At 41.6% G+C, this 72,089-nt stretch overlaps 3 protein-coding genes across 4 annotated transcripts in view; 1 reads left to right on the plus strand and 2 right to left on the minus strand.

Annotated features, from left to right (window-relative positions):
• The window catches only part of LOC307259196 (mannosyl-oligosaccharide 1,2-alpha-mannosidase IA), a 168,477-nt gene extending 166,141 nt beyond the window's left edge, over window positions 1-2,336 (minus strand). The window contains exon 1 of one of the 2 annotated variants that reach the window (XM_080038950.1): window positions 670-2,336. In XM_080038950.1, coding sequence (XP_079895076.1) covers window positions 670-1,233 — 564 coding nt within the window. In that variant the 5' untranslated portion in view covers window positions 1,234-2,336. The remainder of the gene's footprint in view (window positions 1-669) is intronic. The other variant, XM_080038951.1, reaches the window with a different exon arrangement.
• A 10,468-nt stretch (window positions 2,337-12,804) lies between these two features.
• slc9a1a (solute carrier family 9 member A1a) lies at window positions 12,805-40,302 on the minus strand. Its single transcript, XM_080039979.1, has 13 exons — window positions 39,711-40,302; window positions 39,296-39,586; window positions 30,328-30,800; window positions 29,696-29,946; window positions 27,281-27,498; window positions 26,293-26,495; window positions 23,697-23,786; window positions 21,619-21,689; window positions 21,171-21,347; window positions 20,702-20,828; window positions 20,259-20,360; window positions 19,339-19,420; window positions 12,805-18,063 (listed from the first exon to the last, which is right to left on the minus strand). Exons 2-13 carry the CDS (start codon window positions 39,579-39,581, stop codon window positions 17,765-17,767), a joined length of 2,379 nt encoding a protein of 792 aa, XP_079896105.1. The 5' UTR covers window positions 39,582-39,586; window positions 39,711-40,302; the 3' UTR covers window positions 12,805-17,764.
• Window positions 40,303-66,904: 26,602 nt separating this feature from the next.
• fam110d (family with sequence similarity 110 member D) overlaps window positions 66,905-72,089 on the plus strand; it is a 19,922-nt gene continuing 14,737 nt past the window's right edge. The window contains exon 1 of the mRNA XM_080039515.1: window positions 66,905-67,033. The gene's annotated coding sequence lies outside the window, so the exon portion shown is untranslated. The remainder of the gene's footprint in view (window positions 67,034-72,089) is intronic.

Raw genomic sequence — 72,089 nt, forward strand, 5'->3', positions numbered from 1 at the left:
TAAACTCTGTGTAATGTCAACAGTGTAATCAACCACTCAAGTTATCTTTAGTCCTGACACTGTTCTCCGAAGGCACTGGGTAAATTTAGACAACTGATATGATGGAGCGGGATTTACTCTGTCTGTTTGACAAACAACTGTCCCAGTAAACTGCTTCTGCACAGAGAGAGGCCTGACAAATTCAGACAAGTCAAATTCAACAACCGTCCGTGATGTAATTATACTTCATTCAAGTGTGAATGCCTGTTGTTTTTTATGGGCCTATATATCTTAATATAGGCCTATCTGTTGTGTTTGTCAGCTGTTTTGACAGCATAACAACGCTCCTTTTAAGAAGACAAGATGAATCTTATTTACTTTATGAAGCAACAGACACATTCAAAAAGCTAATTATAGACTACCATGTTCATGACGTGGAGTGATGCCCAGATGATTTAGAGTGATTGATTTGATTGCACAACGTTTTTACCTGAGTTCACCCCCAAAATACACTTCCTGTTTTGCTCTTTAATAGCAAATGTAACTTCCCTAAACCCAAAAATATCATTAGTTTACTTCCACACTGCCCTTAAAGCTACAATGTGTCTATCGCATCTGCAGAAAGAAACTTCTGGCTGCACGAGCCTTCAGCATGTCATATACGTCAATGTCACATCCTAAATTCCTTACCTCTTTGACTTTGTCCCTGCGCTCGTTGTTCTGGGGGTCGCTGGTGCCGCCGCTGTCTCCTCCCAGCGGGGGTTTGAGCAGACAATGTTTGAACTTCTGGTAACTGAAAGTATCCGTGTTGACCCCGCCGCGGTCCGACGAGGTGTCCCTCTCCGAGGCGGACTCCGTCCTGGACCGGGACAGAATCATATCCTCCTGCGCGTTGCCCCCCGCCAGACGCCCCTCGGTCGCCTCGTGAGAAACGGAGGGCGGTTTGCGGTTCAGACCCTTCAGCTTGGCGCTAGTCGTCACCCCTTTGGCGGAGGTCATGCCCCGCGGGACCGGGTGCTCCTGCTCCCGGGGTTTCTTCAAGTGGTCCCTGGCATCGTTCTCCATTGTCACCGGCGGTGGGGTCTCCGTCTTGGACAGGAAAATGCGCTTTAGTCGCACAGAGTCGGGCAGAAAGAAAAGGGCCCCGAAGCACAGAGTTACCAAACCCGAGAGAAAGAGCAGAAAGACGAATTTCTGGGACAGGCGCAGACCCATGCCCGATGCCGACACACCGGGCAACTTTCGGAAAACCATTTAAACTTTTCTTAAGACGTTGCCTTGACAGTTGTAGTAGTTGCCTATTCCCTTCGGACTCCACTCAGTGTTTTGCCTGTGTCCTCTACTGAGCAGTGTCTCCTCTGCTTTTGGGCATGTGTAAAAAAAAAACTAGATATATCTGCGTGGTATTTAAACACACCCCCTTGCAACTTCCAGAGGAGCGTAAACAGACTGTCAGATCTGTCTTTATCCCGCTATCGATTGGATCTTCCTATAAGCGAAGGTTGGGCCTGCCTACATCAACAGTTTACCAATCACACATGAGCTTTGGGGTTTTAATCTACACAACGCAAATCACTGGTATCCATAGACTGCATGCAGGGGATGGGTTTAAACGTGTCAATTTTGCAACAGTGCAGGACTTATGGATAAATGGCACCGGCGTCTAGATAGCTACTGGAGATCTTTACTATTTTCAATAATAACAAGAGTCGGCTATACACCAGTCTCGCAGATTAATAAATACACTTTAATGAGAGATCATCAAAACGCCTCGTCTGTCAGGCCCGTGGACAAAGTTGTGTCTCGATGCATTATTTCCACGCCGTGCGAATCGTCAATAACACACTGCCCTACGGTGCACAACCTCAAGCGTGCAGCAGAGCATCCTTTTCCTGTTCTCCGTTCGTAGGCTACCGAGCCACGTTGCTGCAAAACAAAACCACAGATATCGCATTTAAAACGGGAGAAAAAAAAATCACACGGCTTTTTGCATCTATCCTTTACAGCTGGTAGTGGACGGAAACGCGTGTGTATTCATGTCGCCCGATCTGTCAACTGCGCTCCTCCAAGGAAAAGCCTCCTATTTCCCCCTTCCTTTCTCTCCACTGGCGTCAACACGCCGGGCGAAACGAATCGCTGGATGACATGAAAAGAAGGCGGGTTTTGTCCCATGCGAAGTTATCCTAGCCCCCCCACCTCCGATCCAAATCCGTAGAATCAACAAATCCACCATCCAGTTCGCCGGTTTCCCGACAAAGAGACACACACACCGCCTGCGTCGTTGCTGCGATGCCCGCCGTCAGTCAGTCAGTCAGTCCGTCCGTGAGCCTGCCTCTAGACCAGTGCCTCGCTCGCTTGCTCTCTCTCTGTCTCTCTTTCACTTGCCTGTAGCGCGCACTTGTGCCGTGGACGTTCGCTTGCTTGCGTAGAGAAAGCGAGAGGAGAGGGGCTGGCAGTGTAACATATAGCTTAGTGCAGGCAGGGGCGAGGAGAGAGAGGGAGAGAGGGTGGGTGGGTTGGCTGGTGGAGGGGATGATACGAAACGCTGCGCTGCTCGACAATCCAGTGGGCTGGTCGGGGTTTCTTGATGGATATTCACAGCGGCTTATCACAACACGGTTAAGCCGTTTGGTCAAAAGGAGAGAGGTTGTGAATGGCTGTCTGTATGTTAGCACACCATCCACAGCCCCCGAGGGGGGAATGAGTTTGTTTAATCCCGGAGAAGCTTGTATAAGAGAATAGATATATCTGCTGCAGATAATTGAGCCATAAAAACTAAAGAAAAACACTTTCTAAACAGCCATTATCTTTCATGTGAAGAGGTTGCAGCCATTGGGGACCCCCTTTCATGTTTGGGTTTATTTTCCATAGGTGAAGCCAGTGTGGAAAAAAATCATCTGATGAAAAGTGAAATTAAATCATCAATATATTCACATATGTATGCATTGTGTTGTGTGTCAAGTTTCCCTTTGTGTAAGCATCTCAAGCAAAAGCTGTGCATATAGGCCTTTTCATATTTTCCTTATTTGGAAACCTTCCCCTAAAGTTTTAAAGACTTTTTCTCAAGCTGGAACAAAATTTAGGGTTTTAAACCAATGTTCCTTAATGAGCCAAACTAATATGGTAGCCGGGAGTGATGCATCTCCCCTCCCCTCCCCCTTTTTTATTTGTTTTGTCTTTCCCCTTCTTTTACTTTCTATGGACCAATTTTCCATTCATCTATAGAAATGCCTTTTTTCTATATTGTTCTGCCTCAAATGAGATTTCCCACCAAGAAGTTGTGGCTACCATCTTTGTTTTGGCGAGTAGAAAATATTCCCACAATGGAAAATGGGTTAAAAATCCATTTCATTTTGCAGCAGACAGGCCATTCGTCAGAATAGTCTCAAAGCAATCTGGAAATGTCTTCAGAACAGAGGTAAGTGTTTTCCTAACACCTACAGGGGTTCAGCTTTTTTTTTGGACTGTAAACTGTAAAAATATGATTGATCGGGTGCATTAACTGTGGGCCATCATGGACCACAGAGGGCCAATGGATTGCACTTGTGCAAACACCAGTATTTTCCCTTGTTCTGATATTATAGTGAATGGTTTGGATCACTGGTCCGGATGGGTTGCAAATCCTCACAGTACTTTGACTTCATGTTAAGTGTTCTCCTGTTTCCTTGTGATAACAAAAGCAAACCTGAAACTGTATTTTCTCAACATGTTGCCATAATATTGTTTTATTGAACATGTTACTTACGGACTAAAAGTTACAATCAATACTAATTTCCAGTCAAATGTGGAATACATTAGCTCATGTTGTGTAAGTGCAAAAATTGTAATGACTAATGATTTCAAGTTTAAGGGAGCATCTCATCTCAGGGACCACTCTACTCAACAGCCTTTTTTTTCTGGAGCTTTTGGCCGAATCACACTGTTGTCATGGAGACGGATCTGCTCAAACATACAAGCGTTGTAGCTGTCAAGATATCACATCTATCCACCATGACTGAGCAAACTCACTCTGTGGCTGCAGCTATACAGTGGGTGGACCACAAGTCTGTCAAACTATGTCCAAGGTCAAGACTGAACTTTTAATGCTCCTTTTTCATGGTAACTGCCCGAATCTAACTTTGTGAATCACAAACGTCTTTTGTTTTTTTTTAAATTTTGCATAATGTTTACCTAAGCAGGACAGAAGCTATAAACTGTAAACACACTCAGCTCTTAGGATTAAATGAGATGGATTAGCCCCAGCAGTTTGGCCCATTACTGAACAGCCTGCGCAGCACTATCTTGCTAATGCAACTGAAAAGCAAGCAATGAGAAAACAAAAGGTCTGATCGGTTTCAATACTGTTCTTTAATTACACGTCATCCACCACCCAAAGGTCTCCGCTGCTCCTCTGGGACCATGGTGGCTTGTTCTGATCCTGCTGACTGAAAAATTGCCTCAGGATATCTGAAACAATCGGTAGCCTACATCCGATGTAAGACAATCAGTGTCATTGATGTTGCTGACAATGTCCCTGATGTCTGATGAACTGTTAATGAACCTTATGGGCACAGATCTTCCTCTCTGTCCTCTCTCTTTTTTGTCGGAATAATCACATATATGAATAAAAACATAGAAGAAGACAAGGTGACCATCATTTTTAACACTTCCTGTGTAAACTAGGGGCTGACCAGTAACCATGAGGTCGCTGGTTCGATCCCTGGAACTGGATAGGAGGACGGTATTTGTAATACTAGTGGTGGCTGGTATTACATGTAAAGTGCCCACCATCTCTACCATTGTGTCCTCGAGCAAGGCACTTAACCCCAAACCGCTCCAGGGATGTCGAACTGTAGCTGACCCTGCGCGAGGACCCCCTCCGAAGTGTGGTATCTTGAGAGGGGATATGCAAAAAAAGACAAATTTCAATGTAGCCATTGACTAATAAAGCCACTTAACCTAACTTAAATACGCCCGTGTGAACAACTGCCACAGGAAATTCCTCAGGCTCTGCAGGTGCACGTGGCAAATTTTAAGTTAATTTTCATTTTAACTGCAACATTTTCGCCGTCGAGACATCTCCCTGAGCAGCCCCTAATTGAGTCAGACTGATTGTCTATCTGTAATTTACACAGAACAAAGATGGGGGGGCGATTGAAACAGTACTGCTGAATTAGCCTGTTTATGTTGTGATCCAAGAGCATTTCCTCTGAGAGTAGGTAAATCTGTGAAACATTTCGTGGGCTTTATCACTGACAAAAGGACAGTTTGTAGTCGCAGAGAGGGGCTTTGTGACGGCTCAGCGTTTGTGTATAATGAGGCTTGAATCTTATGGCTCTCTTTACGCACTACAACATACACTCAGCGGCCCCTGTATGGGCTTCCCCTGTAATGCAATCCACATCTGTTCTACAGTAAGGTCACAGAATGTCTCTAATGTTGAGTTTAGTTTTTTTGGACACTCTTAAAATGTGTGAATGTGTGGTTCTTTTTTTGGGCAATTTTTATCTTATGAATAATTTATATGCTTATGCTTATTAAAACCAAAATAGAGATAGCCACTGCTGCCTCTTTCAAAAACAACGCGATGGAGACATCAAGTCAGTGTTTTCTCAAAAGGCCGAGTTATACATGAGTCCAGTGGTTGGGCTCGCACAAAGTTGCACCAGCCAATGACAGCCCAGTTTATCACAAGGATAGATGAGCAAGGCAATGCAGTTTCACCACTATACCAAGAGGCAGGGGTGAAGTCAGAGCACGGACATTTTTCACAGAAAAACAAATAGTTTTTATAGTTAAATAGCTCCTACAAAAAGACATTTCTTGTATGCTTTACCTTTGCTCTCACCACTGAAACAAACTGTTGTTGTCAGGACGCGGTGTAGGATTTCACAGCAGAAATGTCATTTGGGGCGACTGCTGGCTCTTGATTATGCAGCAGTGGCACCGCACAAACACACACACACACACACACACACACACACACACACACACACACACACACACACACAGCAGCCTCATCAGCTCAGTGCTGAGCGTATACTGGCAACCTGATCCTCCATGCACAGACATAATTCATAAGCAGAGAATCTGGCTCTCTATGTGATCTTGTTTTCATGTGGTTAATAAGGACGCATCCCCTCAGTTTGGCTTTGTTATCAGAACGACTCATGGTCTATCAGTGGAGAAGCATTTCCACAAACAGAATACATTAGGGAATGCAATTAATGATTTTGTGCCCTCTTTCCTCCTCTTAATTGGCATGTGATAATGATCACAGGAGAGATTTACTGTAAGTGAGTAAATTTTTTTTTCTCACTCTGCTCCCAAAGGCAGGACCGGTTTATTTAGACTCCAAATTATAACCACTGTCCGACTATTAGGCTTCATCAAACACTTACACAATGACCACTGATTGTCTAAAAAAGTGTGCGGGACAAGACAAGGTCATACACAGCTGACAGGATTGAAAAAAATGTTTTCTGCAGACTGTAATACGTCCAGGGATCCATAACCATTTTCTCCTCTTGTATTCTAAAAATTCTATGCCCCGCAACCCGCACTGATGTTTTATTCATCAAACGAGATGCCAATGGAAAAAAGTCTATCTCTGTGTTGTGCCCATTCCAATACATCAGACAGCAGGCAGAGATGCATTGGCCCGTGCCACCGTGTCCGGATTAATAATGTCACCGGGCCTACTATTTGTTTCTCTAAGCACCGCTGCAAAGCATTCCCTGACATTGGGAATCATGGCCTCTCCAGGACGCTGCCATGTCAAGCCATAAATATCAGGGAAAGCTTGGTTTTAGGGGGATGAGGTGCCGACCCTGATGCATGATGGGAGATATAAACATGTGACTGACGGTACTAGAGATGGAGACCCCACTTTGATCCTCCATGAATCCTGGTTCACCTGACAAGATGTGGCACCGGCACAAAGGTATTATCAGCAAAGAAGTACTTGAGGTTTTATTCATTCCACAGAATGGCCCCGTCAGTGTGTTTAGTATTATTTTTAACACTACTGCTTATGACATAAGGTATGAGAGGCATTTTGATGTTGTAACTGGCCAAAGTTGATTTCATTTTTTCAACTACTCAATAACATATTGGGTCACCTCATTTTTTCAAAGCTGATCATTTGTTTTCTATGTTAAGTCTGAACCCACAAAGTCATTAGTAAAAAATGAAAAGTGCATATGTCTCTGTGAAATGTAGTAGAGTAGAAGTATAAAGTGGCATACAATGGAAATGCTCAATTGAAGTACAAGCTCCTGAAATGTGTACTAAAGCAAATGTGCTTTCACTTATTTTCCACCACCTGACTTGACACATTACTTGTGCTGCATGTGCACTGCTTTGCCCAATGTGTGCTTAATTCTTCAGATTAGAAGTAGGTCTAGACTGTAACATTCCTCGTCTCTCTCCTCATCATTAATGGAAAACAATGAGCGCAAATAGTGTCAGCAGAACACTACGCTCCACATTATTGCCTTGGTTAGTTATATTTGTCTGTTTCAAAACTGCTGTGTGTATGCGGCCCCTTCTAGTGACCCATATCCAACAGATTCATAATCAAAACATTTCTTGTGTAACAAAATATTTTCAAAGCACATTAGCTGACACCGACAAATCAGAACATGGGTGCACTGGTTCAGAGTTTTTATTTCCTAAACACAACAATTAGCCATACATTAGTGCGGCTATATGGGCCATGTAAATGAGAGTGAATGCAATAGCAACACACACCATTAAGCTGATGGAATGGGGCCACAGAAAAAGCCTGACTCCCTCCCCGGCACACCGATTAAAGATGCCAGTGTGCGTTCAGAGTACTAACCATTCCTACAGTGAAATTACAAATGAAAAAACTAGAAGCTTGTTCAGCTATGACAAGGCATGTAGAGAGGAGTAGTGTATAGGTCTATGGCTACACAGTGCCATCCACTGGCGTTTCTAATGCACCGCAAGCAAGCAGAGCCCAGATATGTCATCAGGGCTGAATTTAGGTTGGCCAATAAATTCATCTTTCAGTCATTTGCACTGCACATTACAACAGATTAGATTTTTAAATTGTCTTTGTGCAGATTTTTGCACCACAAAAATTGGCAAATAACCACGAACACCCCCAATGTATTTAGAGGCTCTGATATTTTGGGGCGACCGTGGCTCAGGTGGTTAAGCTGGTTGGCCAATGATCCTAGGGTTGGCGGTTCGATCCCAGCCCGGCCACTTGTGTCATGGTCGTTGTGTCCCTGGGCAAGACACTTCACCCACCTTGCCTCGTGTGAATGTGTATGACTGCTGTATGTTTGACGTGGTGGTCGGAGGGGCCGATGGCGCTGAATGGCAGCCTCGCTTCTGTCAGTCTGCCCCAGGGCAGCTGTGGCTACTATGGTAGTTTACCACCACCGGTATGACTGTGTGTGAATGAATGGAACCTGGTACCCTGTAAGCGCTTTGAGTCACATAGAAATAAAGCGCTATATAAATCCAATCCATTATTATTATTATTATTAAAAACAAACAGCATCGTTATATGTTTTGGGCAGGCTGCCACTCTAAACATTAAAGAGCAATCAGGGGGACGTAAACAGAAGGAACCCTCATGCTAACAAGGCCAGTTGAAGCGGCTCCACTGTGGTGAGGACCCAGTCGACAAACAAATGAGAGCAGGCGATTTTTACAGCGAAAATTTAAATAAATGTGCAGACCCATCCCTTTGCAATGCTTTCAGGCTCATTTCACACACCAAATGTACATTCACAGCACCGGAGAAGGCTATTAAATATTTGGAAGGCGTTTATTGTGCGTTTATTGCACTATAAAAAAAGGGATCCATGAAGTCCGTGACGCTCACACTTGTTTTTCCTCCCCCGTTTGTTCTATTAAATTCTGTTGTGCATCATCAGATTGATTCACAACAGTAGCAGATACATTGCAATAGTTCTCCCCGCATAATGTGATTAGGGCTGGAAGGGAATGGAAGACTCAATGATACAGAGATATAAGATGAGATGAGATGGGATATTTAACTTAATTCGGCCCGAAGTAAAGCTTTTAGTGTCAAAGATGCTCAGTATTCAGAGCAAAACATGAAAGCAGCACCAGTACAGTCGTCTGCCCTTCCGAAATAAAAATCCTCCACAAAGTGCAGCCTCAGTTTAAACACCATGGAGCTGCAAGTTTTTTTTTCTGATACAGTCCAAAGAAAAAAAAGTACTTGTTGCAGTGTTGTTGTTGTTGTTGTTGTATTAGGATGAATTTAAGTAGCCTACATTGTGGAGGTATAGGCCTACTGTTTTTATTGTGTCCCATTGTGTGTTGTGTTCAGTATTCCTTGAATCAGTGGTTCCAAACATAAAGACTCAGAAGGTAAATAGGATTGGTCACAAGGATATGAAAGCCATGAAACATATTTCTGCTACAGAAAAAGTATATAATCAAAACAATCACTCCTTGATTGAACTCCTTACCACTACATCCAGCTCCCGGTTCTGGGGGTTCATAAATCCAAATGTTTAGGAGCTATTGCAGACAGTTTAAAGGAATAGTTAATCATTTTGGTAAATACCTTAATTCAACAACTAATTATCTTAGTCAAGCATAAAGGGGGTAAACAGGTCGGAAACAGCTAATCTGGCTCCATCTAAAGATTGAAAAATACACCTTGCAGCTTTAAAGCTCAGCAATAAGCATGTTGTTTTTCTGTATGTTTAATCCCAACTAAATTCAAAGCATAACATTGAAATGTTGTGTTTTTATGTGGGTTATGTTCAGGACTATTGTTGGCCGGGTGCAGTGAGTTCCTGAACTAGTTGCTGGTGACAGTGACTTGATATCTTGTGAACTTACTCTTTGCAACCAAGTACTATAATACACCTTTGTGAAGCAGATCATGTACGGTAGGCCTACTCGGATTACAGTCTGTCAAACACACATTACTGTTGAATTCAGGAAAAACTCTTCACTTACAAATACAGCTTAAGCTATTGTTTGCTTGTAATGTAGTGATCTAGGGATTTAAGCCTATTTTACTGTTTGCACACAGTAAAATAGGCTGTTGTTAATTCCTCTGGATAAGTATCAGCTCAATGCCTCTGCAAATGCAAATTTTCAGAGCGATTTTTGCCAAACAATATTTCCAGTAATGAGTCTCAAATTATACTCTTCAGATGTGAAATGAACTTGGCCACCCAGAGGCTCTGCTAGAAAACGATAGAATGCAACTACTGCCAACTATTTAAATGAGTGAATATAAATATAAATAGAGCATATCCATAGCAACTACAAGAAAAAAAAATGACAGGGGGATTGTTGTCATCAAGCCTAGCCGGTTAAGTCGAGTCATTGTGATTTTTCCATTTAACAGAAATTGAGGCGGAATAAACAATGAACCTCTGCCAGAGCAGCGTGCAGCTTTCTCTCTTGAAATCTCACACTCATCACGAAAACTTTAGCCCAGTGATACCATTACATTTACATCTAATAAGGCAGACGGTTCATTCTGAGTGTGTTAGACACAAGTTACTTAGACTCAGCAAAGTCTCCAATTATAAAATGTCATCCAGATATATCAATCCAGTCTCTTCAGGTGATCATTTACTTTTGGGACTAGTTCTGTTGATGTCATTTTTCTTTTAATGATTTTATTATTTGCTGAATTCACCCTGAAAAAAAAGAAGTTAATGGCAGGGTGTTCAAACAGCTATTTCCATGTTATGCTAATTCATTTATCAGCTATTTATCTGAAAGCTGTAGTTACAAGCTACAGATAAACAGGCAAGCTAGAAGAAAAACATACTAGCCTAATGTAATCTTCCCACAACACCGTAAATAAAATAGGTACTGTATACACCTTGTTCTACCATTTACTATTGCAGTTTAGTAGTACTGAATGAGCGTTTCTACCTGTTGGTTTTGACTAGTGGGTGTTTGTAACAGGAACCCAGAGGCGAGGTCTGAAACTCTTGGTGCAGGGGTTGGGTGCTGCTGTCAGACAAGATGGATTCTGCTTTCTTTAACAACTGCTTGATGAATAAGTCAGGCAGACCTTTCTGTTGAGCACCTGTGATACTTCTACAGACCATGAGAGGGGTCTCTTTGGAACTCCCATTTTTCTGTTGAAGTTTGAGAGCAGCAAACCAGCAGTAAAAGAAAAGGGTAAGACTTTATCGATTCAATAAAAGACCTGTAGAACAAAGTCATGAGGGATCAGTCACCACCTAGCCAGCTTCCTCACACAGAAAAGGCGCTACTGGCCTTTTTTTCACAGCATACAGTATACTGAAATGAGCACAAGCCAAGGGTTGCAACGGGCCCCAGAGCCAGAGCCTTTGTATGGGGTGACAGACACTTATTATGGGACAATCACAGGGCTGAGTTAAAACCTGGGTCCCGATCAGAATATTTGAATATTGAATGCATGCCAAACAAACGCAGCAAAGCAGAATAAGGCAACTAACATTTCATGTAGATAGTAAAAATGACAGAAGCTTACACACTTACGAATCAGAAATCACAATATACAATAACAGTTACAGAACTAAAACTAATACTTTTACCCAAGTAATATGTAGGGGAAGGTGGGGTGATTTGTGCGTTTTGGAAGTTGCAAAACCCCTTGTTTCTAGAAAACCGTGGAAGAAATTGGAAATGTGACCACATATTTAAGAAGAGCCATCCATTTGACTCATCCTGTAAAGAAGGGAGACACAAGGAATAAGATATAAGCACATTTAAGCTCAAAAAACTGTGTTTTGCCTTTCAAAGTAAAATTTCCATGATCAAGTTTTTTGATTATTGTGTCTGAACAATTATAGACACGTTTGAAAACATTTGACACATGTTTTAGTGCTTTGGTATGCTACACTTTGAGTCTATATAGTTAGCACAATGTCAACCCTAAATTGCTGCATCATGCCTATTATCCAAAATTCTGGGGATGGGGTGATTTGTGCGCAAGGGCCTGGGTGAGTTATAAGTAAGTAAGTAAGTAAAATGTATTTATAAAAGCACATTTATGACAGTTTGCACTGTCCAAAGTGCTGTACATAGTGCATTCAGTAGGTAAACAATGAAGGTACAATAACAATAACCAAAATAAAAGACGTAAAGCCCATACATCCACATAAACACAGATAGTAGTGCAGAGGTAAGATAGTTAATGGGGAGGAAACACCAAAGTGTACATATGGGTTTTGAGCCTTGATTTAAAGGCAGAAATGTAGGGGGAATCACATTTGTCAGGTGGCAGTTGGTTCCACAAGCACGGAGCAACTAGTGCAAAGTACATTTCTGAGAGTTGTGCCAGTGGCATGGCTGTATACGCTGGTCACCAAAAGAAAGTGATTGTCTACAGTAGCTCAGAAGAGAGTGACATCTCAATTCCACTTAACGACACCACTGATGAGAGTTCAGATGGCCAGAAAGATGATGATGGTGACTTTGTCATTGTGACACAATGACGCACAAATCACCCCACGTAGTGGGGTGATTTGTGCGTCAAGACAACTTTTTTTCCGAAAGCTATATTTCTTAAACAGTTTATTCCAGATCCAAAGTTTTTATTGCCAGGGATGCACAACATCCTGAAATATATGTACATATTTGAGTTGGAGACATAACTGTCAAGGCCTCACTTTAAAATCACTTTGAGTAAAAAGTTGCACAAATCACCCCACCTTCCCCTATATATTTTTGTAATGCTTATTTCAACATTTAAGTAGGTGTACAGTTGAGAGCTGTCCCCTGGATTGAAGGATGTGCACAGTAATTTGAAATTCAAAGCAAAAGGGAACATCTTTCTAAAATCATGAGACAAGGACACAGCATTGTTATAAAGTAAAACTTTAATTTGGTATATAGTATCTGACAGTTCAATTTCTATTCTGGTTGTTAGTTTCACTGGTCATTACAGGAATGGAATGCTGACAGCTAAAGACTAATCAAGAAGTAAGTGCACACTTATTAAATCTCAGACTCTGATTCGTACATCATTATAATAAATCTCTAATACATGAATTTTTTCAGTTTGTTTTTAATATATTATATTCACGTGTATATAAAGTATAAAAAAATCAACCTCTTAATGAATTTATTGCAAACTTTAGATTTGCAATTGACTTACACATAAATTCAACAAACATAAAGAGAACAGAATATGAATAAAAAAAGGAAATATAATCCAGTCTTAATAATGGAGTCATAGGATGACATTTTAAAATCCCAGCTTCCCTGCTTTAGGACTTAAAAACACCAAACCCGTGCCCATTAGTAAGGCCCGTCATAAAGTACATTCCTATTCCATACGATGTGTCACCTGATAACCATGCACCATGTGTAGGCCTACACGACATCAAAGCCACTTATTGCTCTCTCTAACATCGATGTTTTGAGATAAAAAGGTCCAGATTTGTTAAAGTGCTCGGTGTGGTGTCAAACGGTAGAACGAGAGAATGCAGGATGAGGCGTAGAACGATGAGGTAAACGATGGCGGGAGAACAGTTTATGAATGGTGGAGAAATGACCCTGCATATTTTTTTTTAACTCAGTCATTTTCCAGCCATTTTCAAAGCATATTGTAGTGTCTATGATTTTGTATCCGTCGGTTTCTGGCAACCATTCATTTCCATTCACTTTATCGTTGTGGTTTTAAAAGGCATACTTTAGGTCTAAATTTATTTTAAGTCCATCTTAAAACAATATACACATGGCCATTATGTCAATTTTATTTTTCTTCCTGTTCATACTGGCCCTTGTGTATTTTGGTGTTTGCGTGCATATCTGATTGTAATTGATGCCTTCACGTTACTTTTCACAGTGGAACAATCCAGCATTAGGAGCACTGAATAGCATTGAGGTTATAAGATGTACTGATTACAGTCCATCCGCCTTTTTCTACTTGAGAGGCTGAACTTTACAGTTTAAAAGTATTGGCTGACAAACGCCTCTGGATTGTGGTTAAAAAGGGAAACATGAAATGGAAAAAGCCAGGAGTGAAGTATAAAAAGACTTCTATAAAGCACATGAAGTGATGCAAAGCACATAAATCCAGCTACAGCACTTGACAATAAAAGCAAAGGGACTTAGATATTCCTGTAAACCAAAAACAGAGAAAAAAAAAGTATTTGTTCAAAAAAGCAGGTAAACAAATAAAAGCACAACAAAGCAGTGATAAAAGTGCAAGCTGAAATGAATGCTGGTGAGGCAACAGTGTCGACATTGAAATTCAGTTCAACACATTCAATGAAAAACAACAGCCACGACTTAAAACAATCTGACGCTTTAGAAAAAACATCCAGTGCGGAGATTTTACAGTAAGAACAGCAAGCTTTCATTTGCAGACACAAGCGATTTAAACGTAAAGTTTGATTTGTGCGTCAAACAAATCAAAGGCAAAATAAATGATAATATACGAGTACAATGCCATAGGTTCTTCTATAGGCTGTATGGCTTCAGATTAAGGTTTTTTTCCTGCATCAAACATTCCTCTCCTGGGAGGGCCAGAATGTTTGCCCAAAAAGATGCATTTGGTACGAAAAGACAAAATATGAAAATAGTGTTTTGTTTTTTGTTTTTTAAGAAAGAAAGGTCTTTGGGATAAATGTGACATAACCATGGATGTGATGTCTCTAGGTTGCTATGATTGTTTTAATTTAAATACGAGCTTTTTAGGTTTCCCATACTGGATCATAAGACCACGGTACCCATTTTGATATGAAAAATACAAGATCTTTGCATGCTCTCTCTGATAGATACACTGCCTTGCATTTGAAGTTACATGTCACACAAGTGGGAGTATGTTCAGAAATACATCACTTGCTGCAACTTTCCTGAAATCTGATTCTCAGTCTCTGCAGAGCAGTTAGGGCTAAAGACAGTAGCCAGCTGGCGCTAATTGGAAGCCAAGTAATTGAGCATCTGGGAAGATATTAAAAAAAAAAGTCATAACAGCATCGCATTAGGCCACCACCACTCACAGATGGAGAGAAACAGTTTTCATAGTTCTTCTGTAGCTGCAGTTTATAAACCATTGTAGAACCTCAAAGTCAATGCTGCACGTTACAATCCTTTAAGCAACAATAAACGGATGATTTGAGGATGTGGAAAGTGCTGCATGTCAAAAAGAGAAAATACATTTCTCTTCATTGATATTTTCAGCACATTTCTCCGCGACACACACACTGACATTTCAGAAAGGTCCATTTCATTTGGTCAAGAGACGGGGAAATGAGATGCTTTACAGTTTGACCCTCCCGTCTCTCAACAAGGGCTGCAACTAACGATTATTTTGATAATCGATTAATCTGTTGATTATTTTCTCGATTAATCGATTATTAATCGATTAGTGTTTTGGCCAGTAAAATGTCAGAAAATGGTGAAAAATGTTGATCAATTTTCCAAAGCCCATGTTGACTTCCTCAAATGTATTGTTATGTCCAAAACACACAGATATTTCAGTTTACTGTCATAATAGGATTAAATAAACCAGAAAATGTTCACATTTGAGAAGCTGAAATCAGATAATTTGGACATTTTTTATTAAAAAATTACTTGAAACGATTAATCGATTATCAAAATAGTTGGAGATTATTTTAATAGTCGATTAATAATCGATTCATCGATTAATCGTTGCAGCTCTACTCTCAACAGCTATTATCCTTTTAGAGATTTGAAAGCAGGAAAAGTGTCAAAAAGAGGACTGAGCGCAGTCAACAGCGGCGCAAGCACGCTCACATTTGCACATAAATACACCCGGATTTACATGAGCGCATGTAATGAGTGTGCACCGACAAAATATCACCTTGCCCTTGCTACAGTAACCGTAGAAAGCCATTTACAGAGAAACGGAGCTGAGAATAAATTGAGCCCGCCTGTCATGTTCCCTGTTCTCATTCCTCTCAGCTGTAAGGTGAGCCGTCTGAATGTAATAGGATCAGGAAGGATTCAGAGGAAAAACAGACAGCAAAACTGGAACGGTGACTGAGTCAGCAAACTTCACAGTTAAAGAGAGATGCCAAAGCTGTTTATTCATCAGAAGTTCTTTGGATGGCCTGTATGAGGAAGCTCCACTCTCTCTCTCTCTCTCTCTCTCTCTCTCTCTCTGACGGGAAATGATAACAGGCTTGAGTGAAAGAATACTTGTAGGTTAACAAGCTAATCATTGGCTGCGGCACAACTGACTATTGCACAGTTAACATGGTGCGGTTTTCATTAAGACTTTCAAAAAGGGATACGAGTCACCGAATCCCCAAGTCAGCAACTTTGTGTCTTATTCCGATACACTGAGCAGCTGTGCACAAGCGTTGTGTGATGTATTTTACACTGGCTATCATACACATGTGAAAAAACTCTAACTAACTGTTTTTTGTGATGGTATATTTTAATGCCCGTGTTTGATTTAAGCATTGGCATGGTGGTATGATGACAATATTACAAGACTTTAGTTTTTAAAGGGTATTCATAAATATACAATACTATAATTCACTTACATATTTTACATATCTATACTGCATAGAATTCCCTTTTTTGTTGTTGTTGCAATGACGTGCCTACAGTCTTAAATGTCAAGAAAGTTAAGAGGTGTGGATGGATTCCTGTACACAAATACTTCTAGTTAGGAATGTTTAAAAAAGTCATGTTGATCTGATATACTTAAATCCGCTCATGGGGTGATGAATGTGAAGGTGACTATTAGATAGGCTTTATTACATTATTATTAAGAAAGATATGTACTCTTACTAATCCAGCATTACTTTAGTGAGTTTCAAAGGGTGATTTTTAACATATGATTTAGCTTGAGAAGAATTGTATGGGGGAAATCAGGCATGATCACTGACATCAAAACATCTGTGCTGCATCGCTGTCTGTCTCACAAGCTTCCCTAACCACACAGCTTCACACTGCATTAGTAGGTCAAAACTCTTTCACACAACAGTGTAGAATTTTTCAACCGCAGGACAAGGCCGCAGGTCTGTATAAGCACGACTATTGAGAAGTGTGGTTCTGTTAGACAGTGAATAAACACATCCAGCTTTTAACCCACCAACATTGAAACACACTCTGATTGTAGACAGATGTTACTAGTACCCCTGAAATTAAAATACGTCCTTTAAAAATATTTAAAAAAATGCACCAAGTGAGAACGTTAGACGTAATATAAGGCAAAGAATTTGTATCTAGCTACACTCTAAAGCGTTTGGAATATCCAGCCATTTAAAGTGACAGAATGAGAGAATAGTTTGAGTGAGATACTGGATTAAAACAAACGCCTAATGCTCAGGTGCAATGTTTGGAAAGTAAAAACTGGATTGAAGTGGTTTGCTTTGTTGATTACATTTGGAGCTTGAGTCCCAGCGTGTCTCAAAGAACGCAACTTTGAAGACAGAATAGTTTGTAAAATCAAGAAGAAAAAAAAACATTAAACCAATATAACTATGCAATTATTACGAAATAAAAACAAGTACAAATGATATTGTCCGACAGTCAAAACCTTTGGTAATGCATAGTTCTTTCCTGAATGTCTCAGAATATCAACCATAAACTCCACCAATTTCTAAGATAGCAGCGCCAGCTGTTACCATCCTCTCTGAAAAAAAGAAAAGAATAAAGAGCGATGACAATAAAACTAATGGCTCTTTTTCTTCTTCCCTTCTTAACCTCCTTTAGCTTTTCTCTTTGTGGTCTTTGTACAGAATAAGCAGTTTTGGCTTGTTTGGTTTTTCTGAACCAACAAAATGATGTAAGGGGGCAGAGCGAGTGAAGCAGGCCCCTCTCCCCCTCTCTAACCGGTCTGCCCACATCATGGCAGGAAGGGCTCATCCTCTTCCTCGTCTGCGCTGGGCCCGGGGTCGCTCAGGCAGCGGGTCCTCTTGTGTTCTCTGGGATCACTGTCCTCATCCTGCCTGTGAGAGCCACTGTGCCCTGAGGGAGCCTTCATCATCAGGCCCTGCTCCTCTTCCTCCTCCTGCCTCTGCTGCTGGCCCACACGTCTGAGCTCATTCATCAGGTTAACAGAGTCTGGAGACTGAGGAGAGGCCAAGTCCACCTGGATGGTCGGCACGTTGTCTGAGTCCGGCTTGGAGCTGTAGGCCTGGGGGTCTACAGGCAGGGGGGAAATGGAATAACATTTCAGGGAATTGGGCTTTGGAAAAAAGGGGATGGAGTATCATTCTCACATTCTATTAGCCTGGAAAGACCAGCCTGATCTTGTGAGCTTCACATTCGTTTCTCGTCTGTAGAGCTGCCTGGATTTTTTCTAATCTCTGTGGGGAACAGTCCGGTCAAAAAAATGACTAGGCGAATCAGAGCCAGTGTTCTGACATATTGTTCATCCCTTAGTGGAGGGCAGCCCCTATTTGGGTCATGTAGTTGTCAATCTTGCCGCCTGAGACCAGCCATAACGTTACCACCACCACCACCCATGAAATGGTGACATCAACGACTACATGAACCAATCGGGGGCTGCCTTCAACTAATGGACGGAAAAGCAGTCGGAACGCGGGCCCTGATTGGCCCAGTCATTTGTTGAGATTGAAGAAAGTCCAGACTTATCTGCGGGAGAGAAATGAACAAGATGCTCACGAGATCAGGCTGGTCTCGCCAGGCTATCATTCCATCAGCTTTCATGAACATACACCGCACAGGAGGGAGGAGAATGGGATCAACAAATGTCAAAGTCAATAAACTCGAATACTATCACTGCACAAACTAGACAACATCGGGCTTCAAGACCTTTTCACAACACAACAGAAATAATGTAGATAAAGTCACAATGATTGATAATACAGCACATGCTGAAAAATGTCCACTTTTAGTTCAACATATATCATGCTCAACTCAATGTAAACAGCGAGACTTTGTTCCTTTGCTATAATAACTCTATGGTATTGGGCCATGTCAATGATGTCATGAGGTCTCCTCATTAGTGATGAGTAATTAATGAAGAATAACAAGCAAACAGAAGTGACACATGCATGTTAAAATACTGCAGGGTTACCACAACTTAAAATGAATCTTCTCTACACTCACAACATACCTGGACCGACCTTGTTCCCTTTCTGCTGCTGAGCTGGTTTGAATTCAGTATGGCTGCCTAAAATGAAACCACACACTCATTTACATGCCAGCTGGCACATGCAAACCCATTTCCATCAGTGAGGGAAATGCACATTGCTACAGCTGTGAACAGTAGCAGTGTTTTCTACAGTGTTTATCCTTTTCTGAAAGCCTCAAAAAAAGAGATATGTCCCTTCAGTTCCATTTGGCGACATGGTGAGGCGTTTCTCCTATTGTTTCACGTGGAACATTGGTTAAACAGCAAGGCTATCGTGGAGCGTTTGCATTTTGGGCTGTGGCTAAGACGGTTGTGTTTACCTGAGGCCAGTCTGGCTCTGCACATGGTCGGGGAGTCGGGCGGAGCATTGGGCACCGTCAGGTAGTTGTTCATGTTGTGTATCTAGGAGAAGAGAGGGATGATGTTTGTCCATGGGAATGATTTAGCCTCCTGCAAGTCACTGTAATGTAATGATCATTAATGTGGCACGACCACAAGATATACCCCCTCCGCAATCAAAGTGAAATAAGTCGGTAATTCACCACTAATCACAATCCTAGAGAAAATTCATTAAATGAATGTGTCGCTTTGTTAGTCTCTGCGGAAATTCCACGGTGTCTTCTGGCACATTCCATTTGTCCCCAATCAGGGGCCTGTTTTCATCAAGTCATTACAGACTGATAAAGTTTGAGGTAGGGCCACTCAACCGAGCGAATAAATCCGCCACCCATTTGTGTCTGGGAAATTCATTTCAGACACTGAAGGTTGGACTCTAATTAAAACACAAATCATCATTTTGGCTCAATCATTTAACTGCTGCTGGCCCGGTATGAATTAAGAAGAAATGACATTCATCAGTTGGTTTCTTTTGTCTACCGTGTTTCCTCCCAAATCATCAAGGACTTTGTTATAGACCACATTACGTTACAGTGTCTGTGGCACACTGCTGTTCTACCACAAAATGTCTTATTCAGTGTTGAATAACCAACCAAATGTGTTATGTCTGTCAATAACATTTGACAAAGCAGGCAGATGGCTCCGTCTAATTCTTGATTTCAGAGGAAGAAAGTAAGTAAATGTATATAGAACTTTCTAAAATTCAAAAAAAAAAGACCGGTGCAAAGTGCTTTACATGGTACACAGGCATTATTGAAATGAAAGTGTATATTAAAAACATATATTAATAAAAACAAATGACAATATAAAACAGTTGCCGTCACTGTGACTGATACAAACATACCTTTTTCTCCAGTTCAATCATGGTCTGCTTCTTGAGAAGGAAATCTCCAAAGCCGTCCTCGTAGGGATCGGCCACCAGAGTATGTCTGTTGTAGGAGCGCAGCTGAGGGACAAAAGAACACATAAAAAAAGAGGAGAAGGATTAAAAGTTGTGGAAGAGGTTGGACACATGCTCTTTATTTGTTCAGGCCGGGATGACCACACAGGGGAACAATAATCGTAACCTGTGTGCTTCTCTGTGCCAATAAAAAGTTAAGTCGGTATTAATTAATGTATGAGGAGAGCTATTGCTTTAAATTGTCTCTCTAACAATCAATACACAGTGACTTTAATGGCAGAAGTACAAGTTTGTTTATCAGTGCTATTAATATGGATAAAGAAATGCTCTAAAACAAGACAATACATATTTGGCTGATGAGAATAATACTTATTGTTGATTGTTACCCTCTGTCGTGTCCTCTGAAGGTTACTCCTCAGGATCTGCCTGATCTCCTCCTCTCTGCCTTTGGGGAACTGGGGCAGAGATTTCTCTACAGGCTTGGCAGCAAGTGGCTTCTTGGGCTGGATGTTCCTGAGGGATACACGGGCAAAACGGTTATAGGATTATCATAGTCTGTGCACCACAGGCATTTGGAAACCATATACAGTCTATGGCGAAAACAAAGAACTGACACACACGAAAAATCAGAAAAATCTGTTAAGTTATATTAAGTAACCACAACTAATATTGACTTTTCTTAAATTCAAAAAGGTGCTGATGTGCTTGTCAAAGTGTTCACAACTTGTTTTCACTGCCCCTTTTTCACCATAAAATAAAAAGAATAAAGGTTATTGCAGGTTTAAGGACTTAAATGGACCCTTTTGGTTGTCTGAGTGTGGTAACCCATTGAGAGTGCATATACTCAGTACTTACAGCATGGAAACGGTAGAGGGCACATTAGAAGGCAGCTTGGATCCCCCTCCACTCTCCACCATCTCAATGGCCTGTTTCATCTCCATCTTGTGGTAGAAAGCGATGAGCTGCGGCTCCTTGGAGCGTTCGCCTGCAATCAGGCACTTCTTCACATACTTCTTGTTGAAGCGGTTCAGTCTGGGAGGAGGGAAGGATGAGGTTGAGTATAATATAATCTTTATTATGGACTCAGACTTCTTGTCCAGAGTATTAGTATTTACCAATGACCGTTTTGACAATTAATAACTAAAGAGACAACATTTGTCATGGTTTTTCTAATTTGGTCTCAGGTGCCTACTGCCTTGTGATGAGCATTTGTCATCACGTTTTATAATTAGAATTAAAATAGTGCCACCTGCATTCTCTCATGACTGCAAACATTATATCATATTACTGTAAACATCCATACTTGTCCTTCCAGTGGTGGTGTCCATAGTGTCCACAAATGTCTTCAATTCCAGTCAGGAGGTGGTCGAGGAACTGGGGATAAAAAAAAAAGTCAGATTGTCAACCTGGCTGTCAACCTTTTATGTGGAATATTTTTATGAAGGGAGGAACAACAGTGTCATATGTCTGAACAAACACACGACTTTCCGTTTGTTACATCTTCTGTAGTAAAATGTCCTAAGAGCAACTTAATTGATCAAAAGCTGATTTCTCTCAGTGAAAGAACTCTGGACTCTGAACCCCCCCCCTCCACCCCTTTGTACTATTTGCTTCACAGGTTCCCATTTTTCACCATAAGACTGCCAACACCATTATCAACAACAGGCAATGACACGTTTTAACATGGAAGTCATCAGAGAGAAGCAGCAGCAGCAGACAGATGAGTGACTGGACAGTGATTATTAACAGTGGCAGCACGGCTGAGCAGAGGAGCAGAGATATGTTCTGATGCAGTGGTAGTTCAGACTGCAGCCGGCCGCAGGTCGCCCCGCTGTTTTGACTAAGCCTGCAGATGAATCTGACAAGCGGCCAGCGTTGTTATGGGAACAAGTCATGAAGCAAAGCAACAGAATTTACTTCTGCTTTGTCAGAAGAGCCTGATTTATATAGAGACAGCCCAGCACTGCCCGGTTACGGTGGAAAAGTGTGGTTCATTAGTTTCACTATTGTTAATAGAAGAGGATAAGGGTATGATGATACAGCAATAGATGGGGCAGCAGTAACTTAGTCCGTGGAGACTTGGCGTTGCACAGTTTTATATAGCCATCTATAAAACTAGGCAAATCCAAAAACCTTGTTAAAGAAATACATAGTTTATGCAAATGTATTGAAAATATTCAAATCACATTATAAGCACTGTTTCCCTTTTCTGTCGAACAAATATCATATACGCAATGTAACTAACTACATACATTGTGATCAACATATCTTAATTTGGTATGTTGTCATGTAATTTCCACCCCAATTATGAATACAAGTTAAATCACCAAAAGGTGCTTGAAATTGTCTGCAGCATTCATTTGTTACAAAAGGGACAGGTTAATTCACCAAGCCATTTGCCAAGAAAAATAAATTCATGGCCTCCGTACCGGAGGACTGGGTAGCACTTTATTTGCCCAGAATGACTGTGTCTTCAGCCAGCTCTGTTGACTCTAATCACTGGTGTTTTACAGTGGAGGGGAAGCCATTATCACTGCCTGCTCTTCTAGCCTCGAGCACTGCTGACTTACTACAAAGCCAGAGAAAAGGCTGTGTGTTTGTGTGTGTGTGTATTTCTGCCTTCATGCATGTGCTTATCCAAGCAGTAATAAAAGGTTAAAGGTGATTGTGAACCAGGGTGGTCGCTCATGGATGTGTTTTGAGTACTATAAGTGTGGACAAGAGAAGCTGTGTGTGTGCGTCGTGTGCGTGCGTGCGTGCGTGCGTGCGTGCGTGTGTGTGTGTGTGTGTGTGTGTGTGTGTGTGTGCATATGAGATACCTTGTCTTAAATTTAAGTAGATGGTAAAAGCATATGCTGCCGTACCAGTATACTGTAAATGAGATGAAGTACCACCACACAACCACTAGGTGGAAGCAGAACTCAGAATGAGATAACATGCTAAATGGTCTGGAACTATTTTTACAGGACAAGGATGTCACATTTTGAATAACTAACACTGAAATCTATTTATAATAAAAGGAGAAAAAATACTAAATACCTACATTTGTACAATTGATGTGCAAATAGTAAGTAATGTTGCATTTTTGAATGTGTCTGTGGGCCGAGTACATCAGAACACATGACAGGAGGTGTGAATGCATTACTACGGCTTAACAAGGTTTCTTGAGAGACAGAGAAAGTTGGTTGAATTCATCAGTATTTCCTACGTGCATCACATTCATACAGACGAGGTTCAAATCATTTCAAACCGTTTGGACTTTTCATCTGTCAGCTGCATACCAAAAGGCTGTGGGCCATTGGTATGTAGTATAAACTATCAAGATATCATCAGCTTCTGACCACGTTTAAGCAGAGGATGGCTGAAAGGGGAAGGTCGTACCTGGGTGTGGATTTCCTCATTGATGGAGCGCTTGGCCTCCTGCTTCTTCTTGACTGCCAGCAGCTCCACCAGGGGTTTGATGGTCATGCCCTGCACAATGGATGAGAAGAACAAAACATTATTCCCTGTTAACACCTTCTGACCTTCGCGGAGGACAGACACAGACTGAAATGATAACACTGTAATGTAGAACACACAAACTCACTCTCCCCATACCAACATCAGTTTACTATGCCATAAATAAGATAAGATAACACCAAACAAGAGTCACTATGAATGTGTTTTACATTTAATCACAGGCTCAGTAGTATCACCCTTCACTATTTGGCACGTTTCTCAAATATTGCAATGATTGATCAACAAACATAACAGGTCTTCAAACAACCTTTCACAAAGACACCATTGTTGATGTTGATGGAAATCTCTAACTAACTTCCGAGGATTGGAGACAAAATGAGAACAGTTTCAGATGTCTCTTTAATAATTCCGAAAATCTACATCAACGATATCAAGCAATATCATTTGTGTCTCTATTGTTTGCTGACCAGATGCCCTTTGAAGTATAAAAATGGGTAAGTGAGACAAAGAGATGTTTCTTGTGAGAACACTTTCTGCTTAAGAGAAGTAGTGCACGACCAGACGGAGAGCAATGTATTTTCAATCACAGTAAAGCAAAGTATTAATTTCATATCATAGTAAGTTCTTACTGCAGGATTTTTACTGTGTATTAGTGTGTTACTATGAAGCCAAATTTGATCATAAACCACTGATAAGTGCAGTGCTCACAGCAACACAAAAAACTACTACAACCACCACTAATACTACAACTGAATGACTGAGGTGAAAATGCGTTTTGAATTCGACTCTATTGAAAAATATTTCACATAACTACAAGGTCTATCGCTGGTCAGTTATTAACAGGATTACGAAAAATATGGCACTAGTACAGAATCGCTCCAGGAATGCAGAATCAAACATGGGTGTGATGTTTGGCTACTGTTGGATTATAAGCAGTTGTCTGTCTGTCTGTGTGTGTGTGTGGTTTGTGTGTACTGTGTGTGTGTGTCAAAGTCAAAGTCAGCTTTATTGTAAATACTTCACATGTACAAGACATGTAAGGGAATCGAGAAAACGTTTCCCCCTGTGTGTGTGTGTGTGTGTTTGTGTGTGTGTGTGTGTGTGTTGGTGCTTGTGCCTGTCTGCAGCTACAAGAGATTAAACCAGCCTTGTTGGTAAATTGAATAGCCCAAAGTAGATGACATTAGGCCCCTGTTCTTTAATAATAGCCAGTCCTGCTACCAGACATTCAGGCCCTTGTATTACCTCATGCACATTTCATTTCAATCCAACAAAAAAATGACAGAAGGATATTCAACGACTACATGTATTCATTCACCTCAAACAAGGATAGTATTTCATTTTATTTTGAGCTAGAATGGTGGACTCTCAACTTCATTCCAATCAGTCTAATCATCAGAATCATATATGAACCCTACAGACCTGCATTCCATTGGATGAACGATAAATCCATATCTTTCTATTTGGACAATATAGACACAGAAATATAAAACCTTGCCTTCTCTCCTATAGGGCTGGATAATAAATAACAATACATTATGAATATCTTGCCAACTTAACATTACACAATTCTTAATAAATAAATTGTCTTGATTCCTTAAATTACACTAATTAGAGTCATATTTACCAATGAAGTTTAAGCAGACATTTAACTAGCCAATCAGGCCACAAGCATGTCCAGATAGGGAAAACTAAACCAAATTAAATCAAATCTTTGAATAGCCCAATATCACAAATATACATTTGACTAGTCATACTATGATTAACCAGGACAGTCATAAGCTTACACAAGAGAGGAAATATCCTCCATTATAATATTTAAAAACATACTTATTATTATATTGTGTGTGTATATATATATTCCCTCTCTCCAAAATTAAAGCACATACCCACTCTTACTCTACACAGTGTAATACTCTTGACTTCCAAACTGCAGGTGACAGGGGCCGCCTCTCTCTCTCCCTCCCTCTCTCTCTCCCTCTCCCTCCCTCTCTCCTGGTCTGAATCTTTGCCAGCATCAGCCTGCTAGTGCTGAGTCCAGCAGCATGAATAAAACATGTTTCTAAACTTGACTCTGAGGAGAGAGAAGGATGTCTTCTGGCTTTTATTTAAGCTGCTTACTTTCTGGGTCCGATTCACAACCGAAATGACACCTTCCTACACTTTCACTGGGAGACTGGTGGCTATCAGACAGGACAGGGCCTTTTACTGCCTGATATTGACTGTTCCCTAGGAGAATGTACTGTTTTTGCATTTTGTATTTTTTTCACTCTCGGGGGAAAAAATAAGCAGGACTGTGTCTCTTAATAAAAGAATAACCTCTTTGCACGGTTTAAGTGAACCTTAATTTCACATGTACATTTTTTGTTGTATCTATTCTATTCATAATAACATCCCAGAATAAGGCTAAGACTTGAAGTGGGCTAGAACACAGTCAGCCAGGTCTGAACAATACGCTTTGACCTTATATAACGCTCTGTTCTTTAAACCGTTAACAGGGTAAACCGGGGACTCGTACCTGAACGAAGACAGTGAAGAAGATGACGGTGATGATGGCGGTGAGGAACATCTCCCTCATGGCAAAGTGCTCCTTCTTCAGCAGGAAGCAAAGGGAGAAGGCAATGGCCCCTCGCAGGCCACCGTAGGCCACAATGAACTGGTCCTTGGTGGTCAGCTTGACGATGCGGAACTTGTTGATCACAAAGGTCAGACCAACCACACCTGGGAAGGGCAAAAGTAATGAAAAGCTGAGGATGGCTTTGTTTGGGACTTTGGTTTGTCGTGTGTTGATACAGGCCTAGGTCAAACAGCAAGATACAAGTGCTGGTACTTGCCAGTAACTTTAGAAAATGTAAGGGAGGTGAAAAAAAAAACACAACGCGGTACAGGGTGACTAAACACATCCTATCACTCTTTCAATTTCCTTTTCCAGCAGCAAGAATATCTTCAGAATGACAAAGCATCAGCAGAAGGACTTGTGACAGCCTGATGTCAACATGGAAATCCTCAGCAGTGGTTCCTCTCACACACAGACAGATTTGTGATGAAACAACGCTTGTAACATTTAATCCAGTCAGCGTTCTAAGTTCCCTTTTTGAGAACAAGGTTTTTAAAAAGGAATCCCTTTTTTGTGTAAACTACAACTCACTTCAAAGTGGATTTTAGTACATGTATCTCCTTTGAAAATAAGTACTAAGCAACTCTCCTTTTTTCCCCCAAAAAATTCAGCACTGTTAAGAAAAATCTGTTAAATCAAAATCACTCCAGGAATACATCTGAAGACTGGCGTAAAGATTGTTCTACAAAAATCAACCCAACTACCCAAAGAGATCTAAAAACTAAAATCAACCTCGAAAAAGCCAAAGACTAAGCAAATAACTAAACCAACACTTCCTATGTTTGCATGTCAACAGTTGTTCCGTCTTCATGCGGTGTTGCTACACACCACAGCGAGGCACCATTACATTCAATTGAAGAAGTGAGTGTGTGTCTGCAGTAGAGCTGACCTATGACCCGGGCCACCAGACACAGGATGACGGTGACGGTGACGAAGGTCCAGTTCCAGCAGTGAGGCCCGTCCACCGTGGCCACGCCCAGGAAGATGAAGATGAGCGTCTCGCTGACACTGCTCCACATCTTCAGGAAGTACTTGATGGTGGTGTGGGACTTGTGGGATATGTTGGCCTCCACATAGGGCCGCATCACCGCTCCACATGCTATTAACCTGGAAGGAGAAAAATGCTAAATGGTAAATGGACTCCACTTATATAGCGCTTTCCCCTGGTTTCTCACAGACTCAAAGCGCTTTAAATAGTTTTGTACACATTGCCCAATCACAGACACATTCATACACCGATAACAGCAGCTACCACGCAGGGTGCAAACTAACTATCAGGAGAAAATCGGGGGTTCAGTGTCTTGCCCAAGGACACTTCAACATGTGGCAGGGAGGCGGGGGATCGAACCACCGACCTTGCACTCGAGTGGACAACCGCTTCGCCACAGCCGCCCCAGAAAAGGGCAAATGTTTACAATGAGTGTTTTTTTTATAGACACCATGTTTATGAAATGTGTTTTTTGTCTTGTTCATAATCAGGGATGTTTGTTATCCAAAAGGAAACACTGTTGTAGACATTAATAATATTAATCCCAGCAAGATTAATCTATACACCTTAAAGAACAAAGAGGCTTTAGAATAAGTGGTGGTTTGACTTACAAGGTGGAGTCAGCGATTCTGGAGAACGCTTGTTGACAAAATCACTTTTGGTCAAAATAAGTGAATATATACTTGCGAGTAGCAGATCGCGAGGAGAAATACACTGATTTAATTTCTTCTTTAAATTGAAAACAAACAGGCTCCAGAATCTCTGACGATCACCTTTAAATTGTCAGCAACAGTGAGGTGGGAGATGTCCTGTGCTGTAGCTACCTAGCTCAAAGTTCCATACTGGGTTATGGAAACAGATGACACCAACAAAGATGTCTCCATCCCTCAGTGACCACTTCTCTATTTCATGCTGGTGTCGTGCAATGTTCCTACGTCCAAACTGTGTAGGCAATAAATGAGCACTATCCCACGTCCCATAAGCCACAACAGCTGCTCAACATACACCCCCTCCCCCCCCCCCCCCAATCCCTCCTCCGTGTCAATATTGGTTTGGGTTTCAAGGCTTTAGTTAAACAATGAATGGAATTCACACCAGTAAGCTGTTTCAATTCTTCCTTATAAACACATGAGAGGGAAAAATGCCTGTACAAATCTATCTAATCTTTGATGTGAGGTGCAAGCATACGGCCACAGGCTTTGGAAGAGATTGTCCATGAAGCTATACACACATCACCTGGTCCTGACCCTTTGGGGGGAAGACGCAGTATATCATCAGCTCCTGTCTGAAACATCAATAAAGCCCAAGCACCTTGAAGAGAAAAATGGATTGACTCTACTGGAGGAGCAGATGAGAAACGGCAACTCAAGAGATTGTTGGGATGCCAATAAATCCAGCCTGGGTTTAGGTGACGTTAGCTCAGTTTAATTCATTATACCGCTGGTTTTTGGGAGTGCAATCTGCCACTGTGTACATTTGAGTTACAGTCATAGAGTAATGACTGAAATATATTGTTAATGCAGCGGCAAGGTTGTATATAGACCATGACATCTAATCACTGAGGGAAGATCTAGATATTAAAAATGTGCGATAGAGGCACGTCCCTCAAACAGCTGGAGTATTTCACAGACACCAGAGAGCAGATACATAGGCGCAGCCACGCTTTGAGCATGATTTCTGATGTTCACATGAAAATGTTAACATACTGATTTTAAGCAAATATGGTGTCACCATGTCTTACCAGGTTTCAACCAAACAATTATGAAAACATGAAAACTAATCTCAGAAACTAAACCGGAAACTAAAAAGTCCATTGTGAGCATTTCTGTATATTATGTGAATTAAAAAAGTAATGAAGTGCATATTAACAATTACTAATCAGAATTTAACATAACAAACTGCATATGGCTGATGGGAATGGCATCTGTAAACAAAACAAATATATATATTTTTTTTTTTGCAAAGTCACCTTGAAGTTGTCAAGCTATTTCACTAAAACCAAAAATGTCAACCACATGGTAGCGCTAGTGGAAAAGTCAGGGCACCAAAGGTATAGTCCTCTGGAGACAATGCATGTATTATATTCCATTTAAATCCTTCAAATAGTTGATACATTGATCAATTAAAAAACAGGAAACTGGGTGAGCCTTAAAGATGTGTGAGGTGAAACTCAGAAAAAAACTCATTTTAGATTATTTTGAGTGAGAATAGGTAAAAACAGCAAACAATGAACACCACTTACACACCACAAGTTAAATATTAGTATGGGATTATGGGGGAAATTATCTAGATCTATACAACCAAAGTCATACGTACGCCATGATGCCAGAGAGGTGGAACATCTCAGCGGACAGGTAGGCCATGTAGCTGTACACAAAGACAAAGAGTGGCTCGATGACTCGCACGTGGGAGGTGAAGCGTGAGGTGAAGGCCGACAGCATGCCGTAAATGGCGCCCACTAGGATGCCACCCAACGAAACCACAAAGAAGCAGATGATCCCCAGGAAAACATCCATCACCGACACCGTGCCAGCGCCTGCATACTCCTCAAACAGGTGGTATAACACCTAGGAGGGAGGGAGAGGGAGGGAGAGAGAGAGAGAGAGAGAGAGAGAGAGAGAGAGAGAGAGAGAGAGAGAGAGAGAGAGAGAGAGGAGGGAGCGAAAAGAAAGTTTGAATTTTGAAGTGTTGATTGATAAAAGCTGGAATGTTTACAACAAATGACAACAACATCCAAAAAAAGAAATCTATGGTATTTCATATACCTGCACTATGTACCTGTAGAAAATGTATCATTGGCAGAGAATAACATCTAATCTACCAGTACATACATATTTAGAGCACATATTCAATCCAAAAAAAGCATCCTCTCATAACACATAGAAACATCAAAGTGTGCTGCCATTAAAAGTATTATGCCAACCATTGCCTGTGTTGGTCCCACTCACCACAGTGACCGCGTCGTTGAGCAGCGACTCTCCAAACACCAGGATGTGCAGCAGTTCGTTGATGTGGATCTCCTCGAACACGGCCAGCACGGCCACGGGATCCACGGCAGAGACGATGGAGCCGAACAGCAGGCAGGGCAGCAGCTCCAGGGTGTGCAGGTTTGACGGGTTGGCCGGCTGGATCTGACACACGGCGTACAGCAGGCCCCCGATGAAGAAGGCGTTCCACAGGGTGCCCACCACCGCGAACATCAGGATGGTGCCCAGGTTCTCCATGAAGGGACGGATGGGCAGGAAGTAGCCCGCATCCAGGATGATGGGCGGCAGCAGGCAGAGGAAGAACAAGCGGGAGTCCAGCACCGGGGGAACCTCCTCCCCGGCCAGTTTGATGAGCCCGCCCACCAGCAGGCCCACCGTGATCAACAGGCAGCTCTCCGGCACGATACCGGACAGGTGGGGGATCAGGTGGAACCCTGGGGGGAAATAAAAGGAGAGAGAATAAGAACAAGAATGGATGGAGAAACTAATTAAAACAAGGGATGAGGTGGTTATTCATCTGGAAATTCATTGCAGGATTTCATTGATTTAGGCGGTGTGTGTGAGTCTATAGTTAATACAATTAACTGCCATTTTCCCCATCAGTTACCTTGTATAAAAGGTTATCACTGCAACAGCAAATTGAATACTTGCTGATAACAAGAGCAGTCACATGTGACATACCACACTACCTTCAGTACCAGCATCACCCAGATAACAAATTCTAGCTTTGATGGAGTAGAGCTCTCATGTAAGAAAAAGAGTAATTATGGAGAAGTGTGTCCTGCATGCTGTGCGTGTATGTTCAGATGTGAAACAGGTTGTGAATTCTTGGAGGACATTATGGAAATAGTATGCAAAACATTTATCGTAGACCCATCTCACATGACAGTTCGACCATTCAAGGCTCGGCTGCAATTTAAATACTTTTGCAGTGAGCTCAGGAGAAAAAGTGCTGCCAGTGATGTGTAAAGAGAATCTTTCAACTTCCATTATGTCTTACTGTTTACAAACTAATCCAGTTTTGGAGGAGTTCCACATAATTGTAATAACCTGCTGCAATTATCTTCTACTGCTTGAGGTTAACGCAGTGGCTGATACACAAAACACAGAGACCCCAGGGACTGGTAATGTTTATAATGCCTTTTTTCCAAGCAGTAAGAACTCCTGCCCGACAAATGACAACACCTGACTGTCTTTGTAAAGATTAACCAGGGCAATTAAGTTGATGTGGGACCACAAATAAGTTTCACACAAAAGTATAAACAAGGGCACGGCTGCATATAGACACAGTGAGGTGACTTCTGCCTGTGCAATGGCAGTAAACTAAAGCAGACTTGAAATAGACCGCAATGTACATCCCCTAGGAAGAAGTCCTTCCCCAGCTATATTTACTGTAAACTGAATGCATTGTAGCATCTGACGACAGTAACAACCACACAAACAGAAATATGAACCAGATAAAGCTACCTCCTCGCAACTTCGCAAGCAGGCAAAACAGTCGTATAGGGGTAGATGATTGCATTATGATATGACATAAATAGAATGCCGGATAGATATGATCATAGTGGAACCTGGCAGCAATGCAAATAATTGCGCCACATCAATAATACTGGATGCAGGGCTTCAATGCTCTTGTGACACAATTAGAGTAGACCTGTACTTTTGTTTTTCATGTGAGCCCTATTTGAATCCCTGGTGACAACAGTCGCTTGGCTAAAAGCTCCCATGTTTAACTATAATTAAGAAGGGACCATCTGATACAGTAGCCACAGGGGTGTGTGGATCTCCTGAGCAAATAAAGGAGGAGTGGGAAAATTAGCTCTTCTGCTCTGATTTTAATAAGATAATATTGAATAAATATTCACTAATTTGCTGATTGAACAATTTATTATGGTTTACCCGGACCATGTGCACATGATGCCAGTAAACAAGAATTACCACTGTCCAATACAAGCTGTTAAGTATATTATTTAACTTTCATTTGATCCTTGCAGTGTCTTGTCTTAAGAGTATTATGGAAAAGCCTAGCATCAGAAATTCTCTGTAGGAATACGAGACATCTGAGTTGGGAGGAGGGGTGCTTATACTTGAAGACAACAGAATTAGTGTTTCAGCACACAAGCTACAACAAGTGCAAGTGTCTGTGGATTATGAAGCCTCATGCAGCTGGGGCTCAGAGGGGAAGACAGTGAGAAAGCCTTTATATTGGATGGTCTATGGAGACCTAATTTCCCCCACGAGGAGCTGTCAGAGGCAGAAAGCTCAACTCTTTTCAAGGCACTTTATTAATGAACAGACACACCGCCCACAACTCCTCAGAGGCTTGGCCGCCGGGTGGGTTAACACATATGTTGTGATAAACCGTAGCAAGCAGGAAGTAAATTCCATTCCTGTGACCATTGAAAGCCCAATGTCTCTTCAGAAGGCAGCAATTGTCCATTTAATGTAGGCTAGTAAAACTAAATTACTAGCACCGTCAATTAGCACATAAATGTTCCCAACATCTCAACCCCATGCAGACACTGTTATATAATTAAGAAGCAGTGTCTACCAGTCTTGAGACGTCAACACTACAGAGATCTCTGCTCAGAGTGGGGGAAATTAGATTACACAAGGGAGCATGCACACCTCTAGTGGCCTAATTGGTTCCAAGTAGAGCAGAATTTCTTACAGCAAAAGTCTTTCCACAGAAATTATATCCATGGCACTGTTTCACATAATAATAATAATACCAGTAACTGAGAGTTTATATTTTTGAACACATTTGTAATAAACATGTCATAAAAGATAGCAAATCATTTAAAGATGCCCCTAAGAAAAAGGATTAAACAATACCTAATGTATAAAGTATGCTGAATGTGTTGTGTGTAGGATTATCTTCAACGGAATATGAACATGTTAAGTATGTTGCAAGCTGGCAGCAGATGGCAGTGCACCCAACAAGGTGCTAATTTATGGGATTCAAAGAAACAAGGTCAGCAAACAAAGAGTAATTTACTTCCACGATTCAGAACTTGAAGCAGTCGAGTCTACTTTTCTGAGCAAACATATTGCGTATGTATGATATCAGGCCGTATGTTTGCACTGCCACACAAGAAATTAAAAAAACTGAACTCATGCCCCAAGCAAGCACATGGGAAGAATTAAAAGCAATTTTTACAACTGAATTTAAAAAGGTAGCTTGACAAAAAAACATGTTAGTCTTCGCAAACTTTTTACTACTCATGACAGAACTACCCATAGTTCAAAGCTGTCCTGAATCCAGAGGGCGGCAAATTGCAATGGAAACCAAGTAAGGGTTATTAATAGAAGACAAGGAGTCCCATGATCCCGTGTTCTTCCGATTGACATTATGCAATGAACACGCACAAGGGGGAACTTTGGCTCACAGCTTTGACTCCCTATATCATGATCCATAAATAGGCCCACAACTGACTGGCATTTGAATCTTCAGGAATGGTGTTTCAACTCTCAAAATGTAGCGTAAGAGTTCGAATGAGCTCTGCAAAGAAAGTCATGTTTGCATAAAACCTTTCAGTAGAAAGGTGGTCAGTGTAGTCCTCGAGGAAAAGGGCAAACAAGTCACGACTGGATGGACTAAACGTATTACAGCTGGTCCCTCAGGGCAGTGACACACTCAACACTGGATCCAAGAATTACACTCTAAATGAACCATTACCGTCCAAGGGTGACCAGCAGGGACAAGTGAAGACTGTGCATGACGGACAACCAGCAGGGGAATGAGGCAAAAAGCCATTTCAACATCAATACCAACTCTTCTAAATGTGGAAAACTCTCCACACATCTAAGACCTCGGACAAAAGCTTCATTGGGAGGAAGCCTGAATCCCCAACGGAGGCTAAGTGGGGACAGTCAACACATTCTTCAATCTCTCCTGCATGACTCCAATTATGGCCTTCAGTGCTCATCAAGTGAAGAGCCCCACAACGGGAGATAAGATAGTGAAACAAAGGGCAGTGGACTTCAAAGACTAACTCATGGCACACAACTGCAGTACTGTCAAGACATGTGTATGAAGGTGATGATAAGCTGTAAGTGTACTCAGTCAGTGTATGACAAACTGAATGTAGCACATGTAAGGAACTTTATGAGAGATGATTTACCTATAAAATCAGGCATTCATCCTGGCTGCTTGTCAATAAAAGCAGGCAGGCAGTGTGCCCAACTCCCTCCTGAGAGCTTGTATGCAACAAGGTTATCGAAAACCAGTAAAGGGCAGTGTCTGTCAACACAGCCTGGCACTTTCACATTATCATTTCCATAGACTGTTGCCAGGTGGTGGTGACTAATTGTACTCTGCTGGCAACCAAATATCAAGCAAGCACAAAAGAGAGAAAAAAATTTAAAGAGTCCCTTTGTTAAAGAAGCCGGTGATTGATGATACATTCATTTGGTAATGTTCCATAATATATTGATGTTCAAAGGAAGGTTGAAGAAACATATTTATTTCAGAGAGATGCAGGGTTTGTTCCTGACAGCAGTGCTGTGTAATAGACAAGCCTTTGTGAGTCATTGTTTCTTGTGCAAGACAAGTGTTTGCTTAAATGATTAAGTAATGGCCCACTGCTCGTACATTTCAGTATGATCCCTGATGCCATATCTGCACAACAAAACTACTGGCTCACACAGGTGATTCCTCGCCAGGTTTGGTGTTAAGATTACCAACACCTCAGTTAATATAATTCACAACTACATCTTCCAGTATAACAACTGAAGGTAGTACTATTCGTTGACAAGCAATATTATAGTGTACACATAGGCCTTCTGGGAAACAGAATACAATAAACATTGTAGATAGTACCAGAAGATTCACCTTTGAGGTTGACCTGTGACTGACAAGTGATAGTCTTCGATAAGAAAGTTATCTATATGGTGGTAAGGAGTCCAAGCCACGGATCTGACCATTCTTTTAAAACTATCAAAGAACGGTGTCAAATGCAAACAATTATCGATTAAAGGCTATTTTTAAATTTGAAAGCTTTTGGGTTAAGCCAATACATAACTAATGCATTAAGATAAGATGTGTAAAGCTTGTGAGACATTGACTCAAGTCTTGCCAAGGGTGTGGTTTCTGTAATGACGATGATCTTTCCCACACAGGCATCTAAGATAAGGACAATATTAGGGCACATATTTCTTAATGGGTTTGCCAAATTCTGCAACTTTGAACTCCACGACAAAGAATGTATTAAACTTAGAGGCTAGCCAAAGTGTGGCAAGATACTCTGCAAAATCAAAACAATCCTTGGTTGATTCTGGCACATCGTTGCTTCAAGTTAATGTGGCTGAATTCTATTAAAATGAATATAGTTACAGACTGTAACAAGAGGTATCAAGAGGGACACAGTTTCAAGAATGATTAAACAGGTGGTTTGTGGTTCACCCCAGGGATACTGATAATGTCTCCCACGATAGTTATCATCAATTGTCTACAATAGATAAAGCAATCTTTTCAGGAATGGGCAGGTCTCTTGGGGAACCATTTACTTTGCAAAACAAACGAGCTATATAATTACAGCAGTTCTGTTATAGAGCTATTCAAGACATAATGGGATCTTAGAAAATTAAACTACACGCGGTGAAACTACATTTAATATCACAGGCTCACGTCTGTTCATTAAATGCAATCAGGTGGAAGAACCAGACAAATCCAAAGGCAAAAGAAATCAACAGCTAACAGTGGGATTTCACTGATTGGATAATCACTTCACTTTATATCCACGCAAGTTACAAGTTGTGTTTTACATTGAATATGTGCTGTATCTTTCTGCACAACAATGAACATGTACCCTTTTCTCTGTTCGCTTCATACTTTCGAAATCTGCACTTGTAAGCCCACTCATAGTGGAGTGCCTCACTCCCACGCCTCTTGACCTGCGTGACCCGACGCTATCACAGGAATGAAAGAGTTGTATGTGTTTTAATGTCTTTAATTTTTAGACAAATGTATTATTACACATGTCTGTATATTCTCACTGAATAAAAAAAACATTTCCTCACAGGAAAATGTAATCCATGGAACACTGTTTCAACTTATAAAGCTACATTAAAAGTTACTGTTTCTCTGTGGTTGTCTAGAGCAGCTGGGACCCAAGTTTATAAACATATTCCAGTCCCACGTTTGGTCCAGGTGCCTCAAAATAATTGTGTTGACGAAGAATTACATATAGAGAAAAGCTCACTGCAGGCTCTGTAAACAAGCATCCCTCCCCTGAAACTGCATAGTGCACCTTTAAATCACTCTGGGTAAAATTAAGCTAGAAAAGCTTGGTAGCCAGAAATCAAGATAACATGTATAACAGATCCATTTCATTACATTGTCATTTTAAATTTCACTTTGACTCTATTTAGCCAATGCTCACTCCCTTGTTAATCATACAAATCAAGCCTCCTGTTGCAGTCCAATTCCCACGACAACAAAAACTCTACTCAGGTAACAGTGAGGTAACACACACCTCTTCAAATTGTTTGGCCAGTTGTGAATTATAAATGGGAGTTGAGTCTAACTGGACTTGTCAGATTTGTCACAAAGAGCCTTGCTGGAAGGACGGGCGTTACAACTAACTGGGTAAACAAGCAAAAGGTGTGTCCCACTCCCACTCCCAACACCCACCAATGAATAACTAGTGGATAGTATCAGATCAAATATAACCGAAAGGTTAACATGAAAGTCAGTGTCGGGTGATTGTTTAATGAGGCTATAATAAACTATGGCTAAAACTACAGTGAAGTCTTGTTCATGTGTTGTTATATATTGCATTATAACATTCACCAAATGAATGTGGAACTAGGTCATGTGGATAAAAGCTTGTAAGCATTAACTTTTCCTGATTACAAGTACAACTAAACAGACCCATTCAAACACACCTGTCCTCTAATCATAAGGTTGAAATACTGGATCATTTTATTATGACTATATAGTTGGGTCCCAGTGCCAATTACAGCTTGTGACTTGGGTTGATAAAGAAAAGTTATTTCTGTGCAACACTGGTCTGCAGCATAATTACAAGGGGCCAAAATATAGGATGGCTCGTAGATACAAGGACGCCGTTAAGGCATACTCTCAATCAAATTCCTCCCCCTGGGTTATATGTGGAAAGCTTTTTTTACAGCCTGGGTACAATCCATTCAAGAACTTGTGTTAAGAAGATGGCCAGATAGGCGCCATTGCACAAAAGCAGGGTTGCTTAGGAGACAAATGGACTGAGGATGTACGCTTAGGCTTGTAAGATATTGGGTTCATGAGCGTGAATCAGACACTGTGCGACAGCTGAGCAGAGTAAAAGCCACATTAAATTACCCACAGCCCATTTTCCAACCTTCGTGGGATAATCAGAGGCTTAAGGTCACCACCACTGTCTGCTGCTACTGTCAGCACACACTTAACCGTGCCCATTTCACTTCTGTCTACCTTCTACATTCAATACTTGTCTTGCACCCTTCCTTTAAATCAATATCTCACCGTATTCCTCATCTCTTATTTTCTCACAATGCCCTTGAGCTGTGTCCTAGTACGGAGCAAGGTGGTCCCTGTCTGCCTGTCCTCTACCCGGAGACACTGGGCCTTCTGCCCAAATAGCAAGGCAGTGTCTTCCCGTTGTTACTGCTCAGTCAGGCCCCATATTTCCCAGGCAACAACAGACAAGCTTCTCCCTCACAGGAAATAAAGACAGAAGGGGGGGGGGGGGGGGGGGGGGGGCGCAACGCTGTGTTCTGTGGAAAGCATTATGCAAGGAGGGATGGATGATGGAGGGAGAAACAGGACAGTAAAGAAAGAGGGAGGGAAGGAGAGCTACCATACATGGAGTGGACAGGTGAAGAGCAACAGAGGAAAGTGAGTCTTCCGGTATAGTGCATCACAGTGGGGAACAAAACACTTGAGTCAGCGAGAGACTGCTTCTTGTCAAAATCAGAGAATATCTCCTCACAATCCGGTACCTATACTGTACGTAGTGTGTGAGTGCTACAATAAATCTGGTGTTAAAACAGCCTGGGGTCTTTTAACTGGTATGTTGCTAGCTATGGTGGGCCCCCTATGTTTACATACCCTTTAACATACCTGTTTACAGAGTCTTTGGCTGTGAATTAACACCAGACTTGTTTTCAGTGCACACACAGTATGGACAGATAGTGGCTCCTGATGAGACATTCACTGATTTTGAGTGACAAAAAAACTGATTTTGAAAACAAGTGTTCTCCGGAATCGCTGACTCATGCATTGAAAAATCTCGACCAACTGCATCGAGGTGCTTAGTCATCACTATAGCCAGGAGTAAGCAAAGCACAGCACAAGCAAAAGACCCTCTTCACATGGAGACAGGCTGACAGGCCAATCTGCAGGACCAGCTATTTAGATTTACCCTCAGAGTCACCCACTCATTTTAGCAATTCTGTTTTAACTTATCATGTCAGCATACCAGGGGAATCTTTAGGGCTGCAAAATGCAAGGTAGCAGGTTTGCCTTGTGGTCAGAGATCACCCCAATACTGTTAAGTTAAAAGTTTGATCTTTCTGTCAATTATTGTGCGCCAAACAATGGATAGCCTATATTTATAGGCTCTGAATAAAGACCAACATGTCAGATGTGTTATCAATGCTGTCACTGTACATTATCTAATCATGCTCAGCCTCACACAAGTCTACACTTCAACAAGTGATTTCGGTTCAAAGAGCTGATAAAGCAGACTTTACAATCATGGTTTTGATGAGCAGGGAATTAAGTCTCCTTCTGAACAACTGGCTGCAAATGGGCCAACTTACATTGTGCATTGTGCAATGACTACTACACCTGTAGTGGACAAGGCCACATAACCGAGCATTTCCTGGAAAGGCTGCTGAGCTCAGAATGATGTGGGGCTACGGACAGCATTGACCCAACAATATGCGTGACATGTACACAATTACTCACCTAATTTCATTAAAGAGGCGAGCAGCACCCATAGTGCGATTTCAAACGGGGTCTGTATATTCTCGTAGTCGAGGCTGAGCACGGGGAAAGGCTTTTTAGTGAAGTTGTGGTGCCCTCCTACGTCCGGGTCTTCGTGGTTGTCCACATTGGCTGTGTGGGCGAAATCCGGAGAGCTGGCAGCTCCGAGAGGAAGGAACATCAGAACCAGCAGCAGGAGCAGACCTCGCTCCGGGAGGCTCTTCCTGATGCCGGTGTTCGGTCGGCGTGAACCTGTCCTCGAAGGCATGGTAGCTGAACCAAAAACAGAAGAAAAAAATGCGACAAAAAAGCAAGTTCAAGGAAGTTGAGTTTGTCACAACTTCGTTACGTTACATTACGTTGAACCAACTCTCGGCTGACAAACACCTTAACGAACCTTATCAGTAGGTGCAACTAGTTTGAACCGAACCAAATGTCCAGTCTGTCCGTTGACGTTCAGCTAGCTTGAGTTGTACGTCGCTGCTCTTAGCACAGGTAAACAGAGACGCCCCGAAAGCAGGAAATGTCAAGATGCTTAAGATAGTTTCTCTTTTTTGTTTTACACAGACGAGACAACCCTCTCGTATTTGCGTTTGAATAGTTTGTCTGGTCCCGTGTCATTGAATATCAATGTCCCCGTCGGTCAAAGATGTCATTGTTGCTGCTGGAGGCGAGCGAGACACAGCGGCATCCCTCTCCACGCATCTGCTTCCCTCCGACAGCCCGGTAAACTGGTTTGTGAGGCGTCTGCGCTGCGGCGGTGCTCCGATACTGACCTTCAAGAGAAGCCACACAGCTGCCACATCGCATTTTTCCCGCCGTGCACCCTAATATATTTAAAGTTTTGGGGGGTCTTTATTTATGTCCCTGTATGCAGTATTTCCACCGTTTCCAGTCTAGTCGGGGGTCTCAGCTCAGAGGGAGGATGTGATGAAGGAAGGGGGAGGCTTGGTGTGTGCTCCTCCCCGGCTTCAGGCGCTTTCTCTCGGGTTCAGACAAGCCAAGTGCCGACTGCTCCTGTCTGTTATGGTGTTTAGCTCCATACAACCTTCAAAACGCACACCCTTTCGCGGAGGTTTGGTGGATGGGAGGAGGAGGAGGAGGAGTACAGGGGAAGGGAACTATAGTGACACCTATAGGGATGGAGGGTTAAGGTGTCCCAACAATAAAATAGGCTAAATTAGCCTAATTAAAATTAAAAAATTTAATTGCATCTCCATGAGTGCTGTTTATAAAACAAATGTCTCCTTTACACATTAGTCCCTGCATAGTAGCCTATTCCTCAAGGACACTCAAGCAGTATTGGAAATGCTCCTTGCTAAAAAAAAATCCCAATGTCACCGTAAAACAACACATAGCGTGTGTGGATCTAGCTTTGCTTTAATAGCCCTGAACATATGAATATAATTACCTTTGCCCTTAAGGTGGAGTCAGCAATCCTGGCTTGTTGTCAGAGTCAGAATCACAATCACACTACCTGTCCGTATAGCTAGGCCTACTGTGTGTGATGAAAATAAATCTGCTGTTTATACACAGCCTAGGCTCTTTGAACTGGTATGTAGCCTAAACAAAGAGGCCCACGGAATCTATAGCAGAATGCCTGTTTACAGAGCTTAGGCTGTGTCTTAACACTGTATTTTTCTCTCAGGTCACACAGTAGGTCCCTATACGTAGGCCTACAAGTAGCGGATCATGAGGAGATATTCACTGTTTTTGACAAGAAGTGATTTTGACAGCAAGTATTCTCTAAAATCTCGGACTCCGCCTTTAATCTGAGATGATATAAAAGATGCCAGAGGACACCGGTTTGCTCCACCATCTGAATACTAATGGATGCATGATGTGATTTAGCGTTATGAGCGTGATAGTGACTGACTGAGGAGCGGGGTTGCATACATTTGCATAGATTGACCTCAGCTGTAGATCACTGGCTTTGGCCTTGTACTCTACAGTAAGGACATTATGTTTCCCCAAGAGGTCAAGGGTCATTGTCAGCTATAAATCAGCCCCCCCCCCCCCCCCCCAAGAGCAAGATCAGTCAAGGACTATGGCACACGCATACTGTAGGCCTATTGAAGATGCTTAAAGATAGTCGTTGACTGTGTGTAGCCGTGGGAGTGGCTTTGAAAACCTCGTATTACAAGGTCAAAATTGTAACTCAGCTCACAAATGAATTTCCAAGCACACATCCCACATTTAGTAACGCATGAGTCCACGAACCACAAAAGCTGTTTTGTGTTCAAGCAACATTACAGCTTTATCAAACCATTAATGTTTTTTCCCGAAGTTGCCCTGGAGCAGCATACAGCCATCCCAAAGAATGTAAGTAGAGCAGGAATGATGGAAAGAGCATTGAGTTCATGTTGGAATTACGACTGTAAGACCATAAATGAAGAAAGACATGGGTAAATTAATTATAGTTTATAACTCAAATAGCAGCCTTCTGAACTCTAGGACAGGAGATTGGCCAGTGAAAGGCAGACTAAAGACATTTATTGTTTGGGGGCAGAACTGCCGAACAAACATGCGTCAGATAATGTCTAGTCTTTCAGAAGGATTCAAGGTGCAGCATCAATTAGATATGGTCAGTGTTGATAACAGTCTGCGGCACAACACACAACAGTAAACGCAATCAGATTTCAGACTGCAAAGTGACTGTTTCATTAGTCATTTCTGTCTCTCTCTGTGTCTATCACTCTGGAGTGGAACATATTGTATGGTTTACAGCCTCCCAGCGCTGTTGGGTTGCCTAGTTTCACTATTATCAGGGACAACATAGCCCTTTCAGGGGACACACCTAATTCCCCTTTATACTGTGGTCAATGCTAACTACTGGGGTGTGTACAGAAACCCAGGCCACAAATTCAGGTTATAAATGAACAGTAATTAAAATACTTTTTGTTTCATATTAGAATAACTGATCAAGAAATAATGAAATACAAAACACTTCAGTATTATGCCATATAAAACTTTATGAAGAGAAAGCAAAATGTTTCTCTAATACTTAGTACAAAATTTCCAACTTATTTTAATATTTTAAAAGAGTTTCTTAAATGCTACATTAGGCTTACTGGTACACTCTGATAGAACAGAGCCATCGTTTAAACACTTGTGCTTCCTACTATTGAAAGTAAAAATGCCTGCCCTGCAGTAAAAAAAAAGAAAAAAATCCATTACATTCAGCTGTGAGTAGTTTATCCATTTCCTCTGTGCATTGTCTTGCTGTGAAATAGTTTACATCAATAATTCCAAGTTTTTTTTTGTAGAGTCTGTGGCATCTTCAGAGTAAGATGCCAAACCCTGAACCCCAGCATTTTGAGTTTAGCCAGACAAGTTTATTGCATATCTTATCCAATCAAGACGTAACATGCCCCAAAACACACATACAAATACAAACTGATATTTAGAATGGGATTGGGCGTCACCAGCTTCTTCTTTTCACCTGTCAGTGAGGAGTTTTGTTTTAGAGTCATGCTGTTCCCCCTTTTGTGATTGTGTATAGTTACTGTGAACCTGACCCAAAGTACAAATTAATATACACCACAACATTGTCTGTCTAGGCAGGCTAGGTTAAGGTTAGCCATTCTGCTGACACACAGAAACAAGGCGAGGAGAGCTGAGCCTGGTGGTTATATTCAGGGCAATGGTTGGTTGCAGCATTCCTCAGGATTCAGCACACATTATATCTGAAATGAATTATGAATATCTTTATGTCAGCAGGACATAATTCGTGCCTAAGCTATTTTGTAAGTTGACCATGTAAGTCATTGTGATGGCACTACAGATACTGTCACTTTTATCTCATCAGTTTATTATGTTATTGTGTCTGTTTGCAGGCCTGTTGTCATGGTGTTTCTTAAGATAACGGTTTAATAATAAATGAATGTCAAAGGTCTCGTATTTCACTGTGAACAACTATTTGAGAGTTGCTCCCTCTTAAATGTCTATTGGGTTACTGCTCTGCTATTGCATATAACTTTGCAACAAAATGTTATAAAATTCCAATCAGAAGTTAACACGTTGATTTGTGAATTAACCTCCATACAAAAGTGGTGACCCTGGTACAGTCTATTTTGGAGTACATATCCTACATCTGCCCCCCTTAGCTCTGGTGTGGTAAGGATAATGATGCCAAGGGCTTTTTTATGCACAAACCCAGATTACTACGACGTGATTCCAAACATCATCAAACCCTTGGAGAATAGAAAATAATAGGAGGCATGGTGCTGTGGTTAGCGGATAAGAGGGAAATTACTCAGGAGGACTGAGTTAAACACATGCCTGGCCTATCGCATTTTTCCAAGGACTACTAAAATACAAATAGAATATGAGCTTACAGGCCACATGAACCAGAAGTCCTATGGGTCAAGGCCTCTTTGCACCCTACATCGCTGAAGCCAGAAATTCAGATTTCATCAAAAGCAAATTGTACTGAAATAAATCCTCATCCTGAAAAGAAAGCGAGATTTGCATGTTGAAAACATTGTATTCATCCAAGATCGGGCGGGAAAAACTATTTTATTGAACCCTAGTGATTTGCTTTTGGAAGGCTTTCTTTCATATTCCTGCAATTAAAGAAAGGGTGCAGCCTCAGTGATACAGTATATGCAATTACACAAGTTCAGATCATTAAAGCACTATCACCTCACCCTGACCCCATTGTCGGTTCATACGTCCGCTTTATAGATTCTGTTTTCTGCCTTTATCTGCACGGAGTTAGTCATTGTGTCTTCTCCCACACAAACCACGTGATGTGGAGAAAAAACAAGTATTCAGCATTCAAAACTACAGAAACAAGAGGCTGGCTGCAATTTTTACTTTTTGACACTGGATTTTAAAACAAGGCACTTGACAAGATGTGTGGCTTGCGACTTTAAAAGAAAAAGTTTGTCTTTGTTGCATTTGGAAAATGTGACTCTAATAGTGAAACCCTGCAGATTGGACAGAATCACATGACACAAGCCACAAAGGTAATATGTCACAGTAGGCTAAATACACTCCAAATGAACCTTAAATCTTGAATCTTGAATCTAAATACAGTACAGTTTTTCTGCTTACTGATTTTTTCAGTCTCCTGCAGAAGCTGTCTCCATGCTGCTGATGTGTTCCCTGGCTGTACTGTGTCAGCATGGCTTTTCATTAGAGTCCATGCAGCCTCAGGATCCAGTGCTGTCATCTCCTGGATTTGTGACGAGGACCCAGCACGGTTCAGGGGTGAGACTTGTACAAAACAAATGGTGATATGACGTCGCCTGGAATAAGCTCTTTAAACGATGACCAGCTCTGACTGCATGTCTGTCAGCTAAGTCACAGGCAAAGTACAGCATGTTGGAGGTTTTTTGACCTGGCCCCTGTTGAACCGTTTGGTGGATATTTAAGGATTTGCAGGGCCAACGGTCACTTATGACATTCGGCTGGAGCATCTGTATAATGACATAACTGTTTATGTCTGTCTGTAGGCTCTTTCCTACAGCCATTTCAAATATCACTGCTCTAACTAATACAAGATCACATCATGCTTATTACTAAGTGTACCGACGCTCCTTTAGACCACTGGCATCCTCAGGGAGTCATTTCCATCATCTTGGATTAAGGCAAAGTCATATCTCCCTAATTATGTGGTCACAGCACGCTAAGGGTCAGACAGTGATCCACATAATGTCAGCCTGGCGCAATTTGTTGGCTGCTCAGAACCGACACGGCCAGTTTGACGTAGATGTTTTTTTCAGCAGCTTACTGTAGCTGACAGCGTGCCACCTTCGCCAATTATTATTAAATGACCAATGATTATCATTATGTAGAGCGTGGAGAAATGTCACACAGCAGGAGGCCTTGACTTTGAATATGTGTGTGTGCAGAGAAGCAGTGCAGCGATATCTCTCGACTGCAAGATTAACACCAAGTGAAAATGAAATGTAGAAGAAAAAATCTTGATAAATTGACTTGATAAATAATGTGGTGTTTTTTCTGCAGCGTGTCATATGAGCTGTAAAGAGATCTCAGCTAATTTTACACATCAAATTGTGTCTTGGAGGCTCCAGATGAACCAGTGAAAAATGTCCTCAAGTGATGTCACAATTGACATACTCTTTCATTCACCATAAAATGTGGGCTGGGTGGGTTGTCTTGCTCTCTTCCTTGTCTGCAATCTTTGTCCTTTATTGACTTTTCCTGTGTTCTTGGCAGCAAACAGCAAGATCCACCTCAATGATGGAGAAATGCATTGTGAAATTAGAAGAGAGTTGATGAGAATTTAGGAAATTGGGTTAAAGAAACAGGAAGTTACTTAATCACCCAAATGAAAGTGGTTGATTTGATGTGACAGTATTCTGTTCTTTGTTAAGCTGCCTCTCCACTGCAGCATTTTCACTAATTAGATTGCATAGCATGCTTCCTTCCCTCCACCCCTCTCCTACCTCTGTTTATGTCCCTATTCTGCTCTTGTCCCCAACCAGTGACACCCACCTCCTGAATGCACAATATACTTCTGTAGAATTTTGTATCTAAAAAAAAAGAAAAAGAAAAAAATGACTCATTCAACTGTGTTTTAATGCTGCTGCACCACCTCCCAAAGTCAACTATGTTATTGTTTGCCATTGTTAAAATGTGCACATACCACTCTGTGCCTGAGGGTGGTGCCATCATTCTAGCAATATAAAGAATGACACAGAATGCATGTCAGACTCTGTTCACATACAGTATATCCACCAAGGAAACATGACAGTTAGGTTAAAAAGAGGAATAAGAAAGAAAGAAAACTGGGAAAATTATCAGTATGATGTTGTAATAATCACAACATTTTTAATTAGCCATTTGGTATAGAACAATGGACATTAGGAAATGTTTCAGCAACATTCTGTTGCCAAGAACTTTGTCTGAACTGTCTACAGGGTCCAGAGACAGAAGCAAAACACTTGATCGTGTGAAACAGCCTTCAATGTCTGTCGTGGTGGTTTAAAGTTATGACTTCAATTCCTTAATAGAGGACAGACTTAAATTTCTGAGCAAAGATGCACTTCATATCTGAATGGTGTAAATCAAATTCAAATGGGAGCCATGTGGCCGTACCTAAATGAGAAACATTGCATGTTGTTTTCCTCAGCCATCCTGTTTTAATAAAGAGTATTTGGGTTCACCAGAGCCAGACTCTTTGCTCTGTGCTGTCACGTCGAGGCTTCCAAGGTGTTCTTCTCTTTGTGTTCCAGTGCAGACCTTTCGGCTTCCCGAGCGCTCCATAACTCTTACCTCATTACCATGAAAGGTGCGCTCACTCAGCGATATTGCCCAGGTCACATCTGGCACCACCCAGAATAAGAAAGGCAGGCAGCCCACTTTGAACTTCAAAGCAGGCAGTTGAGATTTGCTTGAAGGTATATACACACACTGTACATGCTGTGTACACACATGACATTGCAGTCAGCATATAGATTGAGCACTCGAGAGGTGAGGCATCTCACATGTCACTAGATATGAATATTTTAACTGCCAGCTAAATTTAGATCATACCAGAAAACTGATCATCTTAGAGCACATGAATTATTTGGGTCAGTATGGTTTATGCCACAATTTGTTAGACTGAGTTTTTTTTTCACCTAACCTGCAGAGGGCCCTTAAATCCAAAGTGATGTTTGCAAGTGGACATCTGCTAGAGTTATGACTTCATCCACAAGGTCGAGGATGAGAGGGAGACCGTGAATGGCTTACCTCAGGCTGAACCGTTCAAGGGCAGTCATGATATGAGGTGTATCAGTGCTTCAACAGGCTGAGAGAGAGAGAGAGAGAGAGAGAGAGAAAATATGAGCAGCATACGACAAAAAAAGAGAAAAGAGCATCAATTATCTCTTTCTTATCCAAACACATGCACACGTTGGGCATTATCTGCCCCTCTATTTCGTACTTCACGGATCCACACTCCGCCCACAAGCACGCACATTACGCCACTCACAAAGCACTTTGGCATTGAGCAATGTTCTGACTCAACCGTTGTTTTATCTCACAAAATTTGCAAGCGTGAACACAACCCATCCTCTCAGCTAGGTGCAGCCAGCCAGGAGGAGATGTTCCAGCATGTATGCCTGACATGGCGGCTCTGTTATTCACCACCACCACCACCACACTTTTCATATATAATTTACCACCGCATGACATTCCTCTTTCGTGTATTATTAAACGGAATCACCCAGTCATTTGGGCTCGGCACTGTGTTTTCACCGTGCAATTTACGTCCACGCAGCTCTGACGGTTTTGTGAATAGTAAAAATGAATGAATGCACTGATAGTCAGATGTTGTGATGTAGGAGGTCTCCGTTAAGAAACACAACAGAGTTCATTTGGAATAAGTGCATAGAGCATTTGTATTTTATTTGGTGAGATTGCTGTATTAGTACGTCATTTACCTTATTGGTCAATGCCAGAAACTATACCTTAAATTGTATTGCAGAGCTAGAACTAAGGTATCATCTTCAATATTTGTTCTTCATTTTACATTCCATAACATACAATCTGTTTTCAGTGGGCCCACTTTGTTCACATACCCTTTGTTTACATACCAGTGTACAAAGCCTATAGGCTGTGTATTAACACCAGATTTGTTCTCAGTGCACACACAGTTGTGGATATAGGTAGCGGTGATTGTGAGGAAATATTCAATACATTCACAACAAGCATTCTCCAGAATTGCTGACTCCACCTTTTAAGTAAACCGTCATTTACTTTGGCTTTTCTAAATGTGTCACTGTGCTCCATCATCCTCTTTAATCTGCCCAGCAGTTCTCATTCTAAAGTCAAACAACCGCTGCCACTGTGTCAGCTCAGAGTGACGAGTCAAATCCAGGGTTCACTGCCGCTGACTGAGCCTCAGACTGAAACCACATGAGGGACGCACAGTGACCATGGAGTCTATATGGGGAGCGGCCCGATGCAGAGAGAGAGAACCACAGAATTCCTTCTTCAACCCATTTGTAGCTCAGCAATGACAAGAATACAGGTCCTCATAAAATATGCAGGGGCACTGTTTCTGGGTGACGGCACGTTTATACCAAAGGGAGCTATGGGACCTTTCAGGGCATGTCTAAATCTGGTTTATAGACTTACTGTTACAATGTGAAGACATGTTTTATGAGTGAGAGAGAATGTAAATGTGTAACTCTGCCTGTGAGCATACAGTATATAGTGAGCAGACAGAGGCAGGAAAAGCTTGCCAGCTCAGCTCAGCACAGGACAGGAGAGGCCGTATCCTTCCTGGCTCTCCCTGTATATCTCGGTCGGCCATGAATGTTTGCCTGACTTATGCTTCCTGAGCAGGAATTCTGTGGAAGTAATTCTAAAGGGGAAAGTGTGAGGCGACAGCACTTTCCCATCAGCTAATCTTGAATCACTTAAGGAGGTTCCGAAAACAAGAAGTGGTAGAAATATTCGGATGTTTTTATTGAGTGAAAAAATATCAAAATCACAAAGGAAAAATAAGATTGCAGTATTAACAGCAATATACCAGCCAAAAGTACTTAAAAGTGAAAGTACTCATTATGTAGATTGACTTACTGGGAATGCTAGATTAGTGTATATATGATAATGATTTTGTTTGTAATTAATGCATATGTACAACATTTTCATTATGATTACAAGTGTGTTAACTATATAACGACAGATAGTATTTGTTTAACTTAAACACATTTCATTTAGTATTTTTAAAAATGGTGACACTGTTTCTAAATTACCTAAACAATATGTGAGATTTCTGTATTGGAACCTCTTGTTACATATCTGCTGATATAAGTGCAGTATATTATACACAAACACAAACACACATTTGGATTTGGGTGTTCACACCGGTTCACACTCTTTGAGGTTGTTGAGTGTTTAGCTTGAAGTGTGTTCATGTGTGTGTGTGTGTGTGTGTGTGTGTGTGTGTGTGTGTGTGTGTGTGTGTGCATAAGTGTTGGCACATATACTTCATGCTTGTCTGAAAGCACATGTTTGCAGGTGTGTGTGTGTGTGTGCTGTGTGTGTTTTTCCATGTTCCAGCATGTGTGTTTGCCCCCGTGGCCCTGGAGCGATACAGGGAATGTCAAGAGGCTTTGGAGGCAGTGTGGGCGTAGGGAGCGTGACTCAGCGTGGACAGTGATGAAACAGGACAGCTTTGAAGCAGCAGGGCACGAGGCAGCATCAGACACAGGCTGGATTTGAATATTGCATTAGAGCACTGGAGTTGTCTCCCCATGCCCCCCAAGGCTTTGTGGGGCTCTAGTCCAGCCCTTGACCCTCATTCTGGGGGGAAGGCACCAAAGAGCTTCAACCTCAATTGACCTCTTAACTCTGGAGCTAGCAGAGTTGGACAAGACTCTTACTCAGTGTGTTTTACAAAGATTTTTCCCTTGGTTGAGTGCGACCCACAGTTTGCTGACTGGTGTTTGTCTGTCTGTGTAAACGTGATGACATGTTAGGCAGGTGCTACTGTGAGGAGAGGGAAACTGAGCTGCCGTTTCATACAGCCTGTTTAAGTGGCGGCTGACCACAGAGTTGAATTCTGGACCAAACCCAAAACCGCAAAGCTCAGAGTGTGTAGCGAGTGCACAAGGGTGGGAGCATGCAGGCATGGGCTGGGCTGGGCTGGGCTGAGCTCTGCTGGATTGCAGGGTAGGGATAAGGATCTGCCTATCAAAATCGGGAGGATTTCTGGATGGAGTAAACCATTAATACAGTATATTCAGACCCAGAAATGAGTAAATGTGGAGGGGATCATTATTGAAAGCTAGTTTATGCATAATCAAACATGTATCATAGGCCTACCTTTTCTCACAGCATGGCTCCACATCTGGCACCTCAGCTCAACATTATTATAAACACATTACCTTAGAAAAAGGCCACAGAGCACAAATTACAGTAACCACAACAGACACGGTAAAGTGCAGCACTCGCAAACGGGAAAGCTTTTTAAAACAACATTGTGCCGAGTGTTTCGTTTGAGTCACAGCTACTAACAATGCCCAGTGGAAAGCCAGACACGTCTGCAACCAGGGGAACAATACAATAGACAAACACTGCTCTGTAATCAGCCCGGCCCACTGATGGATTCCGTATAAAGATGTCATCTACTACACAAGTCTGTGGGGAAAAACAATAATATTCACAGGAAGTTAGGCCAGTGCAAAATACAGGAAATGTTAGTCTTAAGCTAGGAGAAACAGGCCTGGGTCCAGACTAATGTAGCTGAGTAAATCTGGACAGGAAAAGTAAATGATTAACACTCTGTCACCTGTTAACAGCCACAGTCAAGGTGCTTTTCTGTACAGTATTTAATCCCAAACCACATGTTTTCCAGAAAGGAGAAAAGGGTTCTCTGAAAAGATTGACCAAACACCAGTTAGTCAAAGTTAAGAATTGGCCTTTGAAAGAGGTCATCCAGATGCATTTAATATCAGCTGCAGGGACACAGGAACCCCTTCTCTTGCCTTGAACACATCGTCTGCGTCTCGTACAAGAAGTTAGACTCACAGGGCCTGCTCTGAATGAGCCATTGTCTTGAGTCTGTGGTCCACAGCAGCAACAACAACAAAGGGAAGATGACAGAAAACAACTAGCAAATTGTGCCGGGGTTTTTTGGAAGAGGAGAAAAAAGTGAGCGATTGTTGAGTTTCTCCACGTCAGCGATCATAAGGAAGAGGAGGGGAAGAGGGGGCAGAGAAAACAAAGAAACTTGTCATGGTGCTCGTTTTGGGTATAGCACTTGAACCACAGTCTCTTATATTGTAGAGAGACTATGTGATGTGGTGTGTGCATGTGTGTGCTCTTGTTCTTGGGTGGGTGGAATGGGGATGGCGTGTGTGTTAACGTCACTATTATGTCTGCACAGCATGCTTTTACACATACAAATGTGTAAACAAAAACAACAAATACACATTTTCATAGCCCTGTGTTGGCCTTAAGTAACAGAGACAAAAAAAACAGAAAATGTACGTGGAGCTATTATCCTTAAAAGTCTAAGCTCAGCTATTCTCTAATTTCACATCACTGCATCCTGCATATCGCAATGCTTTTCATGGCTCATACTGAAGCTTTCTACCCTATTATTTATTTACAGGGTGATTTTAATGTCAGGCCCCTTGGCTAACAGCAACACACTGTAGTGTACATGCGTGCACAATAAAGTGCCAGCTTAACATGCTATTTTCAGTGCTTAAATAAAACATTCATAGAACATTCAAATGATCTACAAAAACATTCATGGGAATGATCTTCACATTAAAATGACCAAGTAAGTTGTCTTGTGCTGCTATTGCACTCATCAGTAATCAGAATTATTGCAGTGAAAGTAAATAAAGATAACCGATGAAATATATATTATTAAATACATATTCAAGGAGTTCACTTTTCAACGTAACCCAAGTTCCCAGTTACAAAATGCAGGTTCTGAATAACTGCTAAAGTATTGATGAGTAAAACTGGGAAACTCCCTTAAATCTTTCAACGTGGACTAATTCAGTAAACCTGACTGGAATGACATCTGTATTCCATGACTACCAAGTTTTCCAATGAGCCTTTGAGTGGATATTTGAAGACACTTGTTGTTCTCAGGTCACTGCCTGTGTAACTCAGTCACTCAGTGTATGTAATAAGAGCCCAAGTCTATCACGGCCACCATCAGACGCTAAAGTATTGATGAGCCCCATCTCTATGTGAAAAAACAGGAGAGTCTGTGAAAGACCACTTTTTCCAATCTGTGATATTGACCTAAAAGTGATCCGCAATGGGCTTTTCTGGTAAACACACTTTATATTTACTGTTTTATTATCGGGTCAACTAGATTGTTCTGACGTAGTTCAACCTACCATGGACACATTTGACACACTCGGCAGATTGTATTGTAATTGAGTACAGACAATTGATACAATTTCCTAAAAGCTACATATGCTTAAGCCTTGGTACCAAAGCGTTACTAGTTTTCTTTCACCTGACTTATTGTACCCATGCTGATCTCATAAGGCTTATGAAGTTGTATGAATAGTAGGTACAATTATATTTTTCACATAATATTTTGCCCTCTACCAATTTAGAATATGACCAAATTTGTCTCCACATCTGTAGTCGTTTGCAGTTGCAGTGTTAGGCAGGTCACCATTAATTGCCTGAATGATCAACAGTCTGGCTGTCAGATGGATTTGAAATATTTGGTTCTTTTTGTCTCCATCTTCCAGCCATCTGCAGCTCCTTATTTTTCTTATTGCTCTCGAAACTCTCTCTTATTTTGCCAACTTTCGAGAGCAGCCCTGCTGTATTTATATTCAACGTGACCTTACACAATGAGCGTAGAAGTAGTATGTGTTGGCTGTGCAGATAAAAAACTTGTTGTTGTATGAGTTAAAAGAGAGAAAAGAAACAGAGTTCAAGCTTTAGAGACATTTCAAATGTTGAGAGGGCCGCAAGCTATGCAAAAGTAATGCCTGATTTGACAACCATGAACGCATCAATCTCTACGGTATGAAGATAAATACATAATCAATGAAAGGGAGTCGACTATGCATAGCAGTTCCCTGAAATCCATCTCAAACTAGAGTGTACAGTGTCATTTGAGTTGGCCTAGCTGTCACACTGTCTGAAAAATATGTATAGAAAAAGAAAGTAAGAGAAACAGCAAAACAGGACTTCCTTCAGACTCAATCAAAATAGTTATGAGTCTTCATAACAGATTTAAATGATCCCTGACAGTTGCCCACAGGGGGCTGTAAGGTAGAGGCACTTCATAATTTAGCCTTATCAATCCTGGTAGCACAAACCTTCAAACACTGACTCGCTTACCCAAGAACATGGTTGGATGCATGGCATGCATTAACTCATTCATATACTAACGTATGTATACACAGACTCATTCAACATATAAACCCTTATTTACACATATGTCAAGCAAAACTCCAGGGAAGCAGGAAGGGGTGGGCCAACATAAACACTTGCTTTTCCTTTCGAATCTTATCTCCTTCCATTCCTCTCCCTCTTCTTCTCTCTGGATCTTTTACCAATCATGCTGACACAGCTGCAAGTCAGTCAGCTTGGACTCCCCACTCTGACGATCCTCATCTGTATGTGGGTGTATGTTTGTCCAAGTGATAGAAGCCGGAGAGGTTTTTCAGAGGGAGATACATTCCTATCGATAGTGAAAGGTAACCATTCTGCCTTTCGCTATGACTACTTTCCAAAGTCAATAATGAAATGTGTAATCGGCAACTGTGAGGTAAATTTCCATGACGTTTCCCAATAATAAAGACCTTAAAAAAAGCTTTGTAAATCTTGTTAATTAGGGCAATGTTTCCATCTTGTTCATAGGCATTGTTTTGGACTCAGGTTATTGTCCATCTAACCAAACATCAGTTTCAGAGAATCAAAAGAAAACATGACCCCTTTGACAAAAAGTTCGGAAGGAAGTGAAGCGATAACAGAACTGCATTATTTTCCACATTCATGAATCATTTAGACTTCCACAGAAATGTCCTCTCTTGCGCTTATCTTCTCAGAATTCTGATCATTGCGAAGAAGTCATAGCCTCCAGTAAGTCTGTCTCACATCTGTGTCCGTATCTTTCAAATTCCGATTGTGAATTCTTGGACTTTTTTTTCCGGTCAGATCAATGTTCTCTGGTTTAGTCACTGAAAAACCTGAGGTACATTTCCACTCGCCGTGTCGACAAGTGGGAGGATTAACGTGTCAAGTGGGTAAATAAAGCCTGATACCTGATAGAAGCTGAGGACTTTGTGTGTGTGGTTGTGTGTGTGATTGTGTGTGTGTGTGTGTGTGTGTGTGTGTGTGTGTGTGTGTGTGTGTGTGTGTGTGTGTGTGTGTGTGTGTGTGTGTGTGTGTGTCTGTGTCTGTGTCTGTGTCTGTGTCTGTGTCTGTGTGTGTTCTGGCTTGTGTCACTCACTGAATTGGGGCTGTCTCTCTTCCTGGGAGCAATGAGACAAAACCAGAGAGGGGCCTCCATCTCCTGTTTATAGCATCTTCGTTGTTAATGCTTTGTCCCTGGAGACAACACAGAGGTCTGCAGCTGATAAAAACAGCAGTAGAAGGGTTAAGAATAACAGCAGGACAAACAGATTTGAAGTTAGGATGGTGTGTTTTCGCCATAATCTCTCATCACTGATATCAGAACAGTAATCTTGTAGCATTATCTGTAAACGGGGTGCTTCTTGACCACTAGAACACTTTTACAGCCTTAAGTGATATGCGCTTGATAACCTTTTTTTTTACACCTCAGGGCACACCAAACCAAAAAAAGATTGATAGGATTAGGCACAACAGAAAACTAGATGAACATTACCTGCTGTTTGTAAAGTATAGCAAAAAAATATGCAATTAATTACACCTTTATACAATGACCATTGTGTGTAGTTTTAGCAGTTACGTAACAAGAGAAAAGTGGGTCCTCTGTGGCCCATAATGCAACACGGGTCAATTAGAGCTAATACCCCACACAAAATGACAGAACACACTGACCAAAGCCAACTTGTGACCTTTGAAAACAACCTGTGAGTGGGAGGTCTGAGGCAAAAGGCAGAGATGGAGGTCAAGCTCCATTTGACATTTGACCAAGGCCTCACCCAAACTGTTTGGCCCCAAGAGCTCTGGAGGAAATTGTATAGATGAGCACTCAGCAGGGTATCGGCATAAAGATGAACATTGTTATACATATCAACTGGCAGTATTAAGAATTTGACCTTTCTGCATAGCTAAATATTTTACACACACTCAATTCCAGCACATGGTTTTCAAGTTTTACAAACTGGCATTACACTTGATGTACCTTTACAGAGAAGGGTATGTAGCTAGACCTGTAGACCTGTAATTCAAGCAAGCTGATTGTCAGGAGGCAGATTTGGCAACTATATAACAAGATTACCAACCTGGAATTACTGCACTAGGTAATCTACACAATACGCTATACGCCACTGGTCGAGTTCAGTGTTTGGTAGATTTACCACTGGCCTCGAGCATGGTCAACATTCCCTTTATGTCAACAACCGGGCAATGGTCCTTGTAATGGTCACATAAAGGGTGTCAGTGTGTCCGACCCTAGTGTCAAAAGCAGTTGTGTCCAGTTTAATGGAGGCTCCTTGATTTAATGACCATGAGACATTAGGCATGGGAGTACCCTGAGGTTATCCATGTCTGGAGCCAGACTGTGTGTCTGCCAAACTGGCCCTTAATGCTCACACTGTGGGTTGGTCTCTCCATGCACCCCTCAGGGAAGCTTGGACTGCTCCACCATTGCTGATTAGGGGGGGGGGTACTAAAGCTTCCTGCAAGAGCTCTAGCAGATCAAAGGGCTGAGGACGGTGGGCAACTCAATCCAAAGACCCAGGCTAATCAAAGTTAAATTCAGGATAAGCCTCCTAGTTTTACCACGGGCCAATAGCTGTAGACAATCTGATTTTGATTAAGGCTGATGGCACTGGGAAAATCTATTTTCTTTGAAACTCTAAGGGGTTAAAAGCTAAGACCACCCCTTGTGACTGACAGCCATGAAACATGGCAGCTCACAGACTGCCAACATCAGGCTGACATTTTCCAAAGAACAGAATCAAAGATCTGCAAACGTGACGAGCTCTTGCAAGGTTGATCACACAACTGGCAAATGCTCCATTGGGACGCATTAAGAAAAACCCTCCACTCTGTATCCACATGTTTGAGCTGAACAAGTAAAAAATGAAACATTTGACGTCATTTAAATAGACTATAAATTTGTTCCCATGGGCTACAAAATAAATAGACAGATAGACAATCTCAATAGAATTGACATCATAAACAGCTATAAATTCAGATGGTGCGTTTGATGAATGGCAATGTCATTTAAAATCAAGCCATACCAAAGAGAAGAGTAGGCCAATTAAAGAGATTGGATATCTGTACTCTTGGCTTTGATCCATGAATTGGTGGTTTCATGGACAGTTGGACACTGGTTGAAATGTAACTCAAATCTTGGCACAGATGGTGGTTTCTTACTGTCCTCGTCAAAAAGGCTCAAACACTTTGGCACCTTGGTATGAGGCCTTTGGCTTGGAAACAGGCTGCTGAGCTCCAACCCTTGTGAACTCGGAGTACTGTTTGGTGAGATCATGGATGATCCAAACAGTTGCAAGCCCTCTTCAATTAAACATTGAACCGTGTTTAGATATACCACACGTTACGAATTATATCAGAATGCTTTCTTGCTGAATTTAACACCAACTTTTAAGTATGCAGAGGTCTGCTCTAAATTATCTGTTTAAATTAACTTCATGAAAGATCTGGTCGTGTGAACCTAATCAGGAACAAACAAGAGACGAGCAAACTGCGCCTCGTCCCCACGCCTCAGGTCCTACAAGATGTGTCCACTTGAGTCTCATGTTTTGGGACAAAATATGTGTTGACAAGAAGTGGTTTATTCACATCCGACCACCCCGCTGTTCAAAAAGCCTGGGCCGCTCAATTAGGTTAATGTCAACCCATGCATGTCGCTACAGGCTGGGACCCCTTCATAGCAAAAGGTCTGTGTCTCCTGTTGAGGGACAAGCACAAAGGAAGGCTGAACTTCATTCCCTGAGGGGACAATAGGGCCCGTCACAGGGCCACTTAACCTGATCAACACCTCCACTGCAGGACAGATGATGAGACTTCTGTCTTCCTGCAGGGGAAGCGGGTAAAGCAGTGGGAACTATTGGACCACAGGAAGACAGATAACATCCTCTTTCAGTCGACTTCATCTCAAGGGGTGAATTACAACGGGAAATCTGTTGGAGCTTGACTCTCCTTATGCCTCGTTTCCACTGAGCAGCACAGTTTTGTTCGGCATGGCACCGTTTGGCCAGGCACGGTAACCTAAGATCTGGCTTGCATTTCCACACTGCTGCAGCACAATAAACAAAGAGCTGCACACCAAAACATTTCTGTAAACACAAGACTGTTCACTCTTGCCAAGCCGACTATTCGCGGTGGTTCGTCTCTCACAGTGAAATTATTCTGTCAACCAATCAATAGCTGCATTGAGTACCTCCGACCTTTTCAGAAGGCTTGGCACCCCAAGGAAAGGGTAACAAATAAATATCCGGCTAGGCTCACTTATTTTGGTACCCTTTTTTAACTTTTGACAGTGAAAATGCAAAAAAATGCCTGTCGAGATGCACCGAACCAAACCACTCAGTGGAAACAAGGCTTTAGCTTAAGCTTTGTTTAGCTTGTTCGTTATTTAGGCTCAATCTGCTAACCATCTCTTCCAGATGACCCTAATGCTTGGTGTAGCTCATTAGCTGGCATTCAGGAGCCATACATCACCAGACAACCAGAATACATGTGGAAAACATTTTGATTTCACCTGGTCCTATTTTCTGTAGGGGGTACAGTTGAGGCGGAAGTGGCCTGTTTAGGATGTGGAGCGCTCCCCCTCACGATACTAATTGGTGGTGTAGATGTGAAATAGGCCCAGATTTATAGGTAGGAGCTGCTCTGTCTTGAGGGGAAGTTTGTAAGTTTCGCAGACTGACGCGATTAACCTGGATCGGGATGCACATCTGTTCTGTGTCAGCTGTTTGGCAGATTATTTGGGAGTGCATGGGCAAGCTTTTCTTCTCTGATCAAGATCTTTGAAGTCTGCCTTGCTTCAACCAAGCGCTGACTGTCCCGATTCACTCTCCATTACAGGGCTTAGTATTTTAATGAAAAAAATTGCCAAGTGGGAAAAACACCCTTACATGATTTTGGAGGCTATAGCTTGAAAAAGTGTTAAATACTGTATGACTTGCAATGTAATGTGGAAAACAGTGCTTTTACAAGTTCCACTAACAACGGGAACATTAGATAATATGGGAAATCACTTCATGATATTTTAGATGCATTAACATAAACTAATTTACAGTTGGGTTTAAAAGATGATACCTTTATCTAACACATACTGTGTGTGCTTGAAATAGTATGCTGTTTACACTGAATACAATTAATGACTAACCCCATGTATTTTAATTAAGCATACACCTTTTTGACACCTTTTTTCCGCCGTCAAAACCAAGATCTGAGGTTAGAGGGCGTTGCATGCTGTACATATTGTAGATCACTTTAACGCAAAGATGTGATTTTGAGTTGCATAATATATAAAATTGACTTGTGAAATCTGTGTTATCCATTCACATGCATTCAATCAATATTATATGGTTCATGTGTTCATTAAAAAGTATTTTTTTCTGATTTCCCCCAAGAGACAATAAAGTTATATGTGAAAGTTTAACCACAGCTGATGTTGTTTGTTTGGCTCAAACTACAAAATATTGTACAGCCAACTCTTTGAACATCTGATCTGCTAATACTGATCAAATGTTTGATTTTGGTTGGTTTAGCACTTATAATATCTTCACTTTAGTAAGACAACATGGAAAGGGCTCTTGCACCAAAATCGCTAAGTCCTCATTTTTGTCTTGTTCCAACAAATAGCCCAACTTTTATAATGTTCAATATTATTGCAGGTGGCAGAGAACAGCCATAGTAGACATGACAACCTCTCCAGTCATCCAGCTGAGATACACTGACCCACATACAGACACTAATCCTCTACTTTCCAGTGTTTGTTTTCATGGAAAGCCTGAATGTGTTGGTTGTGGGTTGTTTGTGTGGAGACCTATTGGCTGACTGACCTCTTAGTCTGACTGCAGCGTGCTTTTGATAATGCCAGCTCCTCCTTTGGCCAGGCCCTTCCACGTCTGGTATTGTTTCACCACAGGAAAGATGTTCTGCCAAAGGCTATGGATCCCTGGGCCAAGTTAAAATACCCAGACAATGCATATCCCTTTGTGTGAGATAGCTGCTTTTCTTTGTACTCAATCAAAACAACACAGCACTTCACACCTAGCCTGGTGCTACCAGACCATCGTACTTAGGGGCACTTTACACGGTGAAAAGTGACAGTTTTCCCATTTTTGGTTTTAAAAAAACCCCGTTCAGACACAATTTATCTGACATCTTCACTCGTACGGTAACACTTTACAATAAGGTACACAAAAAAAGAGTAGTTACCCTTTTGAAAAGGTTAGTTACCCTTTTGAAAAGGTTAGTTACCCTTTTCAAAAAGGTTAGTTACCCTTTTCGAAAAGAGTAGTTACCCTTTTTGAAAAGAGTAGTTACCCTTTTTGAAAAGAGTAGTTACCCTTTTGAAAAGGTTAGTTACCCTTTTGAAAAGGTTAGTTACCCTTTTCAAAAAGGTTAGTTACCCTTTTCAAAAAGAGTAGTTACCCTTTTTGAAAAGAGTAGTTACCCTTTTTGAAAAGAGTAGTTACCCTTTTGAAAAGGTTAGTTACCCTTTTGAAAAGAGTAGTTACCCTTTTGAAAAGGTTAGTTACCCTTTTGAAAAGAGTAGTTACCCTTTTCAAAAAGAGTAGTTACCCTTTTGAAAAGGTTAGTTACCCTTTTGAAAAGAGTAGTTACCCTTTTCAAAAAGAGTAGTTACCCTTTTTGAAAAGAGTAGTTACCCTTTTGAAAAGAGTAGTTACCCTTTTGAAAAGAGTAGTTACCCTTTTCAAAAAGAGTAGTTACACTTTTGAAAAGGTTAGTTACCCTTTTGAAAAGAGTAGTTACCCTTTTGAAAAGAGTAGTTACCCTTTTCAAAAAGAGTAGTTACCCTTTTGAAAAGGTTAGTTACCCTTTTGAAAAGAGTAGTTACCCTTTTCAAAAAGAGTAGTTACCCTTTTTGAAAAGAGTAGTTACCCTTTTGAAAAGAGTAGTTACCCTTTTCAAAAAGAGTAGTTACACTTTTGAAAAGAGTAGTTACCCTTTTGAAAAAGAGTAGTTACCCTTTTGAAAAGGTTAGTTACCCTTTTGAAAAGGTACGTTTTTGAATTTTCTCCATCCACTTAGAATGGGGCTGTGGAGTCATTTTTGGAAAATAACATTTCAGATCCACATACATATTTTCATATATTTTCATATTTTCGGGGTCCTGGGGCCCATTCCAGAGGAGGTAATTTCAAACTCCTGAAAAAGTTGAACATTTTGAAAGTTATTAGAGGAAAAGCATTCTCAAACTCTCGACTTAGGCAAATTTCACTTTGTTCAAAAGGGTAACTAACCTTTTCAAAAGGGTAACTACTCTTTTTGAAAAGGGTAACTAACCTTTTTGAAAAGGGTAACTAACCTTTTTGAAAAGGGTAACTAACCTTTTTCAAAAGGGTAACTAAACTTTTCAAAAGGGTAACTAACCTTTTCAAAAGGTTAGTTACCCTTTTGAACTAAGTGAAATTTGCCTAAGTCGAGAGTTTGAGAATGCTTTTCCTCTAATAACTTTCAAAATGTTCAACTTTTTCAGGAGTTTGAAATTACCTCCTCTGGAATGGGCCCCAGGACCCCGAAAATATGAAAATATATGAAAATATGTATGTGGATCTGAAATGTTATTTTCCAAAAATGACTCCACAGCCCCATTCTAAGTGGATGGAGAAAATTCAAAAACTTACCTTTTCAAAAGGTAAACTAACCTTTTCAAAAGGGTAACTAACCTTTTCAAAAGGGTAACTAACCTTTTTGAAAAGGGTAACTAACCTTTTTGAAAAGGGTAACTAACCTTTTCAAAAGGGTAACTAACCTTTTCAAAAGGGTAACTACTCTTTTTCAAAAGGGTAACTACTCTTTTTGAAAAGGGTAACTAACCTTTTTGAAAAGGGTAACTAACCTTTTCAAAAGGGTAACTAACCTTTTCAAAAGGGTAACTACTCTTTTCAAAAAGGGTAACTACTCTTTTCAAAAAGGGTAACTACTCTTTTCAAAAAGGGTAACTACTCTTTTCGAAAAGGGTAACTACTCTTTTTGAAAAGGGTAACTACTCTTTTCAAAAGGTTAACTAACCTTTTCAAAAGGGTAACTAACCTTTTTAAAAGGGTAACTACTCTTTTCAAAAAGGGTAACTACTCTTTTCGAAAAGGGTAACTACTCTTTTTGAAAAGGGTAACTACTCTTTTCAAAAGGGTAACTAACCTTTTTAAAAGGGTAACTACTCTTTTTTTGTGTACCTTATTGTAAAGTGTTACCACTCGTACACATGTTTTCAGAGGAAACGGTTGAAATCGCTGTAGTAGCAGTGCAGTAGGCATGCCAAGCCAATAGTCAGCGGTGCACCTTAATTTCATTTGTACAGAAGTTAAATTAAAATTGAGCGGAAGGTAGGAGCCAGGCTACTTCACACCTTGCTAGGATTCGGTATCAACCCAGGCGTCAATCAGAGCTGTGGCATGTTGGAGCTAGAGCAAAACAACTGCTTCATGTACGTCCAAACAACTGTGGCGAGGGCTCAACAATTCTGAAATATTCAGGACTTTGCAAACAATTCTCCTCACTTTTTATAATTTGTTGTAAACAAAACAATGTGGTGGCATGCTATCCCTCCACCACCAGATGTTAACTCCAAACAAAAGGCGTCGTAACTGGCGGCAGTGTGGTGGGGGGGGGGGGGTAGAGGTCAGCACATAGGGGGTAAATAAACAGAGGAGAACACACCGGTGCCAGCATGTTTAGGTCAGCCACCATGTCTGAAACTCATGTCATTACGCCTAATGTGAAGATGAGACTATGGGAACAGAGAAAACGATCCCTGTAAATGACCCTGTATTGAATAAAAGTTTGTCTGTCTCACTGTCTGGACTCACCTGTTGCACTGAAGAGGACAAGACTGCAGACAAGCCAGGGATTGTCTCCTTGAAATTGAGTTCTTATCTTTGTATTGGCAAACTAGTCACTGCAAACATACAAAGTTCAAACTGATCTGATTTATGAGCAAAATGCTCATTAGTTTTCCTACTAATATCTGCTCCCAACAACTGAAACATGACAATTGATTTTATGGTTATGTTGAAACAGCGCAAAGCACCTTGATTAAGGTTGGAAAGAGTTTGGTAAATATCTTGGTAAATATTAATACATTTAAATGCTGATTGGAAGCATGAGCCAGAAAATGTTGACCTTTTCAATATCTAAATAAAACCTAATTGTTTCCCAATAGTGCACATACCCTGCACAGGGCAGAGGAACAAGCTGTAAATGCTGATTGTATTATGGGGTACTTCAGCTGCTAAATGCTCCACTGTGTTCACCAGCTAGTCGCTAACTGTGTCTGCCTGCCATTTGGCGCTGGGCATGTGGCGTGCTGTGGCTTTTTAGTGCCACAGCACGCCACGAGTGCGCTTTCCTGGTGCGCTTGGAAACAATGTTGGCAAGAGCGGTGAGAATCTACAAAAATGTTCCTGCTTTGTCCTTTAAAAACCAAAACCATCATTGTTAATATTCAAACACTTAGATTTAAACATGTGATTTCAAACCATACACCTGACAATAAGTGCCCCTCTTGAGAACCTGTAAGCCCAAACAACCTCCTTCTCCCTTCATATATGGGTCACACTTCCCGGATTGGAAACAAACCTCTCCGGTGAATCGAACAAAGGGAACGTTTCCTTTATTCCAAAGCAAATTAAATAATTCGCAGGAGACCGGAATGGATGTTAGCATTAGTTGGTAGGGGACAATGCACACTTGAAAAACAGGGTTGAACTGCTGAGGTTTTATTTCCACTGAACTTCAGTAGGAGAGTGAATATAGAGATTACTAGGAAGGCCAAATAAAGCACAATATCCGTACCTGGAAAACCAAATCGGTGCCAACAATAGCCTGTCATGCAAGTCCTGGAAAGTGGTCCGAAAATAATCCCTCCACAACCCTTTTTATTTTATTTTTTTACTTAATTCACATTCAAACCCATGAACCCCTTTTTTTATTCCAAGAAAATTGGGCTCCATCAAGCTTGGGCAATACCCCCAACAGGTTAAAGTGCCCCAGGCCCCTTTATTGTTGAATTTAAACTCACCGAAGACAAAGTGCAACAACATCAATGGGGTACCTCCGACGATTACCTCCGTGCCTCCAAATAGCCACCACATGGTTCACAAGGCCGTCATCTGCTCCAGAGATGCCAGCAAATGGTCCAAGATGGGCTGAGGCAGGAAACTGGCCACAGCACGGCTTCCTCCCTTTGAACTATCATTAATCCCCCTGGCTTGTTTGTTTGTGTGTGTGCAAGCCCTTGTCCTTTTTTGTTATTACCAAGTTGAGTGTTTGGTATTGAGAGTGGGGACATATTGACAGGTCAGCATTTTCCCAAGGATTGTTATGAAATTAATTTTTTTTTCTTATTGTTCACAAATCTCATGAAAAGATCAAAACCAACAATCACCCTCTGTGGCACTCTGGCCCAACCCACACCCATTGGTTCCCACCGTGAATACATCTACAATCGTTTCACAAATATATATTGAGCTCAGCAATCCCTAGAATTCGGTACTGAAGTAAAAAGAAATTCTGGGGACTATGTTTTTTAGCAGTGGATCTTACACAATTAGTGAATACACATTTTCTTTTAACATAACTTTGTTGGTATAATTATGCAAATATATTTGGTTTTGTTTTGTCCAGGTTTTGAGATATATTTAAGATTTGTTCCTTAGACCTATCTGTGGACTATATTTTCTACTACTGAAGTAATACTACCTATTAGAACTGAATTGTCCTCACAAAGGTAGTGCAAGAGGGTCATTGCAGTACTAACATACAGGTGTAAAATTGTGTATCAATGTGTGTTACCCTGTTGCCCATAATCCTCTTATGGAATGTTGATATAAATATTGAACTCTCATAGGAAATGTGTTATTTAGAGATTGAAACATAGATTGATGTGTTCATTTATGTGTGCCATTTTTAACCTTAACCTTTTGAAAGGCTTTTTAGGCAGCAAGGAAAGACAGAAGGTTCCTGAAAACTCTGACCAGCCTCACTTTTAATATTCTCATGTTTCCTCGTGTTAGTATAACATGTGTACACAGGAATTTGATGGAGGGGCCCACATCCCTGAAACTGTTTTGATAGAAGGCTTATAGCAGAATGCTAAGGTATTAGAATGATAAGATGTAAAAAAGTATATACAGTCTGTTGGGCACAGCTTTTCCCTACAATCCTGTAAAATGTGCCAGTGTAGAGCCTTGCAAAGTACTTTCAACTTATGTTGCATAACAATGTTCCATAAACTAGCTGTGTGAGTCACAAGATATGAAGATTTTGGCAGAGACGATCCTGAAATGTAAACCTATGGGGGATTTACTCTAAGAAATGAGAATGTACACTGCAGAAACTATCTTATTTATTTTTTATTACTGAGCCCTAAAAGTATTGCTTAACTTAAGCAGCTTTGAATAAATCTGATAATTACAACAACCTATAACCAACCAACTTTTTGTATTGTATTGTACTGTGCCAAGTCAAAGTTTTCTCCACTACTCCCAGTTGTATCGGTCACGGTCATAACATAACAGATCCTTTTGGACCCTGGATGTAACCCCTGTTGTCTCCCTGTGCCCTCTCTGTACGTGATCTTTCACAGGCGTTACAGGATTATCGCCCCTGAGTTAACAGGGTCTTAAAACAGCTGACTGGTACCAGGAACCAGTGATGTGAATTAGCCACCTGCTACATCGGCCATCCATAACCCCGGCAGCAGCAGCAGCAGCAGCAGAGAAAGAACCTCTCTGCACGGGGGATGCGTCCTCCTGAGGGCAGAAATATGGCGTCAAACAAGATGGAGGTCGCTTGCCACCTCACGCAAAAAGATTCTCGGCAGGAAGTGTGGCTTCCTCGAGTTGTGACCGTGAGGGGCAGAGGTCAGGGGCTCGGCACCCCACAGATTGTGTTACTATACTGCACCCAGATGTGGCAGCCGTGTGGCTCCAGTCTGGAGGTGCCCCTAAATGTAGCGTGACATGCCTGCTTCGTTCTGCAGAAACAGGAACTTCTATTTTGAGAAATACCATCCCTCTGTAATACAGGAGAGTGTATTGATCTCTCTCTCTCTTTCTCTCTCTCTCTTTCTTCTTTTTTAACTTGTATTCTTTGAACACTTAGCCGAGCGTGCTTTGCTATTTTTAAGCATCGCATTTCAACGCTTTCCTCTCTCCAAACATCCGTTTAACACCTTTTCCTATGAGTTACAGAGGCAGTTTCACAGGAACTGTTTGAGTTAAGTGTGAAGCGTTTCTCAGAAGCACCACAGAGGAAGGAAAGCAGTGTGTGTGTGTGTGTGTGTGTGTGTGTGTGTGTGTGTGTGTGTGTGTGTGTGTGTGTGTGTGTGTGTGTGTGTGTGTGTGTGTGTGTGTGTGTGTGTGTGTGTGTGTGATGTATTGCATGTATATGGATCATGTGAGCCTTAGCGAGGCTCTGTTTTGGAGCGTGTTTATATTCTTGTAAAATATCTCCAGTGGGCTCTGTGTGTGTACACTGTGCCTTCTCGCTCGCCTGTCTGCCCCGTCAAGAGTGATGAGCTTGGGAATGAGAAACAGGTGTGTGTGAAATGTGTGGATCACTCCTTTATATCCCCCCCCCCCTTCCTTCCCCCTCCCTCCCTTCTCCCTTCTCCCGACCTCTCCGAGCCAGTCATGCTGTGTTTTATGACAAAGGGAGGAGGGTGAGCAGAGAAAACACAGGAGGAGATAGGATGGTCACTGAGAACGAGCAACACATAGCTGCAAAATCTGCTGCAAAATCTGAGCTTTACATCCTGACATAATGGTTGTTACTTAATCAATGATTGGATATTCAGAAAGAAGGCAATAAGTAGCAGACAAGACATAAATATTCAGCAAAATCACAAAGTAATAAATGCTCCAAGATTCACGAAAATGGGGAACATTCCCTAATTCATGTGACTTCAACAACATCTAACGATCATGTGTGATAGGTGTCAATTGTGAGTCTATTAAAGCCAAAGGTCCGCTTCGATAATAAGTGAAGAGCACTGTTAGGATCCATTAATCAGCAACAGGAGAACAACCCAGATAGAAGCACAATCAATCAAGCGAGGGATTGAGATAATTTAACAAGTCGTGCAACAACAACGACTCAAATACAGATCAGCAGGTTTAGCACCTAATATAGTATACATCTGTCAGCTTGATGCCAGTTTTACACATACATAGATCTTAACAAATATGATATTAGAAATGGCTACTTCACCTTACTAATTCTTAGTATTGAATAATTCTATCGTCATAAATCAAAACTATATTTTTTGGAGGCACCTGGAACCAAACCTAAGACTAAAATAAGTATGTAAACAAAACTTTGGACCCTGCCACTGTAAACAACAACAGTGATACAGTAACTTTTAATGGGGCTTTCCAACTTCAAACAGTGTTCCAGGGATCCAATTTTCCTGTGAGTAAGGTATGTTTATTCAGTTATGAGAATATACCTTAGCAAATGTAGTGCACCTTTAAAGAAACTAGAATACTTCAAGCTATATGACACCTTATTTAACTTCTAACACTTATGACACTGTGATAATATTTGTGAAGCGAATTGACTCATCCTAATGTTATAGTTGACACTGTAGACTCCTCCCTTAATCCACAACCCCTGTCCCGCTCCACTCAGCGCCCTGCAGGCTGCACAGGAGTCAGTTTACACAGGCAGCCTCGTACCTGCCCACCCCCCTCCCCCCTCCTCTCCTCGGGACTCGCTCTGATATATCTGGCCGATGCCATGCGGCGCTCCGGCAGTATACCAGCAGTCCGCGCAGAGCGCAGAGCGCAGCGCCACGCTGAAAGCAGACCGTTCGTCCGACACACTCAAGACCTCCGCACCTTTACAGGATTTGAAAGACGACAAGAGTGGATAAACTGAGCGAACAAGGTGAGCAAAGTTTGAATAGATTACTATTGGAATTTAATCATTTTATGATGTTTTTCTGTTCCGATCAGGCTGGATTGGGGTATGAATTTATTCAACCGATCTGTGATAGTGGGTTAGATTTCTCGTTCTGTGTTTTCAATTCGTTGCAGCAGTGCATTATTGTAGCTTACAACTTTTTAATGAGTGAAAGTTAGACATGGATTGATCACACATTGACAGCCGACATACTACTGCTTGACAAATAACCAATAGCCTTGTAACCACATATCACCACATCATGCTGTGGTGGCACTGATTATTTTCCTATACTTGATGGTAGGCTATACTTAAAGGATGGTAAAATCACTATAATACTATTCTTAGATATAATTTCAACCCTTAATTTGGTAAATCTCGACCCAATAGTAATAGTGCATGTACTTTTAATGCAGGATTACTTCAGTGTGTCCTCTTAAGAGTCATGTGTGAGACCTTTATGGTCTCCTTGGCAGTAAGTCTGTGATGGATGTAAGGTGCTTTGTAGCTGACAGTATCCATAAACAACACACCATATTTATGGATCAACCCAAAACCGTTTTTCCTTTTTTTTTGAGAAGTCGACAAGTGCAGCACTTCATCATCTGACATGTCGACCTAAATGTGGACTCAGCCTTGAAGTCCAGTCAGTTATAGCTGCGTGGTATGGAAAGTGTAAGAAAGAGAGAGGTGACTGGCTCTGATTAAAGGTGGAGTCAGCAATTCTGGAGAATGCTTGTTGACAAAAACATTTTTTTTTTCATAATCAGTGAATATCTCCTCATGATCCGCTACCTGTTTGTAATGTTTGTGCGCTGAAAAAATGCCAGTGTTAATACACAGCCCAGCCACTGAACAGGCATGTTGTAAGCTGGTGCTCTTTGTCTACATACCCGTTTACAGAGCCTAGGCTGTGTATTTACACCAGATTTCTTTTTCTGCGCACACACAGTGCGGACAGGTAGTGGATTGTAAGGAGATATTCACTTATTTGGACAAAAAGTGATTTTGACAGACAACAAGCATTTTCCACCTTTAACTCTGCACTGTGCTAAATATTAACATGTGGACTAAATCAGGGGGCATGGCACAAATTAGGCTCCAGCTTCCCAAAGTGAAATCTGGGTAGAAAAGTGTCGGTATCCTAAACCAAATTAAGCATTTTTCCTACCTATAAATTCATTTATGACAAATAAAATGTCTCGGTTTGTAGTCAGCCGCGCTGATGAAAAAACAAATACATACTTGTTGTGAAGGCTAGGACAGTGTTACCTGAGATCTTACAAAAGAACAAAAGTAAGTCATTAGGCAACACACCCACTCTAAAAACCAAAACGACTGTCTCCTCCAAAGAGACAATCACACACCCCCCCCCCCCCCCTCCCTCCCCTATGCTCTCCACTGATATGTTTAAGGCTCAGGCATCCTGGGTTGGCTGGATCAGCATGGGGCAAGGCGCATAAACAAGTTGGGAGCCAGACTAAACAGACCACACATGTCCTCCAAACACATTTCACCCTGAGATTCATAGGTGAGCATGTGCTGGTTTTGGCCCGTGTGCAGCAGCAGCAGGAGGTTTAATTCATGCCCTTTGATGCAGAGCGTGTTTTACAGTAACTTTCCACAGGGGGGGAGGGGATGTTTCAGTGCCCTGCATGAGGGACAACAGGTTCGAAAATAGCAGTTTGCTAAAACCTGGTAATATGCATCTCTTCTTGCTCTAAACAAGGTTAATGTTTCTTTTGTATATTGTCCCTGTTCAAATAAAGTTACATTACAATTACAGTGGTAGAAACAAAACCAAAAAATAGATAGGCAATAACCGACAAAACTGTTTCACTAAAAAGTTAATTTCGTAGCTCAAATTTCCATTTTCCCCCTTGAGCATTTTAGAGCAATCTCATTCATGTTGGCCTAAAAGATGAACTTATATAAGAAAACTGCCTTACCCATAGTGTTGGGCTTAATCACCCCAAAGGCACTTGTTAAAATGAGTGCAGGTTATGCATGATGATGACGCATAATGAAGTGTAAGGAGGCGGATTAAGTCCCATCTCCCCCTTAACTTTCCTTGAGTCAACCTTTCTTGAAGATGTAAACCCATCAATCTGACTTTGGCTTGCATCCCTGTCCAAAGGCTACAGTGAGTCATAGATCACATATTAAACCTATACAGCCGACATCAATCCTTTACGAACGATACAAACATCTCTCTGACTGAATACCGACCTGCTAAATTACAGTGTGGGGAGCTTTCGTCGTCAACAATTTTTTTTTTCACTCCCTGATTCGTGTGGCTGTGCACTAATTTTCCAGCTGTAAATACAGCTGCATCTGCGTTTGATGCTGATCCCAGCGGAGCTGACGAGAATAATTCTTCCCTTTCCGCTTGCAGAGCAGAGAGCCCGGGGGCAGGCGCGCAGCTCTCCGTCTGGGGTGTTGACAGGAGGTCTGACATCATTAACATGACTAAATGAAATGTAATTTGAGTCCTTGCCTTCCCGCGTGGCCCATAGCACCGGCAGTGATATTGATGATGATGATGGTGGTGATGGTGTAACACTTTGGAAAGGCCTGCAGAATCATTTTGACTTTATGACTTTTGAGGCACTAAACTCGCCCATAAATATTCATGGACAATCCATGTGGTAGCTGAAGACAAAAGGACACCGTTGTCATTGTCCTCTGTGTGATCCAGCGCAGGTCAAGCAGTTCAATATATGATGGGATACAACAGACCAAAACAGGATTTTTCTTCGTCTTTAATTTTCCAATTTTGTCCCCCCCCCCCCCCCCCCCTTTTTGCTTTTCGCTTGACACTGTTTTTTTTTTAGGATCTACAAGTGTATAATCTGATCGGTTGGAGCCACATCAGGGCCGACCATGGAGAGCGAGCGGAAGCCGCAGGATATTTCATGGTTTTAGTTCACAATGGGCCACTCATGTGCTTCTTATCACTCAAAGTTCAGCTTTACCGCATCCACATTTTTGCCACGGTTTTAGCTTTTCTGCAGAGGTCCGAGAGTCTTGAGAAAAATCACATCTTAAGAGGGTTAGATGTCAAACATTTGTTATGTTTAATCCCCGTTTTTGTTGCATGGTTGCATGTAAAGACCCCCAAAGTTATGGTGGGAAGCTCAAGTTTCTAATTAGAGGGGAAAATGAACCCTGCTAATGACATCATTTTCCCCCTGGCAATGTGTCGAAGGAGCGTGTGTGTGTGTGTGTTTGTTGCTGAACAGCAGCTGGTTTTAGACATTTGATGGTTGCATACTTCAAACACTCACACAAACCGTCGGGTATATAATTTGGCTTTATTGCTGCTTGTCGCGTTGTTTGGGCCATTGTGCAGACGGTCCCATGGGAACTTCCTCGCCGAGCGCTTTCAGGAAGAACTGTTTGAAAAAGAGGAAGAACATCTCAGTGACATCCAGCAGTAGCAAAACAAGATTTTTAGTTAGACCCCCTGTTATAAAGTTATACTCACTCTTACAAAAGATTGCGAGCTTAAATGATAAGTAAAACCTATTGACTATAGTATTTCTTCTGTTTTGTGAACACCAAAGAGTGGACTCATATTCTGAGAAAGAATAATTGGATGAGCAAACACATAAGAGTATTTATCAAAATGGATTAGTCTACGAATGTAGTTTTTGGAGCGAATCGTGTCCTTGTTGACCTGTCTGTTAAAGATGTATGATGCTGCACCCCCAATAAAATGTATTTTAATATGTTTTTTGCTGCCACAAATCAATAGTTCTTGACCAAATCTTTGTATATCTATTTTTGGAACAGCTAGGATCATCATCATAATCAGTCTTGCCATTCTCTGAGGGGCTTGAAGTGAATTTCAAGCTCTCTCATTGCGACCAATCTCCACGGGCTCATAACTCAATCCATAATTCATTGTTGGCAAAGAAAATCATGAAACTTGATCTGACACATCTCCATCTCCTGGCAGTTCCCTTGTGTGTGGATGACAGCTGTGAGAGCAGCCCCTTATCTCCGCTGTGCTCTCACATCCCCGTAATTGTTCACAGTCTGACCGGGCGCCTCCGTAGCTGTGCCACATCGCATCACACTCAGCTGTACAGCATTGTGTCCGCTCAACCATGAGGAGGATGACACACACACACACACACACACACATGGCCTGGGTGGACATTCACCTTCCACATGGGAGGGGACCGTCGCTTGCAAACTCTCCAGGCTTCTCCAGATGTTTTCTGATTCTGACAGAAGCGAGGGAGGAGAGAGGAGGAGAGATGCAGAGTAAATAGGAAGGGATGAACGGTGGGGTCCCTACCCATAGCACTCGGGGGCTTGTTTACAGGGGAAGCAGGTCGGCTGATCGGTAATGAGAGAGGACAGCTGGGAGGTTCAGCGGAGGTTAACACCTAAGCGTAGATGGCAGCGAGGAAAAACAGGAGAGCTCGATGGAGGGTCTTTGTGTGTGAGAGATTCTGTTTTACTCATAGTCGGAAAGGTTTTTGGAGATGTTATGTTAGTTTCAGGTTTTTGTTTTGAGAAGGTTGCAAAAGATGAATGTGGGGTTTGAGGCCCCTGGAAAACCCACTGTCTAAATCAGCTTTTTTCGGATAAACAATGGGATCCCGGAACAAAAATTCAACATTTTGTCAGGGGTTATACTGTTTGAACCAGGTCAAACAGTGTTGAGCTGTGCAGATAACAAATCAATGCTGGCACAGAGTGGTGGACCGTATGTATTAACAGAGGAGATGGGGGCTGGGATGGGATGGGGTTTAGCACTGCAATCACAGTGTTTGGGGACACATCACAGCTGGGGCAGTTTTAAGCCCATGCAGACAAACCCCAAACAGCCACAAGTCACAAGTCCTTGCAAAGTGCTGTTAACATGTTACTGCTAACATCAGCAACATGTGTTCTGACTAACTCTGCAGAAAGGTTGTGTGAATGTCCTTTTGGCAGCCTGGTGTGGCTCCGTGAAAAGAGGGCCGTTTACACAGATGTTACACTAATTTTGTTTTAGTGGAAGTTTAGTTTAGTGGAGCATTGAGTC

Source organism: Ammodytes marinus (genome assembly GCF_949987685.1).
Source record: "Ammodytes marinus genome assembly, chromosome: 13".
NCBI lineage: Eukaryota > Metazoa > Chordata > Actinopteri > Uranoscopiformes > Ammodytidae > Ammodytes > Ammodytes marinus.

Excerpts from the sequence above, each read along its gene's own strand:
- slc9a1a (XM_080039979.1), bottom strand. The coding sequence starts at position 39,581 with ATGCCTTCGAGGACAGGTTCACGCCGACCGAACACCGGCATCAGGAAG. Across the intron at positions 21,348-21,618 it reads CACCACCACTGGAAGGACAA|ACTGAACCGCTTCAACAAGA; the intron begins GTATGGATGTTT and ends CCCTCCTCCCAG. Across the intron at positions 19,421-20,258 it reads TGATTGAACTGGAGAAAAAG|ATACACAACATGAACAACTA; the intron begins GTATGTTTGTAT and ends CTCTTCTCCTAG.